The sequence below is a fragment of the Octopus bimaculoides genome, chromosome 7 (genome assembly GCF_046866305.1).
Source record: "Octopus bimaculoides isolate indiv1 chromosome 7, ASM4686630v1, whole genome shotgun sequence".
NCBI classification, from domain to species: Eukaryota; Metazoa; Mollusca; class Cephalopoda; order Octopoda; family Octopodidae; genus Octopus; species Octopus bimaculoides.
This window is the reverse complement of record NC_142934.1, coordinates 59,753,954-59,826,042: the sequence shown is the minus strand read 5'-3', so window position 1 is coordinate 59,826,042 and position 72,089 is coordinate 59,753,954.

The window sequence follows — 72,089 nt, the reverse complement described above, 5'->3', positions numbered from 1 at the left end:
GCTCGAAAGATATCATGTGTCGCCCGGACATGAGCCAGTCCAGGGGCACTGGCAAACGATCCTGCTCGAAACATTTTATGTGTCACCCGCAAAGAGCCAGTCCAGGGTCACTGGCAACGAACTCGCTCGAAAGATATCATGTGTCGCCCACACATGAGCCAGTCCAGGGGCACTGGCAACGAACTGGCTCGAAAGATATCATGTGTCGCCCGCACATGAGCCAGTCCAGGGGCACTGGCAACGATCCCGCTCGAAAGATTTCATGTGTCACCCGCACTAGAGCCAGTCCAGGGGCACTGGCAACGATCTCGCACGAAAGATATCATGTGTCGCCCGCACATGAGCCAGTCCGAGGGCACTGGCATCGATAGCGCTCGAAAGATTTCATATGTCTACCGCACATGAGCTAGTCTATGGGCACTGGCAACGATCCCGCTCGAAACATTTCATGTGTCACCCGCACAAAGGCCAGTCCAGGGGCACTGGCAACGATGTCGCTCGGAAGATATCATGTGTCACCCGCACTAGAGCCAGTCCAGGGGCACTGGCAACGATCCCGCTCGAAAGAATTCATGTGTCGCCCGCACATGAGCCAGTCCAGGGGCACTGGCAACGATCCCGCTCGAAAGATTCATGTGTCGCCCGCACATGAGCCAGTCCAGTGGCACTGGCAACGATCCCGCTCGAAAGATTTCATGTGTCACCCGCACTAGAGCCAGTCCAGGGGCACTGACAACTATCCCGCTCGAAAGATTCATGTGTCGCCCGCACATGAGCCAGTCCAGGGGCACTAGCAACGATCCCGCTCGAAAGATTCATGTGTCGCCCGCACATGAGCCAGTCCAGGGGCACTGGCAACGATCCCGCTCGAAAGATTTCATGTGTCGCCCGCACATCAGCCAGTCCAGGGGCACTGGCAACGATCCCTCTCGAAAGATTTCATGTGTCGCCCACACTTGAGCCAGTCCAGGAGCACTGGCAACGATCCCGCTCGAAACATTTCATGTGTCACCCGCACAAGGGCCAGTCTGGGGGCACTGGCAAACGATCCCGCTCGAAAGATATCATGTGTCGCCCGCACATGAGCCAGTCCAGGGGCAGTGGCAACGATCCCACTGGAAAGATTCATGTGTCGCTCGCACATGAGCCAGTCCAGGGACACTGGCAACGATCCCGCTCGAAACATTTCATGTGTCACCCGCACAAGGGCCAGTCTGGGGGCACTGGCAAACGATCCCGCTCGAAAGATATCATGTGTCGCCCGCACATGAGCCAGTCCAGGGGCACTGGCAACGATCCCACTGAAAAGATTCATGTGTCGCCCGCACATGAGCCAGTCCAGGGGCACTGGCAACGATCCCGCTCGAAAGATTTCATGTGTCGCCCGCACATGAGCCAGTCCAGGGGCACTGGCAACGATCCCGCTCGAAAGATTTCATGTGTCGCCCGCACTTGAGCCAGTCCAGGGGCACTGGCTACGATCCCGCTCGAAAGATTTCATGTGTCGCCCGCACATGAACCAGTCCAGGGGCACTGGCTACGATCCCGCTCGAAAGATTTCATGTGTCGCCCGCACATGAGCCAGTCCGGGGGCACTGGCAAACGATCCCGCTCGAAACATTTCATGTGTCACCCGCACAAGAGCCAGTCCAGGGTCACTGGCAACGAACTCGCTCGAAAGATATCATGTGTCGCCCGCACATGAGCCAGTCCGTGGGCACTGGCAAACGATCCCGCTCGAAACATTTCATGTGTCGCCCGCACATGAGCCAGTCCAGGGGCACTGGCAACGACCCTGCTCGAAAAAATTTCATGTGTCACCCGCACATGAGCCAGTCAAGGGGCACTGGCAACGATCTCGCTCGAAAAACCCTCATGTGTCACCCGCACAAGAGCCAGTCCAGGGGCACTGGCAACGATCCCGCTCGAAAGATTTCATGTGTCGCCCGCACATGAGCCAGTCCGTGGGCACCGGCAACGACCTCGCTCGAAAAACCTCATGTGTCACCCGCACATGAGCCAGTCCAGGGGCACTGGCTACGATCCCGCTCGATAGATTTCATGTGTCGCCCGCACATGAGCCAGTCCAGGGGCACTGGCTACGATCCCGCTCGAAACATTTCATGTGTCACCCGCACAAGAGCCAGTCCAGGGGCACTGGCGACGAACTCGCTCGAAAGATATCATGTGTCGCCCGCACATGAGCCAATCCAGGGGCACTGGCAACGATCCCACTGAAAAGATTCATGTGTCGCCCGCACATGAGCCAGTCCAGGGGCACTGGCAACGATCCCGCTCGAAAGATTTCATGTGTCGCCCGCACATGAGCCAGTCCAGGGGCACTGGCAACGATCCCGCTCGAAAGATTTCATGTGTCGCCCGCACTTGAGCCAGTCCAGGGGCACTGGCTACGATCCCGCTCGAAAGATTTCATGTGTCGCCCGCACATGAACCAGTCCAGGGGCACTGGCTACGATCCCGCTCGAAAGATTTCATGTGTCGCCCGCACATGAGCCAGTCCGGGGGCACTGGCAAACGATCCCGCTCGAAACATTTCATGTGTCACCCGCACAAGAGCCAGTCCAGGGTCACTGGCAACGAACTCGCTCGAAAGATATCATGTGTCGCCCGCACATGAGCCAGTCCGTGGGCACTGGCAAACGATCCCGCTCGAAACATTTCATGTGTCACCCGCACAAGAGCCAGTCCAGGGGCACTGGCGACGAACTCGCTCGAAAGATATCATGTGTCGCCCGCACATGAGCCAGTCCAGGGGCACTGGCAACGACCCTGCTCGAAAAAATTTCATGTGTCACCCGCACATGAGCCAGTCAAGGGGCACTGGCAACGATCTCGCTCGAAAAACCCTCATGTGTCACCCGCACAAGAGCCAGTCCAGGGGCACTGGCAACGATCCCGCTCGAAAGATTTCATGTGTCGCCCGCACATGAGCCAGTCCGTGGGCATCGGCAACGACCTCGCTCGAAAAACCTCATGTGTCACCCGCACATGAGCCAGTCCAGGGGCACTGGCTACGATCCCGCTCGATAGATTTCATGTGTCGCCCGCACATGAGCCAGTCCAGGGGCACTGGCTACGATCCCGCTCGAAACATTTCATGTGTCACCCGCACAAGAGCCAGTCCAGGGGCACTGGCGACGAACTCGCTCGAAAGATATCATGTGTCGCCCGCACATGAGCCAATCCAGGGGCACTGGCAACGACCCTGCTCGAAAAAATTTCATGTGCCACCCGCACACGAGCCAATCAAGGGGCACTGGCAACGATCTCGCTCGAAAAACCCTCATGTGTCACCCGCACAAGAGCCAGTCCAGGGGCACTGGCTACGATCCCGCTCGAAAGATTTCATGTATCGCCCGCACATGAGCCAGTCCGGGGCCACTGGCAAACGATCCCGCTCGAAACATTTCATGTGTCACCCGCACAAGAGCCAGTCCAGGGTCACTAGCAACGAACTCGCTCGAAAGATATCATGTGTCGCCCGCACATGAGCCAGTCCAGGGGCACTGGCAACGAACTCGCTCGAAAGATATCATGTGTCGCCCGCACATGAGCCAGTCCAGGGGCACTGGCAACGATCCCGCTCGAAAGATTTCATGTGTCGCCCACACATGAGCCAGTCCAGGGGCACTGGCAACGAACTCGCTCGAAAGATATCATGTGTCGCCCGCACATGAGCCAGTCCAGGGGCACTGGCAACGAACTCGCTCGAAAGATATCATGTGTCGCCCGCACATGAGCCAGTCCAGGGGCACTGGCAACGATCCCGCTCGAAAGATTTCATGTGTCGCCCACACATGAGCCAGTCCAGGGGCACTGGCGACGAACTCGCTCGAAAGATATCATGTGTCGCCCGCACATGAGCCAGTCCAGGGGCACTGGCAACGACCCTGCTCGAAAAAATTTCATGTGTCACCCGCACATGAGCCAGTCAAGGGGCACTGGCAACGATCTCGCTCGAAAAACCCTCATGTGTCACCCGCACAAGAGCCAGTCCAGGGGCACTGGCAACGATCCCGCTCGAAAGATTTCATGTGTCGCCCGCACATGAGCCAGTCCGTGGGCACCGGCAACGACCTCGCTCGAAAAACCTCATGTGTCACCCGCACATGAGCCAGTCCAGGGGCACTGGCTACGATCCCGCTCGATAGATTTCATGTGTCGCCCGCACATGAGCCAGTCCAGGGGCACTGGCTACGATCCCGCTCGAAACATTTCATGTTTCACCCGCACAAGAGCCAGTCCAGGGGCACTGGCGACGAACTCGCTCGAAAGATATCATGTGTCGCCCGCACATGAGCCAATCCAGGGGCACTGGCAACGACCCTGCTCGAAAAAATTTCATGTGCCACCCGCACACGAGCCAATCAAGGGGCACTGGCAACGATCTCGCTCGAAAAACCCTCATGTGTCACCCGCACAAGAGCCAGTCCAGGGGCACTGGCTACGATCCCGCTCGAAAGATTTCATGTATCGCCCGCACATGAGCCAGTCCGGGGCCACTGGCAAACGATCCCGCTCGAAACATTTCATGTGTCACCCGCACAAGAGCCAGTCCAGGGTCACTAGCAACGAACTCGCTCGAAAGATATCAAGTGTCGCCCGCACATGAGCCAGTCCAGGGGCACTGGCAACGAACTCGCTCGAAAGATATCATGTGTCGCCCGCACATGAGCCAGTCCAGGGGCACTGGCAACGATCCCGCTCGAAAGATTTCATGTGTCGCCCACACATGAGCCAGTCCAGGGGCACTGGCAACGAACTCGCTCGAAAGATATCATGTGTCGCCCGCACATGAGCCAGTCCAGGGGCACTGGCAACGAACTCGCTCGAAAGATATCATGTGTCGCCCGCACATGAGCCAGTCCAGGGGCACTGGCAACGATCCCGCTCGAAAGATTTCATGTGTCGCCCACACATGAGCCAGTCCAGGGGCACTGGCAACGATCCCGCTCGAAAGATTTCATGTGTCGCCCACACATGAGCCAGTCCAGGGGCACTGGCAACGATCCCGCTCGAAAGATTTCATGTGTCGCCCGCACATGAGCCAGTCCAGGGGCACTGGCAACGATCCCGCTCGAAACATTTCATGTGTCACCCGCACAAGGGCCAGTCTGGAGGCACTGGCAAACGATCCCGCTCGAAAGATATCATGTGTCGCCCGCACATGGGCCAGTCCGGGGGCACTGGCAAACGATCCCGCTCGAAACATTTCATGTGTCACCCGCACAAGAGCCAGTCCAGGGTCACTGGCGACGAACTCGCTCGAAAGATATCATGTGTCGCCCGCACATGAGCCAGTCCAGGGGCACTGGCAACGACCCTGCTCGAAAAAATTTCATGTGCCACCCGCACACGAGCCAATCAAGGGGCACTGGCAACGATCTCGCTCGAAAAACCCTCATGTGTCACCCGCAAGCCGGCCCAGGGGCACCGGCAGCGATCTCGCTCGAAAGATTTCATGTGTCGCCCGCACATGAGCCAGTCCAGGGGCACTGGCATCGATCCCGCTCGAAAGATTTCATGTGTCTCCCGTACATGAGCCAGTCCATGGGCACTGGCAACGATCCCGCTCGATAACATTTCATGTGTCACCCGCACAAGAGCCAGTCCAGGGGCACTGGCAACGGTCTCGCTCGAAAGATATCTCGTGTCGCCCGCACATGAGCCAGTCCAGGGGCACTGGCAATGATCCCGCTCGAAACATTTCATGTGTCACCTGCATAAGGGCCAGTCCAGGGGCGCTGGCAACAATCTATTTCTATTTCACTTGCCTCAACAGGTCTTCGCAGTGGGGTTTAGTATCCAATTTTAATTTAACTCGATTTCGATTTCACTTGCCTCAACAGGTCTTCACAAGTGGAATTTAGTGTCCAATGAAGGAAGGAAGGTACGCATAAGTGGGCTGGCTGGGCCTTAGATTTAGGCCTCACTTGGCTTGCCGGGTCTTCTCGCGCACAGTATATTTCCAAAGGTCTCGGTCAGAAGTCATCGCCTCGGTGAGGCCCAATGTTTGAAGGTCGTGCCTTACCACCTCATCCCAGGTCTTCCTGGGCCTACCTCTTCCACAGGATTCCTCAACTGTTAAAGGTGTGGCACTTTTTCACACAGCTATCCTCATCCATTCTCGCTACATGACCATACCAGCGCAGTCGTCTCTCTTGCACACTACAACTGATGCTTCGTAAGTTCAACTTTTCTCTCAAGCTACTGATACTCTGTCTAGTATGCACACTGACATTACACATCCAACGGAGCATACTGGCTTCATTCCTTGCGAGCCTACGCATGTCCTCAGCAGTCACGGCCCATGTTTCACTGCCATGAAGCATGGCTGTTCGTACACATGCGTCATACAATCTGCCTTTTACTCTGAGAGAGAGACCCTTTGTCGCCAGCAGAGATAAGAGCTCTCTGATCTTTGCCCAGGCTATTCTAATTCTAGCAGCTACGCTTTCAGCGCACCCACCTCCACTGCTAATTTGGTCACCAAGATAGCGGAAGCTATCAACCACTTCTAGTTTTTCTCCCTGGAATGTGGCAGAAGTTGTTTTCTGCACATTTCCAGTTTTTATAGCTCCAGAACATCTGCTGCAAACAAAAACTAACTTCCTAGTTAACCTTCCTTTGATATTGCTGCACCTCTTATGTGTCCATAGCTTGCACTGGGTGCATCTTATAGAGTTACTTCCCACTCCTTTTCTACAAATCGAGCAGGGCCATCTACCTGAAGGGGTTTGTGTTTTGTCTGCCTTCCTACTTATGAGGACTTTGGTTTTGGCTAGGTTGACTCTAAGGCCCTTTGATTCTAGTCCTTGCTTCCATACCTGAAACTTCTCCTGTAATTGTGATAGTGACTCAGCAATTAGTGCATACTCTTTACTCTTTTACTTGTTTCAGTCATTTGACTGTGACCATGCTGGAGCAAATCAACCCCAGGACTTATTCTTTGGAAGCCTAGTACTTATTCTATATATGCATATACATACATACATATATATATATATATATATATATATATATATATATATATATATATATATATATAAGTCAGTAAATAGTGGGGTTGTGTTAACCGCACGTGGAAAAATAATAGGAAAATGAAAAAAAGCCAGAATGCTGAACTGGAAGCATATTTTAATAAAGATTTCTTCTAACAGGTTTTCATTGCGAAAAAGCAAATTATCAAGAAGAAGGAGAATGAAAATTTTTTTTTACAAAGTACAAAATGAAGAAAATAATATATAAAACAATAATATATAAAAAAAATAAATATACCCATACATTATATTGTCTTTGAACTTTTGTAGTTCAATAGTAGTTCATGTATAAACTGGTAGGAAAAATAAGGAAGCATGAGAGTTGGGAGTTTTGTTAGGTTTAAAAAAAGGGTTAAAAGTTTGTGTTAAGCAGGAAATGTGGTGTCAAAACAGGAAGTGTGTGTAAGGGGAGACAAGTGTTTTTAGTTGGAATTATGAACTCTTTTTCAACAGGAAGTTTGTGTCTGTTCATAGAGAAATAAGGTCACTGAGGGGTGTGTGTGTTAAGAAATGGTTGGAATTTCTCTATGAAAAGATTCTCCTTGTTGATTCTTTCTTGTGTGGAGATTCTGTCTTTACATTGATAGAAAGGGAATATAATGAATTTGGGGTTTTTGTTTCTGGCGCAAGAGTCTATGTGGCCACTGAGTGGAATTTGGCGGTCCCATTGCATAGAAGAGTAGCTGTCCATAAGGAACAAATAAACCTCCCTCAAAACCTTTTACTTGAAGCAGACTGTGTGAGACATTAGGTGGGCCGTGCTACTAAAAAAACTGAAGGTAATTCTTTCACTAAGTACGTCATTTAAAAAGTCCCACAGACCACTGATAGCCCATGACTGGTGTTGAGGTGGGACACAATATGGCTTATGTGAGGAGGTGGTAATAGATATATGGGAGAATATACAAAAAATAACAACAGACGAGGACAGGTGGTGTAAATAACAAAAGTATATATTAGTATGACGCTCGGGAATACGGAAAGTCTTTGACGTTTCGAGCTACGCTCTTCAACAGAAAGAATACGGAGACAAGGAGAAAAACACGGAGAAAAAAAATTGGGAGAAAAAAAATTGATTGGTAATAGATATATGTTTGAAGTGTGTGGCTTAAGTGGATAGTGTGTATAATTTGCTATTTTGAAAAACAAAAAAGAATACAGGTGGAGTGGAACTGTAATCAAAAGTATTCTAGACATGATTATCCCATCTTTTATCTCATACTATAACGTGATATTAAAAGATTTGAATTTTATTTCTGACAGATAAAACTGCAACATATTAGATCTCTCCAGGTGCTACTGTAACAAAAGTAGAAGGAACAGAAATAAAGCCTGACTGTGGGATCAGAGTTGAAGCATGATAATGAGTAAAATTTTGCCTGTCATTTAGCTTTTTTTTTTTAATTTGGTCTTGTACATTAGAGTATATAGCAGTAGCACCATCCTGTATATGTGGGCCTTATTTTAACTTTAAAAGACAATCTCATTAGTCTCCAAAGAGATTCTTGTCTAGTATTTCTGATTTTAATCAGTTGTCATCTATATATATATATAAATGAGAATGTGTGTCTGTCTGTCTGTCTGTCTGTCTGTTTCCCTAAAACTCGAGAACTACACAACCATTTCATTCAAATTTTACACATGTCTTACTTAGGGTTCCGGTTGTGTTTTAGTCAAAAAAAATTTTTAACTTCTTGCAGAGTTCGAGCCCACGGCAACATAATATCTCCTCCACTATTTAAGTATTAGTGTCAAAAGTGAAACAAAAACACTCATGTCAAATACTTTCACTTTAAAAATGAAACTATTCCACTAACTGAAACAATCACATTTCGATACTGTAATGACAGATACTTTCACTTTAATGGTGTGTGTATATATATATATATATATATATATATATACAGAGAGAGAGAGAGAGAGAGAGAGAGAGAGAGAGAGAGAGAGAGGGAGAGAGAGATATAGAGAGAGAGATGTATATGTATACATATACATGTATATGTACACGTATATGTATAGATATATATATAGATATAGATCTATATGCATACATGTATATGTATACATATGTGTAGATGTATATATATATAGGTGTACATCTAATATGTACACATATATAAATGCATACAGATATCTATACATATATACACCCATACACACACACATATATATATAGACAAACACACACATTAGTCATTTGTTTTCTTATCCAAAACTACATCAAAAGTATTGAATGGATCTTTAAGAAATTTGGAAATTATATTCTATGCATAATGGCCATAACCCCCATGAAAATTCATATATTTTTGATGTTGATGAAATTTTAACCTTACAGATTACACACAAATAAAGTAATGTTTCTAAAATTTTTTCTTCTTAGAAGTTACAAAGACCCCTTCATGGGGACTTCACACCAACAATTTAGTCATTTTTTCTAAGCAAAGACGAATACAGTTGTACCATTGGTAGCTATAGGGTCACCCGAACATAACAGATGAGAATTATTTGTAATTCAACGGTACAACAGTGTAAGACTATCCTTTCAGATATACTTACATTGTGATTTCTGCAATGTGGTGCATAAATTGTCAAGTAAATGAGACTCATCTTTGCCTCCACTGATTCACTTGCAAAGTGATGAGTAAAATTATTTCGTTGCAGACCTCCTTTGAGTCTTTTTATTACCACTGCGACACATATAGTCCCCACACATTTCGATACTGTAATGACAGATACTTTCAGAGAGAGAGAGAAAGAGAGAGAGAGAGAGATGTATATGTATACATATAGATGTATATGTACACGTATATGTAAAGATATATATATAGATATAGATCTATATGCATACATGTATATGTATACATATGTGTAGATGTATATATATAGATGTACATGTAATATGTACACATATATACATATATATACATGCATACAGATATCTATACATATATACACCCATCACACACATACACATGCACACAAACACACACATTAGTAATTTGTTTTCTTATCCAAAACTACTGAACGGATCTTTATGAAATTTGGAAATTATATTCTATGCATAACGGCCATAACTTCCATGAAAATTCATATATTTTTGATGTTGATGAAATTTTAACCCGAACATAACAGATGAGCATTATTTGTAATTCAACGGTACAACAGTGTAAGACTACCCTTTCAGATATACTTACATTGTGATTTCTGCAATGTGGTGCATAAATTGTCAAGTAAATGAGACGCATCTTTGCCTCCACTGATTCACTTGCAAAGTGTTGAGTAAAATTATTTTGTTGCAGACCTCTTTGAGTCTTTTTATTATCACTGCGACACACATAGTCCCCAGTTGGTAACATTGATTTCAAGGCCTTTCCAGATGAGAGACTGGCATTCCACTTAATGTCTATGTTCCATGCTGGCATGGATTGGAGAGTTATTAATGTAGAAATATGGTATCGTAGCTACTAACAGTTGAGGGTTGTGTAGTCTAGACGGTGTTTTTAGATTTCATTATTCTCTTTAACCCGGGCAAAGCCGGGTATTTCTGCTAGTAGTCTATAAATGTAAATCTGCTATATTTTGATTTACTTTATTATTTCTTAAATTCTCTTGTGTTGAAGCTCTGTCAATAATGTAAATAATGATTTTTGTCAATAGTATAACACAGCTGTAAAGCCACGAATGCTTTCTGGAGCAAACAATCTATAAATTAACTCCTAGTATTTATTTAAGAGAGACAAAGTGTGGTTGTTGGCAAGAAATTTGCTTCCCAACCACATAGTTCCAGTTTCAGTCCTACTGCATGGTACATGGGCCAGTCTCTTCTACTATAGTCCCAGGCCAACCAAAGCCTTGTGAGCAGGGATTTGGTTGACGGAAACTGAAGGAAGCCAGTTGCGTGTGTGTGTGTGTGTGTGTGTGTTGACATTGAGTGATAGTTCTAAATGATTGTCACTGTCATACAAGCAGTATCATTCATTTCCAATATACTGCAAGACTATATCTGGCGATGGAGAAATATCACCTTACTTGGAAACAGGAGAGGGCTGACAACAAGAAGGACATCTGCCCATTAAAAATCACCCTCAACAAAATTCCATCTGACCCATGTGAGTTTAGAAAAGTGGACATTAAAATGAAGCAAAAAAGAAAAAAAAAAGAAAGAGAATGATGATCCCAGAATAACCAAAAAAAGCAAAGTCGATCTTAATAGGGTTTGAACTCAGAACATAATGCGATATAGCTAACTTGTACCATAAAAAATATTTTGGACAATGCTTCATTGATTCTGAAAAATGATTTCTGACATTCACTTCAGATCACTAATTTGTAGAAGATCGATGTGAGAGTCTAAGCTGACTTTACTAAATAATTTTATCTTTTATCTTATACTTGTTTCAGTAATTGAACATAATCATGCTGGAGTACTACCTTGAAGAGTTTTGGTTGAACAGCTCAAACGTAGTACTTAGTTTTATTTTAACTCTGATACTTATTCTTTCAGTATCTTATGCCTAACCATTAAATTATGGGGACATAAACCAATACTGATTGAAAGAATGTAGTTGCTTTTATCAATATCTTTAAAATTTAGATTATTTACATTTGACAGATATTTGTCCTCATCTTGTTTGTTGTTAACACAACGTTTCGGCTGATATACCCTCCAGCCTTCATCAAGTGTCTTGAGGAAATTTTGAACCTGGGTTCTCATTTCTAAGGTATTTTTTGATGTTGTTGTTAATATTATTATTATTATTATTATTATTATTATTATTCAGGTCACTGCTTGGAATTGAACTTGGAATCTTGAGGTTAGTAGCCCGTGCTCTTAACCACTACGCCATATGCTCACAGGCATATGGCGTAGTGGTTAATAATAATAATAATAATAATAATAATAATAATAATAATAATAATAATAATAATAATAATAATAATAATAATAGTAATAATAATAATAATAATAATAACAACATCGAAAAATACCTTAGAAATGAGAACCCAGGTTCGAAATTTCTCAAGACACCTGATGAAGGCTGGAGAGTATATCAGCAGAAATGTTGTGTTAACAACAAACAAGACAAGGACAAATATCCGTCAAATGTAAATAATGTAAATAATATACATAATTCCTCATCTCTTAAATATAGAACTGTATTATCTTTAAAATTATTTGTTAGACTATCCAAAATATTTTTCTTCTATTAATTTGTTCATCAAAATGTTCATCATTTTCTTCTTTATTGTTTAGTCTCTGATGCAATTTGTTTTTCTACTGTCTTTTAGGTACTGTACATGATATTTTGCTTTGTACAGTGAATGTGTTTGGTAGACATTTTGAGTGTGAATTGAGGTCAACATGTGTGAGCAAATAAAATCAACTCTGTAAAAGCAAATAAAAGTAAATCTTTTGTCTATCTGTTGCGAGTATTGGAGCGTTGATTCCAATGAGGTTTTTAAATATTTAAATCTATTTTAGTTTTTCTGATTTACACTTTGCTGAGTATAAATAGATATTACTTCAAAAAAGTTTTCCCATCGTAATTCTTGAAATAGAGACATTGTTTTGTGGAGAGAAAAAAAGACATCTTCCCACTATGAGACTCAGCGATGATGATAATGATGATAGTAATAATAACAACAACAACAACAATGATGATGATTATTTACATTTGACGGATATTTGTCCTCATCTTGTTTGTTGTTAGCACAACGTTTCGGCTGATATACCCTCCAGCCTTCATTAGGTGTCTTGGGGAAATTTCGAACTTGGGTTCTCATTCCTAACGTTGTTACTATTATTATATTATTATTACTATTATTATTATTAATCAGGTCGCTGCCGTGAATCGAACTCGAAATCTTGGGGTTAGTAGCCCGCGCTCTTAACCACTACGCCATATGCCCGTGAGCAATTATGGAGTGAATTTTAGGGCTTATAAATCTATTATTTTTTTATCCTTCCTCAATACCGGTTCCCATATGCTATTCATATCTGCACTCGGTCTGCTTAGGAGGTTGTTGTGTCCTAGCATATGTGCTGCTTCTTTTAGTTTTCGTATTTTCCAGTGTTGTTCCCTGTCTATTATTTTAACTTCATCCCACAGGGGGATGTGGTCTCCATTTTGTCATACATGATCAGCTATACTCGATTTATCAATATCTCCTCGTGTCACAGCTTTGCGATGTTCTTCTACCTTTATTTTGAAGGGGCAACATGTTTCGCCTTTGTATAACCTACCACAGCTGCATGGGATGGAGTACACGCAGTTTTTGGTCATATTCTCTTCTGTTGGTGGCTTTACCCGAAGGAGATATTTGCGAAGTGTTGTATTGCTCTTGAATATTGCCCTGATGTCATATGGGCCGCATATCTTTTGTATCTTTTCGGAGAGGCCTTTCACATAGGGTAGACAGACTGTAGACAGTTTATTGGTTTCATCCTCTCTTTTCTTCATAATTGGAGTAGATAGTATGTTCTTGGGGTAGTTGTTTCTTAATAGATTGTTACTGAGCTTGATCATTTCTTCATGGTGGGTATCACGATCGCTACTTATATTCTTTGCTCGATGTTTTAGGCACTGAGCAATTCCTCTCTTTACACTGTATGGATGGTGGGAATTGAAGTTAAGGTATCGTCCAGTGAAGGTTGGCTTGCGATATACGGATATCCTGAATCCATACTCGGTGCGTGTTATTAATACATCCAGGAATGCCAGCTGATTGTTCTGTTCCTTTTCCATGGTGAACTGTATGGATGGATTTATTGAGTTCATATGATCTAACAGCATTTGGACATTTTGCTGGTGGGGCCAGAGAATAAAGGTGTCATCAACGTATCGCAGCCATAGGGTTGGTTTTAGTGGTGTTGATCCTAAAGCCAAATTCTCGAAGTATTCCATGTATATATTGGCTATTATCGGTGATAATGGCGAACCCATAGCTAAACCATCTTCTTGTCGATATATATCAGTGTCCATACTGAAGTAGGTAGTTTCTACACAGAAAGTCAACATTTCCATCAAGTTTGTTATTGGTATACTAGTGCGTTCTTTTAGATGGGTGTCCGTCACTAGTTTTTCTTGAATCACCGATAGTGCTTCACCAGTTGGGACTTTGGTGAATAGCCTTATCACATCTAGACTCACCATCTGGTTGGATTCAATAGGGATATCCTTGATCAATTCTGTGAAGTGGGTGAAATTCTTCACGTATGATGTTGACTTTCCTGCTAATGGACTGAAACTGAGAATCAATCAAACACAGAAATCTTGAAATGTAAATAAGCAAGATAAGGGACATGAAATTAAATACTGAACCAATAAGTGGAACATTATAAAGAAGACAAAAATAAACAACTATACCAAGGCTTACAAATCTCCACACTGTCCAGTTAATAGCCCTGTTGAGCATATTCAGTGTTCTACATAAGGCACTTTCAAATGAATAGTACACTTCACAAAATATACTTTGTGCACAACTTACACAAACATTTTCTAAAGAATTATCTTCCACTAATAAAAAACAATCTGCACAAAACATACTCAACATAATTATTACCCAATTAAATAACTGCTACATAACCAACTCTCAATACTGTAACATATCCTAGATATCACCAACAATTCATATTTTAAACAATTGCTACAAGAATCCACAAAATATATAACCTATACAACCACCATTTGACATTATAACATTTTAGTGCGTCATAGTCAGGTTATGAAAGTTATGGAGAGGGTCATAGCCCAACTAATTAGGGAGCGAATCAATTTAGATGAGATGCAGTTTGGGTTCGTGCCAGGTAAAAGCACCACTGATGCCATATTTCTAGTGAGACAGCTGCAGGAGAAATACCTAGCCAAGGATAAACCTCTGTACCTGGCCTTCATTGACATGAAGAAAGCCTTTGACAGGGTCCCCCGATCCCTTATCTGGTGGTCAATGAGGAAACTTGGGATAGAAGAATGGTTAGTGAGAGCTGTGCGAGCCATGTACAGAGATGCTGCCAGTAAGGTGAGGGTTGGAAATGAGTACAGTAATGAATTCCGGGTAGAGGTAGGGGTCCACCAAGGTTCCGTCCTCAGCCCCCTCCTATTTATCATAGTCCTCCAGGCGGTCACAGAGGAATTCAAGACAGGTTGCCCCTGGGAGCTCCTCTATGCTGATGACCTTGCACTAATTGCGGAGTCAGAGTGTAAGTATCTTGAGAGAAAAGCTGAACATAAGAAGCATCAGTTGTGGTGTGCAAGAGAGACGATTGTGCTGGTATGGACATGTGGTGAGAATGGATGAGGATAGCTGCGTGAAAAAGTGCCACACCCTAAGAGTTGAGGGAACCCGTGGAAGAGGTAGGCCCAGGAAGACCTGGGCTGAAGTGGTGAGGCAAGACCTTTGAACATTGGGCCTCACCGAGGCGATGACTACTGACCGAGACCTTTGGAAATGTGCTGTGCGTGAGAAGACCCGGCAAGCCAAGTGAGATCGTTGCCAGTGCCCCTGGACTGGCTCTTGTGCGGGTGGCACATGGGATGCACCATTTTGAGCGTGGCCGTTGCCAGTACCGCCTGACTGGCCTTCGTTGGATCTTCGAGCGAGATCGTTGCCAGTGCCCCTGGACTGGCTCTTGTGCGGGTGGCACATAAAAGACACCATTTTGAGCGTGGCCGTTGCCAGTACCGCCTGACTGGCCCTCGTGCGGGTGACACGTAAAAGCACCCACTACACTCTTGGGGTGGTTGGCGTTAGGAAGGGCATCCAGCTGTAGAAACTCTGCCAAATTAGATTGGAGCCTGGTGTTGCCATCCGGTTTCACCAGTCCTCAGTCAAATCGTCCAACCCATGCTAGCATCGAAAGCGGACGTTAAACGATGATGATGATGCTAGTCATTAATCTGTGAATGACCACACCAGTGTTTATATATTTCCATATTTTTCGCTACTTGGAACATTTACATTTACACATGTACAGCAATGTTTTGAAATAAACAGTATACAAGAGATTGTGAATGTGATAGTTACAAGTCTTCATTGCTTAAAATATTTTTGTAATTTATATGAAAATTGTTCATGGTTATCAAAGACAGAATAAGTAGAAAATTAAGAACATCATTACTTCAAACTGACCAACAGAGTTATGTGCAGCAACTGAGGTTGTTCTGATCAGGTGTTTGATATCCAGTTTTATAACATTCAGTCAAAACTTCTAGAACTATTTGATGGGAAAATTCATAAGCCTGCTTACAAGTCTATTACTATCTGATTATAAACAAGCTGATCTGGTTGGTCAAATAGTGTTCACTTAAGTGTTAATGGTGACACAATTAATTTCTTGCAGCTGATCTTTGCTTTTATGTCAATATAGTTGGGAAATGGTTCTAAGCAGTGGATCTGTGTGAGATTGTTTGAAACTTAGCAGAAGCCTTACTATAACACATAATAGTTCACACAATATATGCATAACCCAACTCACATTATATATATTTTATTCAACAAGGAAAAGACTAATTCATGGGTCAGCAACAGATGGACCACTATGACTTTACTTTGTGGGTTTTGGACTTTAATCATTTTATTTTTTTAAATTTAATGTCTTTGTGATCCATTGAGTAATTGATGATTTTAGGTATGATATTGGTTTAATTTTTTGTTTATGAAATCAAAAGTTAAACAAATAATGGAAATAGAAGGATTTGAAATGTATATTTTTACATGTCAGATGTGAGATTAGCTACAGATCACTGTGGGAAAATTGAAAAAAACCAAATGTCCTTTTATTATGAAGTCCTTGAACTTTATTACAGACTCTGGGATACATTTTCCCAAGATTTTCCGGTTCCTTTGGGACCAATAATACTCTTGTGTAACAAATAAAATGATTTTAAAGGATAAACTTTGTTTAGGTAACATTTTTCTCTCATTTACAGATCACCATCAAACATAGATTCTTCAGGACAAGCCAACTGGCAGAAGACCTAGGGGTAGACTAATAATGAAATGGTTGGACTTAGATGGTCACATTTGAGAATCTGGCAGGAAAGTTAAATTATGGTTGTTTCTCATAGGATCCTATGGAAGAAGTTCCTAAAGACTCTACCCCCATGACCCTGCTAGGAATAGTGAGTGGAGGAGATGAATGAAAAAGAAAACCCCAAAGGTGAGCCATTCCAAAAAGAAGTTACTGATCTTTACACTAATATTACATCAGAAAAAAGGAAAAGAAAAAAATAGAGTACAAAAAGCAGGTAAAGCCTACAAACACAGTGTGCCCCTACAATACACTCCTTGGGAACACGATGACGATCATAAACCCTGACTTGCTTTAAAACAATGCCTCTAGGAAATGTACTAGAGAAGAAACAAAACTGACTTGCTCAACGTGTATTATAAACATACCTCATCATTTTCAGGTCATGTTAATCTTTTTTCCTGAAACAATAAATATTCAGGTCATGCTGTCTGATTGAAGGCTAATCTTTTGAAACCTTTTGAAAAGTTTCCTCACGTTTCGATATACATGTGTTTCTTTTTGTTTATACACTCTGTTACTACACTAGAATTTTCTTTATTTCAAGTAGTTTACCCACGCATGCACACACAAGCACACATTTCTCTTGACCCATCACCCCCTACACATGAATACACACGGCCACATGCACTTACAGACCTACGTGTACAAAAATTTCTCTTTCTTCCTTTACACACACCCATACAAACAAATACACACACAACCACACAAACATATGCACTTATGCCAAAACTTGCATGTATGCTCTTTTTCTTTTTTTTTTACAGACACACAAACACATGCATATACACAAATACATACAGGTGCACTTTCATGTTCTCTAACTCCATCACTCCCTTATGTACACACACACACACACACACACACACACACATCATGCACCCACACACACAAACATACACACACACACACACACCTTTCTGTTAATCTATCAAGCTGAAGTTCTTTGCAGCCAATCTTTTGCACCAGTTGCTATGAGTAAAAATAATCCTGCCACACTTCTTGTCTTGTACTGTTGGCATTTAGACTAGGCAGACCTGTATAACTAGTGAAAAGAGCAGAAATAAAAAGACAGTCAATGGAATGAAAAAGAAAAAAAATGATGATGATGATGATGAAAACAGTGACAGAGGTGGTGAGGACGATGACGAATGACGACTTGGATGAAAAATATATACAACAGCTGTGACATGTCTTATGTAAAACGTGATTAATATTTGTATATATTGCAAATAGGATTCAGGCCTTTTAGATTTGTTATATCGCCCACCCCAACATACTTCTATAAATACACAAGTATATGTATGTGTATGTATGTGTGCATCTATATACATATACATACATACATACATCTATATATATATATATATATATATATATATATATATATATATATATATATATATATATATATATATATATATATATTTATACATATGTATATATATACACACACACATACATACATCTATATATATACACACACACACACAAGCATACACAATCACACATGGGCACACAGTATATGTAGGTTTTTTTAATAAGTGTCATAAAGTTCTCTTTTCTGAGCTGGGGGTTTAAAAAAGTCTTGACTAACTTGAGAAGGTCATGTGATGATACAGAAGTACTCTCAGTAGTTTTAAAAGATCTCAGGAATGAAAAATAACACAAAAATAAATAAATGAATAAAACTAGAAAATAACTAAGAGTTCAACACTTCGGAATATTGTACTTCATTAAAAAAAAAAAAAATTTTAAACTGCATGTCAGATGACAAGAGTAAGAAAGTTGAATGTTTCGTTCATAAGATCTTTTGGACGTGTAACTGAATTGTGGCACAAATCCTACCATCAGATTAAACTGAATGGAACTTTTATCATCATCATCATCATCATCATCATCATTATTATTATCATTATTATCATTATTGTTGTTGTTATTATTATTATCATCATTATTATTAGAGTGGTGAGCCAGCAAAATCTTTAGTGTGTCTGACAACAAAATTCTTAGCAGTATTTCTTCCTGATCTTTACATTCTGTGTTCATATCCCACTGATATCAAACTTACCACCATACTTACAGGGCTGAGAAAATAGTGTGCCAGTCAAGCACAGGAGTTCAGATAATTGGTTAGCTCCTCCCACTAAATTTTAGGCCTTGTACCTATAGTAGAAAGGTTTATCATTATTATTATTATTATTATAATTATTATTATGATCATGAAAAAGCTTAGCTTTTTTTGCTGGATATGACGGAAATGTGTCAGCTGTCCATAGCCAGGAAACTAAGGTGACACTTGTTTACTGGTCATGCTTCAAGAATCCTGTGGAGTACTCTTCCAGTTCCAAGTAACGTCGATTTTTACAGGTGTTCTATCTTTACATTAGTTCCAATCATTTTGATCCACATTGGTAGTTTGATACTGATACTTCCAAGTGCTCTAGTTACTATTGATATCACATCTACTTTCTTCATTGCCCACAACTTATGTATTTTCCACTTCAATTCATCATAGTTGTTCACTTTTTCTTTCTCTTCAATTTTCCCAGTTTCTTCTTCTTCTTCATCATCAACAATATGAAGAGCGTGATGCAGTTGCAATAGATATTTTATTGGTTGAACAATATTTTGACAGCTAGCATGTCTTTGTTGAGTTCAAAATGAAAAGTGATAAAAATTTAAAATTATAGAAATTCAAATTCAAAATATGAATGAGAGCAACCAGTGTCCCCGTGTTGATGGAATGACATCACCAGTCTTCATATTTCAAGTTTACAACTGGCAAAAAGAAAAAGAAAAAAGAGAAGAAAAAGTGATAAAAAGAAAGGGAAAGAAAAAAGAAAAGGAAAAAAAAGAAGAATATTTAATCAAACAGTTTCATGTAAATATGAGGAAATTCTCCTGTCATTTTATTCATTCCTCCAGGGTGTGATGTTAATAACCCACAAACTTTTTTTCTTCATGCATTTTGAGTACTGAAAGCGTAGCAGATTCAGAATATTTTCTGAGAATATGCACTTTCAAGTCTTTTTCAAAATTGCAGCTGTTTGATGCAAGATGTTCGGCAAGTTTTGTTAAACTACTGTTATTGTGCCTGACATCATATCTATGCCAATTGAATCTTTTGTTTCACTGTTCTGTTGTACAACCAGCATAAATGAAGTTGTGTTTGGTGCATTCTGCTGAATACACCAAATGGGAATCTCTACACATCCCACCTTCCATGTAAATCATAACATATCTGTTATGACTCCTGATGGAATTCACTTGACACATGTTGTTGCACAATGAACAGGGCTTACCTCTCTTGTGGCTGTTTTTCAAGGTACAGCATGGAGAAACTCCAATGTTAGTTTTCTTGGAGTCAGAAGTAGAGGTTAATAGTTCTCTTATATTTTGATTCCATCTAAAGGCTACAATAGGAGGCTGAGGAAGTTTTTGTTTCAATAGATTGTTTGATATCAAAATATACATATTATTAATACTGTCATTTGTTCAAAAGTCCTTGCTATGCTACCAACCACATCAAGTAAATCTCAAGAAATCAAGACACTCCAAACATAGCACATCTCCCTTTGGGATAACTTGCAAAGTTTTCAATAATTTAAGAGAAGACTGGATAACACAATAGTCACTATAAGTTCTAAGTGAGATTCTGCACCTTATTTAAATAGTAGACAGACAAGAGAAACAAAATAGCATTTCAGCAAATACGTATGCTGCCCCTAAAATAATTTCGCGACTAGCAAATGGACCTTCATTTGGTTTTTACAATGACTATTTAGTTGTTTAATCAGCTTAATTACTGGCCCAATGAATTAACATGTAAGTGACCAAGCATTCTACCGACACCTGTATTTTGAATGTAAACCCTTGACAGAATCAACGTGACACAATGTGTGACAAGATTGAATAGCAGACACAATCCATTATAGATAAAATTTGCATAATAGGCTTCTGCACAGTTTCCATCTATCCAATCTCACTCCCAAAGCTTCCATCAACCCAAGGCTATGATAAAAGACACTTGCTCAAGATGCCACATAGTGAGGTTGAAACTAAGACATTGTGATTTAGGAAGTGGATTTCTTAAACATTTGGCTGTGTTGTGACTACTTTCATGGTAGATATCCATTAATTTGGAGCTATCCAAGACCTGATCCAATAAACCAACGACAGCAACAAGAAGTCTTCACATGAGAAAATTTTGACTAACACTTGAGCTTTTAAGCAACTACATTCAACAAACAAATGAGAGTCATATAACTCATTCAATAAGATAGGCACAAACTTGAAGACATAATATTTTTATGGTGCATATAGCATAAGATACTCCCATGCTTTTCAAAGTTAAATACTTAATGGGGGCAATTATATAGAGTTCTCATTGCTTTCAACTGTGGGTGACACTTTTTTGTTTATAGTGTAGTTGTTTTTATTGATACAAATATTGGATTATATAAAAGTTAAATGTCTTTATCATAAACACAAAAGAATATATCCTGGTGATATGAAGTGTCAATTTTAAGGTAGTGCTCCAGCATGGCTGTAGTCAAATGACTGAGGCATGTAAAAGAAATGTTACTGGTCAAACAGCTAAAGCTTAATAGTAATGATCACTTAATTTTACTGCATTAACTCGAATTCAACTGCCAGGTTTAGGTACTGGTTCATCAAGGAAAGTTATCTTCTGTACACTAGCGTCCTATCCAAGTGAAGATGTTTCTATTGTTCACTCAACAACATGAAATTGAAGCAAAATAGGGGCCTTTCAATCTTAGCAGCAATTTGCATCATATTTTAACAGCAAATAATCAGCTATTTAAAAATCAAAATTGCTTTTATACATTTGTTGGGTTTTTTTTCATTGGATTGCCACCATGCTGAGAAACTACTATGTGTTAACTACAGTAATCATTTCATTCAGGTACTTATCTTATCAAACCTATTTGTTGAACCACTAGGTTGCAAGATATATAAACAATAACAATACTACCAGTTTTCAACTGTTATAAACATAAATACTTTAGAACATCAGTCCCCTAAAGCCCTGGATTTTCAATTTCTTCATTTGTTGATATGTATTGACAAAAGATACACACACACACACACGTGCACACACACGCACACACTTTAATTTTCTATGGCATGAAACACATGGCACTATAAATACATATATATATATACATACATAAATATTCATACACACATACATACATACATACATACAATGACAAGCTTTTTTCTGTCAAATTCTATTTGTATGGTATTGATAAGAGACCACACTGTAGGATTAAATCAGAAACATTGTGGTTGTGAAGCTAACTTATTAACGATACAATTATGTCAAAGATCTTATCAATTAAATCTGAATATAGTGTACAACACTGAAGTATATATGCGGTCATTAATTATTGGAATATAAAATACTTCATCATAATTTAATCCTGACTTATAAAAATAAAACTGCATCAATACTTGTTTAACCTTGTAACTATTTTAAAAATTACAAAATAATTTCAATGAATACAAAACCTTAGAAATCCCTCTGGCCTCATCAGTCTGCAAAGGGCTACTTACATACATTAGTAAGTACTGTTAGTTAGCTAATCAACTTGCTTACATAACAATGAAGCTTCTTTAGTAAGATATTGGCTTGTCGGGAAAGTTCGTGCAGATTTATAGTAGCTTACCTTTTGACTTATTTGCCATGAAACCACCTCAATTCTGGGAAGAGGGTATTTTCAAGTTAAAGGAACGATGGAGACGCATTGTGCAACAAAATGGTTCATATCTGGTTGATTAAAAATGTAATGGCAAGTATTTATTGACCTTTTTCTTTCCTTTAAAAATTGGCACAAACTTTTTGGACAACCCAATATTATTTGATAACAAATGTAACTGTGAAGACTGGATCTTTAGATTTACTTGTGCCACATTCTAGCAGATAATATCTCCTAACATTTCAAAAGCAAATTCCAAGGAAACTGGTAATGGTGCTGCTTGAGGACTATGGCGGCCAAAAGTTCCACTGAAGTCCCTGAGTTTGTATAGCTTAGGGAGAAGAGGACTGTGATGTTTTAGGACTTCCCTTTTGTTTTCAAATGAGATTTTACAATTGATGGCTGACACTCTCTTTATATGAAGACAGACAGTGTATACTAAAAGAAACCAACATTGCATGTGAGAGACATCAGTTGTCTCATCTAACTGGAATCAAAATCAGTTTTGAAGCAATTACAAAGATGTGTTGCAAAGGAGACAACTACTAGATAATTCAAAAATGCAAAAAATGCACTCAATAAATATCAATATAGATCTTTTACTGTGACACAATGTTACAAATTTACAAGGAAACATTTAATAGGATTACAACATTTAATAGGATTGCCTCCAGAACATGAATGTTCCTTATTTTGTCAACATTGGTGAAGTTGTTAAAGAAAGGAAAGAAGGCAAAGAAGATTTTGAAAAGATTTAGACTCGGAATGTAGAAGATGGTAACTGAATACTAACACTGTAAGGCATATAATATGATATTCTACCATTTTTACCACTTCATCAACTGTATACTTAAACATTACAAGAACATAATAGATTTTACTGAGAATGCATTGTCATTTACATACTTTATTAATCAGCCAGGTAATAATCTATAACAAAGTTGATTAAAATGTGAAGTAGAGATTTTCATGAGATTGATGCTTATCACAACACTTTGCTGCAATAATGAGCTGTCTTCTTTGTTCTTTTTTTTTTCTGACACCATTACTATGAACTCTGTTATTTGAAGTTAGCTAGATATGTGCCAGCTCTACTTAGGGACTCTAGAAATACTCATCTCTCCTCTTCTCATCATCATGATTGCATCTACTCCATCCTAGTTCACTAACTACTGCACATAGTTCTTTCCCACCTCTGCCCAGAATGTCATCCTTTGTTTTTCTTGTAGCCATGTGTTTTCTTCCTAAACTGTTGACTTGTAACTGCTGAAATAAAAATATTAAATGTGTAGATTCCATTAACATCAAAGAGCCTTCAAGTGGCCATAGGCACAAATCGTTCCTTCCAGACTAAACCAATAAAAAATAAAATATACAAATGAGTGGATGAAAAATAAAATTGCAAAGATACAGGACATCCAGATTGCTGCAAGCAATATTGTTTTCAATCACAAAGCACAATACCAATACCTTTTACGTAAAGCAAAATTGCATGCTGAAATCTTATCCAAGAGTAGTTAAGTTGATTACATTGACCATAATGTTCTACTAGTACTTATTTTGTCAACCCCAAAACACATGAGTCAAAGTTAGCCTCAGCAGAACTTGAATGTAAGGAAGGATGAAATACTGCCAAGCATTTCACCCAGCATGCTAACAATTCTGCCAGGCTGCCACTTTGTATGTATGTGTGTGTGTGTGTAGATGAATAACTATCATCTATAGAGTAATAGTAATAATAATCCTTGGATAGAATTTATGAATATTTTAATGCATTGCTCTGAGCTTTTCCATAAATTACATGCTTCTTAAGATCATAGTCCATATTCCTTGGATGATTACAGTGCAGTCCATAGTATTCATGGACATTGGGTAGATCATGTTCATGCATTCGTTTCTTAAGGTGCAAAAAAAATGGTATCATTAGTTGGTATTATTAGGTTGTAGCCATCATAATAAAATAGGAGCTGTTATAAGCATTTTCAAAACATTTCCCATAAATGAAATTAAAGGATACATACATACATACATACATATATATATATATATATATATATATATATATATATATATATATGCAGATAAACAGGAAAAAATTAAATGACAAATGAAGACGTGTGCCAGGTTGGGATTACAGCATTACTTGCTCTAGATACATTGCAAAAAGGTGACAAATATATATATATATATATATATATATATATATATGTATATATATATATATATGTATATATATATATATATATATATATATATATATATATATATATATATATATATATATATCATCATCATCGTTTAACGTCCGCCTTCCATGCTAGCATGGGTTGGACGATTTGAGTGAGGACTGGTGAAAGCGGATGGCAACACCAGGCTCCAATCTAATTTGGCAGAGTTTCTACAGCTGGATGCCCTTCCTAACGCCAACCACTCAAAGAGTGTAGTGGGTGCTTTTACGTGTCACCCGCACGAAAACGATCACGCTCGAAATGGTGTCTTTTATGTGCCACCCGCACAAGAGCCAGTCCAGGGGCACTGGCAACGATCTCGCTCGAAGGATTTCGTGTGTTGATCGCACATGAGCCAGTCCAGGGGCACCGGCAACGATCCTGCGCGAAAAACCTCATGTGTCACCCGCACAAGAGCAGGCCCAGGGGCGTCGCCTGCACATGAGCCAGTTCAGGGGCACTGGCAACGAACCCGCTCAAACATTTCATGTGTCACCCGCACAAGAGTCAGTCCAGGGGCACCAGCAACGATCTCACTCGAAAGATATCATGTGTCGCCCGCACATGAGCCAGTCCAGGGGCACTGGCAAAGATTCCGCTCGAAAGATGTACTTGGGGATGGTCATATTGCCAGTTTAGCCAATAAAAACACACGCACTGTATATTTGGTGTTAATTTGCTTCAGCTTTATATTACATTAATCTTAATCTTATTTCAGCCAGAGTTCTTTCGTCACACTTCTGTGACCTCATCAGTGGTCCTTTGTTTCCTTCTTTCTTATGTGTGTCTCACCTTGCTAACTATCAGTCATTTTGTATTTTGTATTCCTATTTATGTGTCTACGCATGCGTGTCCTTCAATGTGTCTATGTCTTTTGTAAGTGCATGTGTGTATGGGGAGTGTCTGTATCACCTATATTCTCTGTTCATACGTGTTCGTTTGTATTTGTTCTTATTTATTTATTTGTTCATGCGTGTTTTTTTTGTTTTCTTTTATCTACTGCTTTTTTTTTGTGTTTAATTAAATTTTGTTAACGTATGTAGTATTTAATTCCATTTGTTTATCTATGTATTGTATTATACTTTGTTCATATTATTATTGGTTTATAGGTAACATGTTGTCACATGTTGTGGATTGTGGTTTGTTAGTGGTGTGTGTTAGTGTTCCATTCTAGTTTCCTATTCAGGCTAGGTTTCTCTTCTATTATGTGTGTAGCTTCAGTAATTTGTCTAAGTGCTGCATCACTAACAAACCACAAACCACAACATGTGACAACATGTTACCCATAAACCAATAATAACATGAACAAAATATAATACAATACATAGATAAACAAATCATCATCATCATCATCATCGTCGTTTAACGTCCGCTTTCCATGCTAGCATGGGTTGGACGATTTGACTGAGGACTGGTGAAACCGGATGGCAACACCAGGCTCCAGTCTGATTTGGCAGAGTTTCTACAGCTGGATGCCCTTCCTAACGCCAACCACTCAGAGAGTGTAGTGGGTGCTTTTACGTGTCACCCGCGCGAAAACGGCCACGCTCGAAATGGTGTCTTTTATGTGCCACCCACACAAGCCAGTCCAGGGGCACTGGCAACGATCTCGCTCGAAAATCCTACGGGAGCCAGTCAGGCGGTACTGGCAACGGCCACGCTCAAAATGGTGCACCTCATGTGCCACCCGCACAAGAGCCAGTCCAGGGGCACTGGCAACGATCTTACTTGGCTTGCCGGGTCTTCTCACGCACAGCACATTTCCAAAGGTCTCGGTCAGTAGTCATCGCCTCGGTGAGGCCCAATGTACGAAGGTCTTGCCTCACCACCTCAGCCCAGGTCTTCCTGGGCCTACCTCTTCCACGGGTTCCCTCAACTGTTAGGGTGTGGCACTTTTTCACGCAGCTATCCTCATCCATTCTCACCACATGTCCATACCAGCGCAATCGTCTCTGATGTTGCTGCACCTCTTATGTGTCCATAGCTTGCACCGGGTACATCTTATAGAGTTACTACCTACTCCTTTTCTACATACTGAGCAGGGCCATCTACCTGAAGGGGTTTGTGTTTTATATATACATATTTGTTTTGCAAGATTTTTGATGTGAAATCGTGTGTTGAAACAGATGTTGTTGTACTTGGGGATGGTCTTGCCAGTTTAGCCATTAAAAACACACGCACTGTATATTTGGTGTTAATTTGCTTCAGCTTTATATTACATTAATCTTAATCTTATTTCGGCCAGAGTTCTTTCGTCACACTTCTGTGACCTCATCAGTGGTCCTTTGTTTCCTTCTTTTTTATGTGTGTCTCACCTTGCTAAATATCAGCCATTTTGTATTTGTGTCTGTGTCTTTTGTAAGTGCATGTGTGTATGGGGAGTGTCTGTATCACCTATATTTTCTGTTCATACGTGTTCGTTTGTATTTGTTATTATTTATTTATTTGTTCATGTGTGTTTTTTTTGTTTTTTTTATCTACTGTTTTTTTTTGTGTTTAATTAAATTTTGTTAACGTATGTAGTATCTAATTCCATGCCTCTGTCTACCCCTCCATCCTCTCTCTCTCTCTCTCTCTCTCTCTCTCTCTCTCTCTCTCTCTCTCTCTCTCTCGTAGTTTTTCCTTAAGGTCTTCAGGTTCTGGCTATATATAAATGAGAAATCCATTCTAAATTATCTCAATCCCTTCTCCGCTGACATACTACGACGAAGTATCCAAGATGCAGATAAGTTAGTTTTTGTTTGTGGCAGATGTTCAGGTGCAATAAAGACTGTAAACAAACAGGAAACAACTTCTATCTCATTCCAGGGTGAAAAACTAGAGGTAGTCGATAGCTTCCGCTATCTGGGCGACCAAGTTAGTAGTGGGGGTGGGTGCGCTGAAAGTGTAGCTGCTAGAATAAGAATAGCCTGGGCAAAGTTTAGAGAGCTCTTACCCCTGCTGGCGACAAAGGGACTCTCACTCAGAGTAAAAGGCAGACTGTATGACGCATGCGTACGAACAGCCATGCTACATGGCAGCAGTGAAACATGGGCTGCAACTGCTGAGGACATACGTAAGCTCGCAAGGAATGAAGCCAGTATGCTCCGTTGGATGTGTAATGTCAATGTGAATACCCGTCAGAGTGTAAGTATCTTGAGAGAAAAGCTGAACATTAGAAGCATCAGTTGTGGTGTGCAAGAGAGAAGATTGCGCTGGTATGGACATGTGGTGAGAATGGATGAGGATAGCTGCGTGAAAAAGTGCCACACCCTAACAGTTGAGGGAACCCGTGGAAGAGGTAGGCCCAGGAAGACCTGGGCTGAGGTGGTGAGGCAAGACCTTCGTACATTGGGCCTCACCGAGGCGATGACTACTGACCGAGACCTTTGGAAATGTGCTGTGCGTGAGAAGACCCGGCAAGCCAAGTAAGATCGTTGCCAGTGCCCCTGGACTGGCTCTTGTGCGGGTGGCACATGAGGTGCACCATTTTGAGCGTGGCCGTTGCCAGTACCGCCTGACTGGCTCCCGTAGGATTTTCGAGCGAGATCGTTGCCAGTGCCCCTGGACTGGCTTGTGCAGGTGGCACATAAAAGACACCATTTCGAGTGTGGCCGTTTTCGTGTGGGTGACACATAAAAGACACCATTTCGAGTGTGGCCGTTTTCGTGTGGGTGACACGTAAAAGCACCCACTACACTCTCTGAGTGGTTGGCGTTAGGAAGGGCATCCAGCTGTAGAAACTCTGCCAAATTAGATTGGAGCCTGGTGTTGCCATCCGGTTTCACCAGTCCTCAGTCAAATCGTCCAACCCATGCTAGCATGGAAAGCGGACGTTAAATGATGATGATGATGATGATGATATATCTCATCATCATCGTTTAACGTCCGCTTTCCATGCTAGCATAGGTTGGACGATTTTACTGAGGACTGGCAAGCCAGAAGGCTGCACCAGGCTCCAATCTGATCTGGCAGAGTTTCTACAGCTGGATGCCCTTCCTAACGCCAACCACTCCGAGAGTGTAGTGGGTGCTTTTACGTGCCACCTGCACGAGGGCCAGTCACACGGTAATGCATGTATATATTTATATGTATGTATATATATATATATATATATATATATATATATATATATATTATTATATGTATTTATTTTCTCCTAATTAATATATAATAAATTGGTTAATAGATACCAGGGTAGCAAAGATCACAAAATAACTGTGGTGTAACTCCTGTTTATGAGGTAGAAACTCCTTGATATTTTGGGTACTTGAGTATATATAAAAATTTAATGAATGGAGTGAAACGCATATGTTAACTGCATACTTTTATTTCCAACATATGTTTCGAAAATTACAAATTATACCTTCCATAGGAATCGGCGATGTTAAAAATGTAATCTTCTCTTCAGCGAAATGCATGGGAACCAGCTTAAACGTAAGACATTTTAACCGAAAGTATGCAGTTAACATATGCGTTTCACTCCATTCATTAAATTTATATATATATATATAATTGTGCATGTGTGTGTGTGTGTAGTCGCCTTTTTGTAATGTATCTAGAGCAAGTAATGCTCTAATCCTAACCTGGCACACGTCTTTATTTGTCATTTAATTTATTTCCTGTTTACCTGCATATATAAGATTTTTACATTTAATGTATGCAAGTATGTCTTTTGATTAATCATGTCTAATTAAGAAGTTAATTATAATATTACAAGCTATCTGGCATGTACAGGTGTTGCGTGAGAAGTAAAGTTATCTTCATGTCTCCATAAATTAATTACTCCACTTGTTTTATTTGCTTTGTTTATGATGGTGGTGATTGTGGCGTTGGTGGTGGTCATCGTCGTGATGGTGTGTTGTTGGTGCTGGAAGTGGTAGTGCCACTCACCCTGCTATAAATAGTAGCCAAATTTTCCTCAAGCCACACTTAGATAGTAAATCTAAGGAAAATTAGACGTTCTGCATCAGTGAAAAGTAATACAAATAGCTAAAACAACAGAATAAATTTTATGCCATAGTTGTATAAGTATGTTGCAATTTGTAAATATTAAATATAACTGTATTGAGCCAATAATATTTATAGAAAAGGTAAGTGGATAGGGTATTATGCTAATAACACATGTATCATGAGTTTATATTTAGAACTGATGTTCTGCTATGCTCCTGAGTAAGGCACTAGCAGTTAATCCAGTTTTAGTTCAGCTATCTATTGAGAATATGTGCCAGATTTTCTGTGATAATAATGTATCTTAATGAAAGAATTCAGCAAGCAACTTGCAAAACAATTTCACTCCTAGTAACAGTAAAGTCCAGACTCCAAGAAAACTTGTGAGAGAATGCATTCTCAAACTTGATGATGAAATTGAAGGGACTTTATACATATCCTTCACTTTTAAGATATTCATCATCTTTCACTTCCATCAGCCACTACTTGACTATTTTATTGATAGATCTGTGTCCAAAGCATCAGATTTTTTTGTCACAGCCTACAGCAACCATACTTATTGAGACCTACAAACTCTATTGAAATTGCTCTGTGGTTGATTTCTGACTAACATTTTATTTGGAGTTACTAAAACTCTTGGGAAAGAAACAATCATTTCAACATGCAATTTTACTTTACCTAAAAGGATAATTCATGTCCCAAGAAATTTCCTATAATTTCAATTTCTGAACTTAATTGAATTTTTGAACTCCAAATTTTCACAAATCTAAATATCCGTTGCATTTACTGCAGAGTATTCGGTTTTCATTTGCAAAGTCTCTCACCCTCTATTTCAAGTTTTAATTCACTATTTGCAAACCCCACAATTTATTCTATATACGTAATGTAAAAACATTATTTATTGAATGAAAATTTTTTTATATAGGTGCAGTAGTGGCTGTGTGATAATAGGTGTAGGAGTGGCAGTGTGGTAATAGGCACAAGAGTGGCTGTGTGGTAAGTAGCTTGCTTACCAACCACATGGTTCTGGGTTCAGTCCCACTGTGTGGCACCTTGGGCAAGTGTCTTCTACTATAGCCTTGGGCCGACCAAAGCCTTGTGAGTGGATTTGGTAGATGGAAACTGAAAGAAGCCCGTTGCATGTATATATATATATATATATATATATATATGTATGTATATATATATGTGTGTGTATATATTTGTGTGTCTGTGTTTGTTCCCCAACATCGCTTGACAACCGATGCTGGTGTGTTTACGTCTCCGTAACTTAGCGGTTCGGCAAAAGTGACTGATAGAATAAGTACTAGGCTTACAAAGAATAAGTCCTGGGGTCGATTTCTTCGAATAAAGGCGGTGCTCCAGCATGGCCATAGTCAAATGACTGAAACAAGTAAAAGAGTAAAAGAGTATACCGGTATAATTTTTGTTAAAAAAAATTAAGAAATAATTTTCTTGTTATGGCTGTTCAGAATGCTATAAGCCTTAGAATAATAACTATCTGAACAGATTTTGGCCATATTGTTTTAACTTAAAAACCATGGGGGGAGGGGGAGCCCTTTCAATAAAAGATAAAAAAATAAAAATTGTAAATATTTTCAGAGGAAAAGGTGAACAATTCAAGGGAAGTTTGGTTGTTTTTTCTAGCGCAACTCAAACTACCCTCTGTTTTCACTCTCATATGTATTGATGTTTTGTCAGTATTTTTCTCCAATTAAACACATTTTATGGAATGGTGATGCTGAAGTAACAGACACTTAGACCATTGGTGGAATATAAGCAACAAAAAAAATTGAAATCTAAATTTTTAGCCCTGCCTAAGCCATGTGTATGTGTTTGAAAAAAACCTTTTCTAACAGAAAAGTATGCTATTAAAATGACTTATCATCTAAATAACTCTTTTCTTTAAATCAATGGATAAATGCCAGCAATGACCTTCTCAGGCTCTCCAGTATTTTAAATTATAAACAGAAACAAGCAGGAGCAGGAAGTGGGGTTGCAAAAAAAATCATAATTTTTCAAACTTTCTTTTTTATAGCATTTAAATGTATTTATGGGGAGAAAAATATTGAAAAACATCAATACATGCGAGAGTGATAAAGAAATGAGGAGGGTTGGCTTGGGATGTGCTAGAAACAGCAGCCAAATCTCCCTTAAATCACTCACATTTCCCTTTGAAAATATTTACAATTAAAAATTCTTTTTTTTTTTTTTTACTGAATATGCTCCTCCCATGGTTTTGAAGCACAAAAGAAATTGACAAAAACAGGTCTGGAGTGGGATGATGCAGGAGTTGGGTTGTAAAAAAAAGAAAAGTTAAAAACTTTTTTCCATACAATATCCCCTCCTCACCATCATTTAAAAGGTTGTGGTTTTAAAAAAAAAATGGGGAAAATCCCCATCAAAACAGTGTAGTTCTTATTCCATTTTACTGAAATTCCTCTCCCCCAGTCCTGGAAACAATTTTCCCCACAGATTTCCTCATAATCGTAATTTATGCCATTTCAAAGGTATTTGTATAAACTTTCATTAAAGGATACCCATTTTCCTAAAAGTTATGAGGGAAAATGTTGGGTCATGTGAATTTTCCAAAACTCCTCTTTCCACCACTTCAGAAAATTTTTTCCCAATAAATCCCTATGTACTCTGAAGCCACAACATCTAAGCAGTATTTGTAGAAAATTCTGTTAAAGAGTATCTACTTTTCTGGATGTTATGAGGCAACGAATTCGGGAGCAAGTACATCTGTAGTTATACCCTTTTATTTCTGCAATTTTTTCATTTCATGCTTATTTCATTCATTGTTTGCAATGTTCTCTCTCTCTCTCTCTCTCTCTCTCTCTCTCTCTCTCTCTCTCTCTCTCTCTCTCTCTCTCTCTCTCTCTCTCTCTCTCTCTCTCTCTCTCTCTCTCTCTCTCTCCTCCCTCTCACACACACACATTGTAAAGCATACAGATGCTGAATTGAAATCTCTATGTTGCTTTGAGGGGAAGGTAAAACTTGACAAACTGCTGCCCAACCTCTATAGTTGAACTACCTTGATGTTTACTTAAAAAAGGAATATTATGAGGGCGGTCTTTCTGCTAGTATGCATAATACATATGTATATGTATGTGTGTGGGTCACTGCGTGTGCATGCATGCATGTGTATTTGGTTTTACAGATAGGAGAAATAGAACTCAAAACCTAAACTAGAGTATTATGCATTTATTAGGTGAGGAGCTACAGTGATTTGAGGGTTACAGTCAGGAGCATAGCCAGGTTCTAAAGTTAGAGGGAGAGAGCACATAAAAAAAGGTGCCATGACATATACCAAACAATCTGTAACTCATTGATTATCATCATCATTTAACATCTGTTTTTCATAGGTTGGACAGTTTGACAGAAACTGGTAAGCTGGGATGCTGCACTAGGTTCCAATCTGATTTGGCATGGATGCCCTTCCTAATGCCGACCACTCCAAGAGTGTAGTGAGTGCTTTCTACATTCTACCAGCACAAGTGCCAGTTACAGAACACTAGCATTGGCCACAACTATGATTTCACTTGGTTTGACAGGTCTTCTCAAGCACAGTGTATTGCCAAAGGTCTTGGTCACTTGCCAATGCCTCTGTGAGGCCCAAAGTTTGAAGCGTGTTTTCACATGCCATCGGTATGGGTGCCAGTTAAGCAACACTGACATTGGCCATGACTATGATTTCACTTGGCTTGATGGGTCTTCTCAAGTGCAGCATATCACCCAACATTCGAAGAGCGATTTTAACGTACCACCAGCACGAAGGCCAGTTAAGCAGCCTTGGCATCAGCCATGACTGCAATTTCACTTGGCTTGATGGGTCTTCTCAAGCATGGCATATAACCAAAGGTCTTGGTCACTTGTCATTGCTTCCATAAGGGCCAACGTTTGAAGATCATGCTTCACCACCTCATCCCATATCTTCCTGGGTCTACCTCTTCCACAGGTTCCCTCCACAGTTATAGAGTGGCACTTCTTCACACAGCTGTCCTTGGCCATACACATCACATGACCATACCAGTGCATTCGTCTCTCTTGCACACCACATCCGATGCTTCTTATGCCCAACTTTTCTCTCAAGATGCTTATACTGTCATACATGCACGCTGACAAAATGTGCATACTAGCTTAATTTCTTCCAAGCTTTTGCATCCACCTAGGCTACTGACTTGGTCACCAAGGTAATGGAAGCTATCAATTAGTTTTCCCCCTGGCATTTGATGGAGTCTATTATCTGTACAGGTTTGGTGTTAATTGTATATTTTATATATAATTATATGATTATATATTTTATAAAAGGCTCCTATTTTTAAAAATGTGCTTGAGCACATCTCATTTCAGATTTCTGTTCATCAGCCCTAAACAGCATTCTTTGATTCCAACATCCTTCGTTTGTTGCATGAATTGGCCATGTAATTCTTTCTTCTTTCAGCTATTTGCTCAGTTGTTCTATTCTTGAATTCTCCTAGTCTTTCATTAACTTTTTGGCCATTTCTAGCCACCATAGTATTTTTCATTACATCCAACGCATTGCGAAGACCTGTTGGGGCAAGCGAAAGCAAAATCGTGATGGCACCTGTGCCCAGCGTCGCCTTTCTGGCACTTGCGCCCGTGGCATGTGTAAGGACTTTCAAGCAAGATCGTTGCCAGTGCCCCTGGACTGGCTCTTGTGCGGGTGGCACGTAAAATACACCATTTGGAGCGTGGCCGTTGCCAGTACCGCCTGACTGGCCTTCGTGCCGGTGGCACGTAAAAGCACCCACTACACTCTCGGAGTGGTTGGCGTTAGGAAGGGCATCCAGCTGTAGAAACTCTGCCAAATCAGATTGGAGCCTGGTGTAGCTATCTGGTTCACCAGTCCTTAGTCAAATCGTCCAACCCATGCTAGCATGGAAAGCGGAAGTTAAACGATGATGATGATGATGATGAATAGAGCAGCACTAACAGTGTCATTTGCGTTTAACACTCATCTGCCTCCTTTCTTTGCAGGTAGAGTCTTCTGATATTACTTTTAGGGTGGTATGTGTCGAGCATTGTGAGCAGATTCCTAATTCTTTTATCTAAGTTCTGTAGCTCTATCTTTGTCTGTTTTAGAAGAGGAGCAGAATATCTTAATACTTATATGGCCTATCATTATTTTCATATTTTACCATTAATTATCATCATCATCAAGATGGTGAGCTGGCAGAATCATTAGCATGCCAGGTAAATTGCTTAGCAGCATTTCATCTCTCTTTACATTTTGGGTTCAAATTCTGCCAAGGTCGACTTTGCCTTTCATTCTTTCAGGTGAGTGGGTGGGGGGGGGGGGTCAATAACTTAAGTACAAGTTCTGTATTGAGGTCAATATAATCAACTTTCCCCTCCCCACTAAATTTCAAGCCTTGTGTCTACAGTAGAAAGGATCATAATAATCATAATAATAATGATAACAATAACAATAATTATTATTATTATTATCATCATTAAGATGGTGATCTGACAGAATCGTTAGCACACCAGGCAAAATGCTTAGTGGCATTTCACCTGTCTTTATGCTTTGGGTCCAAATTCCCGAGGCCAACTTTACCTTTCATTCTTTAGGGGGTCAATAAAATAAGTATCAGCTGAGTATTGGGGCCAATGTAATCAACTATTCCCTTCTATAAAATTTCAGGCCTTGTGCTTATAATAGAAGAAATTATCATTATTATCATTATTATTATTATTATTCAGTAGTTTTATTTTTATTTTTATTTTTATAACGTGCTTTCACTTCACTACCGAGCGCAGCTCTGTGCGCCTTGGGTATGTGCTGTGGTTTGCTGTGGTGCTCTTATGTTTACTGTATTGAAAGTGTTTTGCGTAGAATGTGTGCAGTACCCAGTAGTGCAATTTTCTGTATGTTATATATATTTGTAAGTCCTGGTGTTTTTGTTATGTATTTGTCTGAATATTTTTTTTATTATACCTAAGGCACCTACTATGATAGGAATTGTTTCTGTTTTTAGATTCCACATTCGAGTTATCTCTATTTCCAGGTCTTTGTATTTTGAAAGTTTTTCCATTTCTTTTAGAGAAACGTTGTCATCTGCTGGTATTGAAACATCAATTAGAAGGCATTTTTTTCCTTCATGATCTTTGACAACTATATCTGGTCTATTTGCCTTAATTTCTCTATCTGTGTGTATTGGCATATCCCAGAGTATGGTTGCTTTCTCGTTTTCTGTGACCTTTTCTGGCGTGTGTTTATACCATCTTTTTTCTGTTGCTATTCCATAATGTTGGCATAGCTTCCAGTGTATATAGGTCCCAGCTCTGTCGTGTCTGTGAATATATTCCTTCTTAGCCAGGACTGGGCAGCCAGAGATAATATGATTTATTGTTTCTTGTCGATCTCCACATATTCTACAGTTACTTGTTATATTTCTTTTCATTATGTGTTTTTGGTAATTTCTGGTGGGGAGGCTTTGGTCTTGTGCAGCAATTAAAAATCCTTCAGTCTCTGCTTTGAGTCCTGAGCTTCTCAGCCATCGCTGGGATTTTTCTCTGTCTATTTCTTTCGCATTTAGTTTAGCCCAGTATTTACCATGTAGGGGCTTTTCTTTATTATTATCATTATTATTATTATTATTATTATTATTATTATTATTATTGAGTGGGAGAGCAGTGTATGCTGTCAAAGTGAAACTGGGATAAAACATACGAAGTCCAGTATACTTGTCATAACTACTCATCTGATAAAAGTACACCAGGCACATGCACCACAGATATGTGCATGACATGGTGATCTCTTAAGATAAACAGTGCATGACCTTGCAGGTGGGGCCCAGCTAGAGTTTTCTTCAGGTTGAGTAGCTCGTCCAACTTAAAAGGTCCCTGAATAAGGGTTGTTTAAGGGTGTTTAACGAAACACCAATATTTCCAGAGGTGAATTATTCAAAGCCCCAAGAATTCCTCTCAACACATGGCAATGATGCTCTCCCATTACTTCTGCTCTTGTTCAGAGATGCACATATCGTCAGCCATGAAAGAACATGCTCAACTGGTTAAGGTAAAAAAACTGACAAGCAAATCTGTGATATTGAGCAGAATATTTGCAGTAGTCCATCTTTTATACCAAGACAATGCATATACATGATAACACTTCCAATCAGTTAAGATGAGAAGTCATGAGAAGTCATGAGCATCAGGGCATTTATTATTATTATTATTATCATTATCATTATTATTGTAATGTATACCTATGAGATAATGAAGGGTGAGAAATTACCCTATATTTTCCGAAGGTGGCGAGATAAACGTTTGTCAACGACCGTTTGGCAGAAGTTAAATAACGTTGGTATGAATAACCGAATATATATACAGGAAGTTAGCATAGTACGAGACAGGTAACCTCGTTCACTTCCTGTTAAGGAGCAAGGCAGGTAATCTCGTACTTCCTGTTAAAAAGGGGAGTGGGGAAGACAGCTGGAGCTTGGCGCGGATAGAACCAGAACGTGAGACGGAGCTGCATATGGGTTGGACCGTTCACCACCTACTTTGAAACCATTGAGACTAGACATAATTTCCATATATGAACATTTACTTCCCTGTTTGAACACTTTGTTGTTACGATCAGAAGTTTACCCCTTTTCTTACATTATTAATTTGTCTGATCGTAACAAATTAGGGGTTCGTCCGGGAGCTGAACTCTCGCAAACACATTATAAAACTGCCACACCATAGCAGTTGAGTGAACCTGTGGGAGAGGTAGACCCAGGAAGACCTGGGATGAGGTTGTGAAACACGACCTTTGAACATTAGGCCTCACGAAAGCAATGACTAATGACTGAGACCTTTGGAAATACGCTGTGCGTGAGATGACCCAGCAAGCCAAGTGAGACCATAACCCGTGGCCTATGCCAGGAGTGTAACCAGCCCACTTATGTGTACTGTTCCTTCATTGGACACTAAACTCTGCTTGCGAAGACCTGTTGAGGCAAGTGAAATCGAAATCAAATTCAATGACTGGTATCCGTGCTAGTGGAGCGCTAAGAGCACCATCTGAGCATGATCATTGCCAGAGCAGCTGACTGATTTCTGTGCCGGTGGCTCATAAAAAGCACCATTCGAGTGTGATCGTTACCAGTGTCGCCTTACTGGCACTTGTGCGGTGGCACGTGAAAAAAACATTTGAGCGAGGTCATTGCCAGTGCTGCTGGACTAGCTCCTGTGCAAGTGGCATGTAAAAAACACCATTTGAGCGTGGCCGTTGCCAGTACTACACAACTGGCCCTTGTGCCGGTGGCATGTAAAAGCACACACTACACTCTCGGAGTGGTTGGTGTTAGGAAGGGCATCCAGCTGTAGAAACTCTGCCAGATCAGATTGGAACCTGGTGCAGCCATCTGGTTCACCAGTCCTCAGTCAAATCGTTCAACCCATGCTAGCATGGAAAACAGACGTTAAACGATGATGATGATTACTCAAAGAAATTCCAACTGTGATTTTCGCATTTTATTTACAATCTTATAATAATATCATATAAGATAATATCATAGAATGAAATGATAGAATATTAATTGTCCATTCTGACTGAACTAGTACTTTCATGCATTAAACTATGCAGTCTTCAGGTTCATGTAGTAGTGTTCACAGTTATATTTTACAATTTATAACTGTTAAAAAATATATGATAAATGCACAAACAAATGGAAAACAGACACAGAAGGTTACCAAATCCTCATCAGTTATTGGCCGAAGAATCAATGCAATTTCATGCCTTTAAACAATAATATTGATCCCTCTGGTGGCACATAAAATTAGTGTGGGCAGCTGAGCACACTGTTGATAATTTCCATCAGGATGAAACTGTGCAGTCCAGTGCTTTAGCTTTGCTTCAATCGTGGGGCAGTTATCTATTCTGACAGTAGATATAAATGTGCTTTTATGCAGCTATAAGTGGTTTAACTCTTATTTCTAGCAATATATGTACTTGAAGCACTACAGTCACAATTAATGATGACTAAATACACACAAACACACAGAAACATATATATATATAGATAGGTAGATAGATAGATACATGCATACATACAAATATACATACAAAAATACAGGGTGTGATAGGTAAATTGACGCCATTTTATATGTTTAATTTTGCACATGCACATTATCTGTTTTTGATTTTGTTGACTACACAGTATAGTAGGGGCAGTTGGGCACTGTCTGAGAAAAACAACACCATGATGCAATTCACTCTGCGAGAAATTTGGAAACGACATGATGTACTGCTTGTCATTCACATCAGAAGTTCCAATATCAGTAGCTGGTGAACACACAGAACAACTGTTAGCTTGCTGCTGTTTCCCCAAAACATGTACCGAGAGTGATAAAAATCAAACATCCAGTCAACATCATGGTGTTTGGAGCGATCACTAGTGTTGGAAACGTTATACCTTCATTCATTTTTCCACACAGCCCCAGACTCAACACAGAGGCTTACATCAAGTGCCTGGAGGAGGTAGTACTGCCCTGAGTTAAGAGGATGGCTGCTGGAAGACCCTATGTTTGGCAACAGGACTCTGCACCATATCACACAAGTAGGAGAACCCAGTCATGGCTGTCAGACATTTTCTGCGACCACATTACGCCTAACATCTGGCCACCTATCAACTCCCCAGACTGCAATCCTCTTTATTATTATGTGTGGGGCACAGTTGAGTGAGCGACCAACAAAACTCCTTGTAACACCAAAGATGAACTGAGAGCAAGGATTATAGTAGCATTCACTAACTTAAATAAGGAGACTATTCAGAAGAGTTGCAAGAAATTCCGAAGTCATCTGGAGGCCGTGGTTGAAGCCATGGCGATTATATTGAATAAATTGACTCTTTAGTATTTCAAGATATTTTTTATGCAATTTTGGTAAATGTATGTTCAAATGAGATGTCAGTGTTACTTTCATTTTTGTGTAACTTAGATGACAATATGTTCACCATACCCTGCATATATATATATTTATACACACACATACACACACACACATATGTATCACCATCATCATCATCATCATCGTTTAACGTCCACTTGATTGAAGACTGTCAAGGCAGGTGGCTGCAACAGGCGCCAATCTGATCTGGCAAGGTTTCTAAAGCTGGATGTCCTTCCTAATTCCAACCACTCCAAGAGTGTAGTGGCTGCTTTTTATGTGCACTGACATGGGTGGGGGGGGAGCAGTCAGACAGCACTAACATCGACTAAGCTCGAATGGTGCTTTTTACATGCCACCAGCACAGGAGCCAGTCAGGCGACACTGTCATCAACCATGTTCAAATGGTGCTTTTTACATGCCACCAGCATGGGTACCAGTGAGGTGGCACTGGCATCAGCCATGATTATGATTTCACTTGACTCAATAGGTCTTCTCAAGCACAGCATATTGCCCAATGATTGACGGGTACTTTTAAATGGGCTGGGAATGTGACATCAGCCACGGCTACGATCTCACTTGGCTTGCCAGGTCTTCTCAATTACAGCATACCTCCAGAGGTCTTGGTCGCTTAGTATTGCCTTTGTGTGGCCCAACATTCGAAGGTTGTGCTTCAGCAACTCATCCCATGTCTTCCTGGGTCTACCTCTTCCATAGGTTCTTTTCACTGTTAGGGTGTGACACTGTCCTCATCCTTACACAACACATGACTATACCAGCACAGCTGTCTCTCTTGCACACCACATCTGATGCTTCTTATATCCAACTTGTCTCTCAGGGCACTTACACTCTGTCATATATGCACACTGACATTACACATCCAGCAGAGCATACTAGCTTCATTTCTTTCAAACCTACGCATGTCCACAGCAGTCACAGCCCATGTTTCACTGCTGTGTAACATGGCTGTTCACATACATGCATCATACAGTCTACCTTTCACTCTGAGTGAGAGGCCCTTTGTCACCAGCAGAGGTAGGATCTCTCTGAACTTAGCCCAGGCTATTCTTATTCTGGCAGCTATGCTCTCAGAGCATCCAACCCTGCTATTGACTTGGTCACCTAGGTAACAGAAGCTATCGACTTATTCTAGTTTTACCCCCTGGCATTTGATGGAATCTGTTTACTGTACATCTTCAGTGTTTATTGCCCCTGTGCATCTGCCATACTGAAAAACTATCTTCTCAGTTAAACTTCCTTTGATATTGCTGCACCTCTTATGTGTCCATAAGTTACACTGGGTACATCTTATGGAATTTCTACCTATACCTTTTCTACAGATCGAGCAGGGCCATCTACCTGAGGAATTTGTGATTTGTCTGTCTTCCTACTTACTAAGATTTTGGTTTTTGCTAGATTGATTCTAAGGCCCCCAATTCTAGACCTTGCTTCCACACCTGAAACTTCTCTAGTTCTGGTAGTGATTCAGCTATTACATCAAGGTCATCAACATAGGGGAGCTTCCAAGGGCAGCCTGTCTTGAATTGCTCTGTTGCTTCTAGCAACCTGATCAATCATGTAGGTCAAGCCACTCTCTAATAGGGTTACTGAGATAAATGTTTACAAGTCTCGTATGATATGGAATGATGTGGGGGTGGGGGATAAGTGGAGATTTGTGTTGAAGTAGAACTGCTTTATAGAACTGTCAGAAGTGTGGACAAACTTAAATTTCAGCAGCAACATGTTTAGGATGGAAAGTTAGCTTATCAGTTCAGTGGCAAGTATTGTGTATGTGTGTGCATGTATGTGCACACTGGCACTTGTGCATATGTATGTGGCTGCATACTCGTGTGTGTGTGTGTGTGTGTGTGTGCTTGGTAACCACTTTGCCTGGTGATATGTAAGCTGTAATTCCAGTTAGAATGATTGACACAAGTAATGTTAGCTATTTATTCCAAATAACCATGACATCATGACATCACTGCTCACCTCTTTCTCTTTTCTTTTGTTTTAAACAATTTGTGTTTAAAGTTTTATGTTATTCTGTTTGTTATTTGCTGTTTTGTTAACCCTGATCAAACATGTTTGAGCAAACATGTTCTTATGAGGAAGTAATAGCCAATAAAATATTCAAGAACAATTGCTAAGTCCAGAATCTTAGAAACACATATCTCATATGTGTGTGCATGTGTATGTGTGCATGTGTGTGTGTATATATATGTATGTATATATATATATATATATATATATATATATATATATATATATATATATATATATATATATATATGTGTGTGTGTGTGTGTGTGTGTGTGTTTGTGTGTGTGTGTGTGTGTGTATGTATGTATATACAGGGTTATTAAAAATGAATGAACTGATTTCATTACACAATATTTTAATAAGGAAAAGCAATAGAAAACTCCTGCTAAGTCACAAGCATTTATTCACAATCAATTTTCATTTCTTGTCTTACAAGTGTTCAATGTGGCCACCACCTGCAATACAGGCAACATCAATGCGATAAGAGAATTCCTCCCCGACACATCATTATATCATGATCCACTGAGTTGACCACTGTTGCTACTCGATGTTTAAGGTCATCGAGGTTAGTGAGTACAGTGGAACATAAACATGATCTTTTACATATCCCCACAATTAAAAATCATACACTCTGAGGTCTGAGGATCTCACAAGCCAAGCACAAAGAGCAAGGTTTTGAGCTCCTTTCCAACCAATCCATCACTGGGGCACTTTTCATTTAAAAAAGCTTGAACCATCAAGTTCCAATGGAGCGGTGCTCCATCTTGTTGAAAAATGAAGTCTTGTGAACCTGCTTGCAATGATGTTTTGGAGCCAGTTTTGGATCATATTGAGATAGGTTTATCCTGTAACAGTGTTTCCTCCAAAGAAAAAGGGGCCATAATCTTGTCCTGAGACACATCACAGAAGACGTTCACCTTAGAGGAATCTCTTTCATGCTCAACTGTTCCATGTGGGTGCTCTGTTCCCCAAATACACACATTGTGACGATTGACTGTGCTGTTCAAGTGAAAAGTCACTTCATCACTAAAAATTAAATATGAAATGAAGGTTCGTCTTCTATCATCACCAGCATTGATTCACAAAATTCCATCCACTTCCTATATAGCAGCAATGGTGCTTCTCCATGGCACAAACTCAAACTGCATCTCATCTAAACTAACTCTCTTCCTAATTAGTTGGGTCATGGCCCTCTCTGGGACTTTCATCACCTGATCCAACAATTTGATACCACTATAATTATTTCTGTCTAATGCATCACCTTTACCTTTGTAGCAGTTGACCATGGTGCTGCTTCATCAGTCATTGGGTATGATTCCTTTTTATATCACCTGATTGACAATACAGGTAGCTAGACTATTGCCTACACCACCAGATATTTTAAGCATCTCAGCAGTGATTCCTGTTGGGCTGGGGGCTTTGTCAGTCTTCACGCCCTTAATTCCTTTATCTACCAAGTTCAATTCGAATAGCTGGTCCCTCTATTGTTTCAACATTTGGCAGACTCTCTTTCTCCCATTCAATCTCTTCATTTAGCAACCTTTCATAATAGCCTCTCCATTTGTCTCCCTTTGCAGTATCATTAAATGCAAGTGAGCCATCATCCATGTGGACACATTTCTCTCCTATGGCATCATGATTCTCTCTCACACACTGTCTTGCAATATGAAACACTTCAAGTCTCTGGTCCTCATAATGCAGAACATTGGCAAATTTTTTCTTATCTGCTTTTCTTTTGGCTAAATTAAGGGGAAAGGTCTAATGGGACTAAACAAGAGCAACAACATATAAACATCATCATCATCATCATCATTTAACATTTGTTTTCCATGCTGGCATGGTCTGCACGGCTTGACATGGGCTGATCAGCTGAAGGGTTGTTCAGGATCCCTGTCTGTTTCAGCATAGTTTCTATGGCTGGATGCCCTTCCTAACACCAACCACTTTACAGAGTGTACTGGGTGCTTTTACACAGTACCGGCATGGGTGCTTTTTATGTGGCACCAGCACCTATGAGCCCTCAAGATTAGGGATGCTCAGCTGGAGAGGGTTGCAGGAGATGAGCCTGTATGCAGGGACAACCTCGATTTTATTTAGCTTGACATGTCTTTTCAAGCACAGCAAACTGCCAGGAGTCTTAGTTCCCTGTCATCTGCTCTGTGAGTCCCAGCATCTGCAGATCCTTTCTCACCACTTCATCCACATCTTCCTGGGTCTACTCTGTCTACATGTTCCCTCTACAGTTAGAGATCAGCACTTCTTGATGCAACTGTCTTCATTCCTACATATTACATGACTGTACCAGCACAGTCTTCTCTCTTGTACAATACATCTGATGCCCTGTATTCCCAGTTTTTCTCTCAAATCACTTACACTCTGTTGAATATGCACACTGACATTATCCACCCAGCGAAGCATATTGGCTTCATTTCTTTCAAGTCATCACATATCCTCAGTAGTCACAGCCCATGTCTCTCTACGATGCAACATAGCTGTTCATACACAGCCAATGTACAATCTGCCTTTTACTCTGAGGGAGATGCCCTTCGCTTCAAAACACCAGCCTGCCCTAACTCTTTGAAACGCCAGTGTTGAATGGTCGCAGCTGATGAAGGAAATGTTCTCTATGTGGACTGTGTGTTTTCTGTACTTGTTTATCATTTTGTCTACGTTTTGTTTGCAATGTCCTGTACCCAGATATGCATCTATATATACAGGTAGATGTAAGTATGTACATACATGTACATATATATGCATATACTCATTATTTGTATTATATATACATATATATATGTGTGTGTGTGTGTGTGTTTGTGTGTGTGTGTGTGTGTGTGTTTGTGTGTGTGTGTGTGTGTGTGTGTGTATATATATATATATATATATATATATATATATATTGTGGCACTCCATCGGTTACAACAACGTGGGTTCCAGTTGATCCAATCAACGGAACAGCCTGCTTGCGAAATTAACATGCAAGTGGGTGAGTACTCCACAGGCACGTGTACCCTTAATGTAGTTCTTGGGGAGATTCAGCATGACACAGAGTGTGACAAGGTTGGCCCTCTGAAATACAGGTACAACAGAAACAAGAAGAAAGAGTGAGAGAAAGTTGTGATATATATATATATATATATATATGTGTGTGTGTGTGTGTGTGTGTCCCACCCATGCCAGCATAGAAGGCAGACATTAAACGATGATGTTGATGATGATGAACAGACACAGATGTCTGTTGCAGGCTCCTGCCAAGCCAGCTCCTGTCAAACCATCCAACCCATGCTAACATGGAAAGCAGACATTAAATGAGGATGATGATGATATATATGTATATATATACATCCACACACATATATACACACATATATATTAATGTATATGAGTATGTGTGTATTTGATTCATAGTTATAAAATTTTGCAAAAATTGCATCTGGCTTCTGTAATTTCAATAAAAATAAACAGTGTAAAACTTTTGATATTTTTTGATACAAATGAATTTACACAATACACTCCATGCACACAAACACACACACACACACACATACATAGACATATATATATGTGTACAACATATTCCCATGAATATAATATAAAATTTCTATAACTTCCCTAAATTTCTTTATATTTCTCACATATTTCTTAGACGACTTTTGAAAAAGATTTGATTCAATATAATACTTCTGATTATCAAATTTAAAACTATTGTTAGAATGGGTAATGTATTATATTGATCGACATCCTGCTTTATATCTATCAATAATAAAAGTAAATAGCAGTAAAATAACAATGATATGTCTAGTTACAAGTCAGTTATAGTCTGTCTAAACTATTTATGTGTTGAGAAAAAGTAATAGTCTACTTTGTTCGGATGAAAGGGAATTTTTGTGTCGCATGGAGCTGAAAAAAAAAAATGAAAATGAAATTTTTATTCTTGATCTTTTTGAAAAATTTAACCGTTAAATCATGGAATCTCCCTGATGTTATTATTGTTGGCTGTAAGTTGGCAAGCTGGCAGAACTGTTAGCATGTCAGCCAAAATGCTTAGTGGTATTTCGTCCATCTTTACATTCTGAGTTCAAATTCCACCGAGGTCAACTTTGCCTTTCATCGTTTCAGGGTTGATAAGATAAGTGCCAGTTGAAGACTGGGGTCGATGTAATCGACTCATCCCCTCCCCTAAAATTGATTCCCTTGTGGGAAAATTTGAAACCATCATTATTGTCGAGTGTTGTTTAGCCCCTTTCATTACCATATTTCTTTTGAAATACACAAACTTTATTATTTTCAAAATTACTTTTGAAAATAATGAAGAATTTAATAAAAACAAGAGCACTCAGAGAGCGCAAACCTCCACCAAGGCAACACAAACGTCCTCTCAACAATTAACCAGATATGATTTTTAAAATGAGAATATCTGAAATAAACTCAACTGCTCTCATAAACAAGAATACTAAAGATGAACCTGGGCTGCTCTCAAAAATTAACTAAACAAGTCAGAAAAATAATCCAGAATCTTTATCTGATACCTGATTGATCCCAATGGTAGTCATGGAATGTAAAGGTGGCAGTAGAAAATTTAGTAACAGTAATAACTAATTTATCCTTATCTAATACAAGCCAAAGTTAACAAATTCACCATTCAAAATAGTTACAGCCTAAAGGGAGATAATTGAGAAGGATCGTATTCATGTAAAGTAAATATAACAAATAATCCAGAATCCTAGTCTGGTACCAGATTGACTCCAAAATCTGATCAGTTCATGCCAGTCATGAGGCCAAACATCCCTGAAAGTTACATCTGAATCCATCCAGCGGTTCTTGATCTATCTTGTCCACGGACAAACAAACAAACACGACTGAAAAGAATACCTCTGTGGAGGTAATAACTGTCATTATCAAGCTAGTGTTTGGAACATAAATGGACAAGGAATTTTGATAGAGAGTTTTAATCCTTTGCCTGTCCTGTGTATCCCTCTCCAGCTGAGCGTTCTTAATCTTTTGAAAGATTAGAAATGCTCAGTTGGAGAGGGATGCAGAGTATATGCCTGTATGCAAGGACAGCCATGCTTTTACTTAGCTTGATGTGTCTTTTCAAGTACAGCAAACTGCCAGGAGTCTTGGTCCCCTCTCATCCCCTCTGTCTATTGTCATCATCATCATTGTTTTAATGTTCACTTTTTACCTTGTTTGAATTAGTTAGATGGAGTTTTTGTTGAGGCATATTTTCTGCAGCCAGATGCCCCTTCCTGTCACCAATCTTCATCCGTTTCCATGCAAGTTAATAGTTCTCCATGACCAGACATGTTTATGCAGAATATTGGAAACAAATGAAACTTCTTGTACGTCAGTGACACTCATTTACAATCACGTGAGGTCAAGACAAGGTAACACAAACAAACATTTTCACACACCTGCTCACATATTACATATATACATGCACACACATACACACATACATGCATGCACATATACACAATGAACTTCTTTTAATTTCTGTCTACCAATCCTATGACTAAGCTTTGGGTGACGTCTTAGGATTATTGTATAAAGATACAATGCAGCAAGACTGAACCTAAAGCTATGTGGCTGGGAAGCAAACTTCTTAACCCACACAGCAATGCAGTTGGTTATATTATACAATGAAGAACAGCAAACCACAACTATAAATGTTCATTATAAACATTCATCCTGTTTAATACTACCAGCTAGTGCTCAAATGCCTTTAACAGAGCTCATACTTTTATAAGTGCATGGACAAGACGTCTGGTTAAAGAATAAGTCAGTTTGTTGACATACTATTTCTGAAACCATAACTTCACAGTTTCATCTCCTTTTCCCCAAACACTATCAGCCTTACTGGACTAGCAAAAGATATGAGCACTGCTCTTTTTCCTATGACAAACTTACAAAATTAAGATAAGCTGTTATTCAATTAATTACTGAATACACAGTTGAATATTTCTACTCTCAAACTGCAATTTATTAACCTTCAAAAGCAAAACTTAACCAAGATGGGTGCGCATTCATATCTGTGAGATCTTTACTGGCAAATGCTCCACTATCTTAGTTATCTATGGTACTTTTAAAAGGCTAAAAAAAACTTTGATCAGACATGTTATTGCTATGATACGCTGATATGTACATGACAAAAAACAAAGTTATATATACATATATACATAGTAGAATAATAACAAGAAAGTTCTTGGTATAGTATTATATATATATTTGAAAGAATGAGTAGAGATGGCTGTTTTGAAGGGATAATCTCTATTTTAATCTTAATAAACATTATTATTAAGATTAAAATAAAAATTATCCCCTACACACACACACACACACACACACACACACACACACACATATATTACGGAGATATACGTGCATAGCAAGTCACCTGATCTGAGATCATGTACTGAAACAAAAACAATTGCAGTGTAGAAGGTGTATATAAACCAAATGGCTTATATATTTATACATATACATACATATATATATATATATATATATATATATATATATATATATATATATATATATATATATATATATATATATATATATATATATATATATATGCATGCACACATCTCTTTCTCTCTCTCTCTCTCTCTGTATATATATATATATATATATATATATATATGTATATGCATATATATGCATTCATTAATACAAGCATGTATGCATATATATATACATGCATGTATATATTTAAATATATGGATACATATGTATATATATATATATGTGTGTGTACGTATACATATATATATAATAAACTAGCAGAGATACCTAGCATTGCCCGTGTTACATGCAATTGAAGAATGAGACTTTTCTGTTATATTTTCTGTAATGATTCGAATTTCAGGAAAATTGCACATGAGGGTTCTTTCCCTCTTTACACACCCTAAAAAAATTCTAATCATGAGACATGTATCCCATACTATTGATCTTTATGCGCATATTCCAAAATTTCAGTTGTCTGGAACCTGTAAAAAGGATTTTGCTCCTGAAAAATGGAGCTCATGGAGCTCTAAAATGTAGGAATGAAGGCCTCTATTGGAGGTCGGTGTGTTAATGCCAACCAGAGAAGTTGAATTGTTGGGAATGTTTTTAACTTGGGTCTTATAGTAAGTATGCTTGTATATATGTGAGCATACTATAATTGTTTCAGTATGAAATTGAAAGTATTAAAGTGAAAGTATTTGAAATTACAGTAGCGACATGTTACTGTTTCACTTTTGACAGGTAATACTGAAATAGTAGAATAGTTGCAGTGTTAAAGTGAAAGTATCTGACATTACAGTAGAGTGATGTTATTGTTTCTCTTTTGACACGTAATACTGAAATAGTGGAGGAGATATGATATTGCTGTGGGCTCAAACTATGCAGGAAGTTAAAAATTTTTTTGGCCTAAGACACTACATGGACCCTAAAAGGATTTTGCTCTTGAAAAATGGAGCTCAAGGAGCTGAAAAATGTGGGAGTTAAGGCCCCTATTGTGGATGAGTGTATTAATGTCAACCAGAGAAGTTGAATTGATGGAAATCTTTTTAACTTGTGTGTAATATGTATTGTCTGAATTTCTTTGAAATCTATATATATAAAATTGAGAATGTCTGTCTGTCTGTCTGTCTGTCTGTCTGTCTGTCTGTGTGAATCCCTAAAACTCGAGAACTACACAACCAATTTCATTCAAATTTTACACATGTCTTACTTAGGTTGTGTTTTAGTCAAAAAAATTTTTTAACTTCTTGCATAGTTTGAGCCCACAACAACATAATATCTCCTCCACTATTTAAGTATTACGTGTCAAAAGTGAAACAAAAACACTCATGTCAAATACTTTCACTTTAAAAATGAAACTATTCCACTAACTGAAACAATCACATTTCGATACTGTTATGACAGATACTTTCACTTTAATGGTGTGTGTGTGTGTATATATATATATATATATATATATGTATTAAAGATTGTCATACCGGCCATGACGAAGGGAAATAGCCCTGAAACTCGAGTCGCCTTTATATATATATATTTATATTTATATATTTATATATTTGATCCTTTATATTGAACACTCAATATTTCATCTACATTCAATACTTTATTTCATGGTGCCATCCATTTTTATTTTATTTTATTTTATATTATATATTGTATATTATATTATATATTGTATATTCCATATTCTATACCCCACATTAGTTCTGCAGGAATATAAATAAAACATAAAAAACAGACAGTGTTGGAACTCTTTTAAGCAAAATAATATATTCCTCTATACACAATCATACAAAAAAATCCACCTTTTTTTGTATTTATTTTTACTCGCATATATATATATATATATATATATATATATATATATATATATATATATATATATATATAAGAATTTAAGGATTGGAGAAAACGCATGTTATAATTGCATACTTTATTCCTACATATGTTTCAAAGGATTACAACCTGTGTGATCCATAGGGATCTTTGATATTAAAATTGTAACCTTCTCATCAGGGAAAGCATGGGAATCATCTTAAACGTAAGACATTATGACCGATTATGAAAACAATAGATGGATAAGGTTATGACTTGATTCATTTGAAAAAAACCGTTAGAGAATTGGACGCTGCCGGATAGTGGGTTGGACAACACATACCAATCAATGTGTAAGAGCGTACATGCATACATAAATACACATACACAAACACACACATATACATGCATACCGATACACACGCACACACATATACATATATATATGTATATACACATACATACACATGTGCACCCGTATATACATATGTATACATATATATACATATATACACACACACACATATATATATACACATCTATATAAATACACACACTCATACGTCCACATTTATACATATGCACATACGTACCCACGCGTATCAGTGTGTATTTATATAGATGTGAATATATATATGTGTGTGTGTGTGTATATATGTATATATATGTATACATATGTATATACGGGTGCACATGTGTATGTATGTGTATATACATATATATATGTATATGTAAGTATATGCAGTGGACATCATAATGATGCTGCTGCTGCTGATGATGATGATGATGAGGATGTTGATAATGATCGTTCTGGGAAACAGTACAATGGATAGAGCTTCAGAGAAAATATGTGTTATTTAGTTCTGTTTTTTTGCATTCCATGTTCCAATCCTGCTGAGATTGAATAAGTATTCTTGTAAAACATTGTAAATGTAAAAAGAATAGTAAAAGAAGACGAAATGAAACACTAGAGATATCATGGTAGGCTGTATTTTTTTGGTCTTCCGTTGTAATTCCATTCACCTCTAGGTCACAATATAGGTATACAAAATAAACAGAGTACTTGACTGATACTAAATTTTATCAAAACTAGAAAGATGAAAGGTAAGGGGTTATTAATATTGATTTAAAATTTTGGCACAAGGCCATAAGTGTGTGTGTGTATGGGGGGGGGGAGTTATTAATATTCTTTTCTATTCTAGGCACAAGGCCTGAAATTTTGGGGGAGGGGGCCAGTCGCTTAGATCGAACCCAGTATGCAACTGGTACTTAATTTATTGATCTCAGAAGGATGAAGGGCAAAGTCGATCTCAGTGGAATTTGAACTCAGAACATAGAGGCAAACAAAATACCGCTAAGCATTTCACCTGGCGTGCTAATGTTTCTGTTAACTCGCTGCCTTTTGTAGTATAAGATATTGATTCAGGGAATCATGTGGCTACCACAGAGAGTTCCTCTAATGAACTTGACTAATAGATAACATAGTAATCCAATACAAAAGAGTTTAATGCAGAGTTTCCATGCAGCTGAAGTGCAGAAGATCCAGTCGGTAAAATAGTTTCATGAGGAATATATAAGCCATAAAATGTCAAGAAGCATGAGAGGGGAATCATCATTATCGTCATCATTTAACCACTTGACTTCCATAGTGTTATGGTCGTGTCACAGCTTCTCCATGTAGCAATAATTACTGTGTGTTTATATGTTTGCATTAATATGCATGCTATGCATTATGCAATTATATATTCACAAATCAATGCAAATAAAGAAAGCTAGCTCATCAGATCACCCGAACATCATGTGTAAACCACTACTAGCATACCTATGTCGAGAAAAATACTGACAGTTTTATTAACTGTACAATATGTCACATCAAAACAATGGGAGAAACCAGTAATAAATGTCAGTAAATGAGTTAATATATGTATATACACAGAACTGAATCACTTGAACATGCAGGTATGATAACGGATTAGTAGTATTAGAGTAGTATCATACTTAATGCAAATACATTGCAAAAATACAGATGGTTATTTTAATCTATTTTAATGCTGCTTGTGTTCATATAATGGATAGCTAATTGCAACACCACTAATTTTTCGGTCACTGTTTTCCTACATTAGTAGCAGTGGAATTTATTTTTGCATTTCATTGACATAGAATAAGTACCAGGTTTAAAAGGAAAGTAAGTACTATAATCGATTAGTTTAACTAAAATTCCTCAAGGTAGTGCCCCAGCATGGTTGCAGTCTAATGACTAAAACAAGTAAAAGGTAAAAGATAAAAAGACTACTCCGCGCTCACCATTCTAAATTGCCTTGTGTAACCTCATGAATTGCCTAATGCTTCGTTTTGGGATCACCACTACTTTATTATCTCCCCTTCTTCCTAGCTCACCTGTGTGACCCCTCTGTCTGGCACTCGCCATGATAGATCACTAGCCACTATACATTCTTTATTTTCTCTCCTTGTTTCTTTCTGTGTTCCTTTCTGTGGAAGAGCATAGGCTCAAAATGTTACAGACTTTTTCACTTCTCAAGTGTTAAACTAATACATCTGCTTGTTGTCTTACACTACTTGTCTTCATCTTTTGTTTTTTTGTGAATTCTCCCTATATATATCGTCATCATCATAATCGTTTAACGTCTGTTTTCCATGCTGGCATGGGTTGGACGGTTTGACTGTGGTTGGGAGAGCCAGCAGCTGCACCAGACTCCAATCTGATCTGGCAATGTTTCTACAGCTGGATGCTCTTCCTAACGCCAAACACTCTAAGAGTGTATTGGGTGCTTTTTATGTGCCACCAGCACAGGAGCCAGTCAGGTGGGCCTGGCATTGATCATGTTTGGATAGTGCTTTTTACATGTCACTGGCACAGGGGCCAGTCAGAGTGTACTGGCATCGGCTATGTTCAGTTGGTGCTTTTTACGTGCCACCAGCATGAGAGTCAGTCAGGAGGTACTGGCAATGGTCACATTTGGATGGTGCATTTTACATGCCACCAGCATGGGAGCCAGTCAAGCAGACCTAGCATCGACCGCATATTATGTTATGTTATGTTATATTCATAGTATATCATGTAATGTTATAATATAGATAAATTATTGAATTGTCAATAGTATCCCTCTATTTAATTTATCTTTATGTCTGTATGTATATGTATGTATGTGTATATATATATATATATATATATATATATATATATACACACACATATATATATACTAGCAGAGATACTTGGGATTGCCTGTGTCACATGGAATTGAAGAATTAGACTTTTCTTTTATATTTTCTCTCATGAACTGGAATACCTATGATTAGAATTTTATCAAAATTGGACATTAAGAATTTTAATGAGGGTTCTTTCCCTCTTTACACACCCTAACAAAAATTCTAATCATGACGCATTTATCCTATATTACTCATCTTTATGCCCAGATCCCAAAATCCAAATCTTATAAAACCTATTCAAAGGTTTTAGCTCCTGAAAAATGAAGCACATGGAGCACATTGGAGCTCTAAAATGTGGAAGTTAAGGCCCCTATTAAGGGGTGGGGTCTTAAAGTCAACCAGAGAAGTTGAATTGTTGGGAATCTTTTTTAACTTGTGTCTTATATCTATTGTTCAAATTTCTTTGAAATTGGAAATGTATGAATGTTTACTGGGTTTGTAAAAGAAAGCAAAGCTACAGGAAACCAAAAGATGAATGATCACAATAAGCAGTCAACTACCTTACCCTAGTCGTTACCACTCCGCAGTGTAGGATTCTTCACCATACAGGTGATCAGCACAACTGTAAAATGCATTACGGATGGAAACATATGAAGCAATACATTAAAATATGTATAAATTCCATCCATGGATTATTGTTATTATTATTACTATATTTATCCTACATTATATTGGCACAGTTTGGTACAATCCAATAAAACTGCTGTTGCAAATTGGAATCACTAGAGTGTAGCTGGCATTATAACATTGGATCTTTTATGTGCGTACCCAAAAACATTTCCCATAAACAAACTAAATGGATATGTGTCTGTGTGTGTGTATGTGTGTGTGTGTAAAGGTAAGATCCAAGGATCAAGGTGTGGAAAGTTAGTAAGCTACAAGCAGTCTATAGAAGGTATACAAAACAACTTTCAGGAACAATAGTGGTTTATTGATGAAGAAGATCATAAATTTTTCCCATATTGAAGTTCAATAAACTGAAAAAGTCGTTTTGTAGCTTATGGTTAACAGCTGGGTTTGATGTGTATGTGATTAAAAATCCAAAATTAGGTAATGAAGTAGATAAAATCCAGGGTATATATTTTCACAGCTAGCAGAACCTCATTTTTGATTGAATCTCCTGCAAGTCAACATGGGAGCCTTTGATGACAATATAAACTTCATTTGATCTTTGGCCTGAGGAGTAGCTAGTAGATTACTCCTCATTTGGACAATTACTGCTTTCTCTGCATGTACAGTGTCAGTGTGCATGTATGACAGAGTGTAAATGTCTTGAGAGAAAAGTTGGGCATAAGAGGCATCAGACATGGTGTGCAAGTGAGATGACTGCGTTGGTGTGGTCATGAGATGCATATGGACAAGGACAGCTGCGTGAAGAAGTGCCAATCTTTAACAAAGGAGGAAACCTGTGGAAGAGGTATACTTAGAAAGACATGGGACGAGGTGATGAAGCATGATCTTCAAATGTTGGGCCTCACAGAAGCAATGGCAAATGACCGAGACCTTTGGCAATATGCCATGCTTGAGAAGACCCATCAAGCCAAGTGAAATCATAGTTGTGGCTGATGATAATGTTATGTAACTGGCACCCATGCTGATGGAATGTAAAAAGCACCCCTCGAATGCTGGGTGATATGCCGAGCTTGAGAAGACCCATAAAACCAAGTGAACTGATGCTAGTGTCACATAACCAGCACCCATACCAGTGACATGTAAAAAACACCCTACAAACTGGCAATGTCCATCTTCCATGCTTGCATGGGCAGGGGGGTTGACAGGAGCCGGTCAAGTAGAAAAATTACCCTAGGCTACTGTGTCTGTTTTAACAGAAATTTTATGGCTGGATGACCTTCCTAACATAACCACTCTGCAGAGTGGACTCAGTGCTTTTTACCTGGCACTAGCACAGGTGAGGTTAGTTTTGGCATGATCTTTACAGCTGGATGCCTTTCCAAACGCCAACCACATTACAGTGTGAACTGGATACTTTTAACATATCTAATATATAAAATAGAGATGTGTGCATATTCACTTTTCATGCAAAAACGGCTTCACCAATTGCTACATTTTCAGTGATAAACATGGCAAGAAAGAAAACACAGTATAGGAAGAAGCGCTTACATGAATAACAGGTCCATGTCATATATAGAAGTGTAAAACCATTGAGTGTTAATGTATTACTATTACACTTCCACTTTTTGAATGACATGCATGAATGTATATCTGTGTATAAAAGTGCAACAGTAACATGATATATTCGCTGTCTGTTTGTGTGTGTACTCTATGCAAAGCCTTTCATTTTTTATAATCTGTGCCTGTTTTTTGGTTACAAAATAAGTTAGGCAAACGTGTATTTACTTCATATATATCATCATCATCATCATCATCGTTTAACGTCCGCTTTCCATGCTAGCATGGGTTGGACGATTTGACTGAGGACTGGTGAAACCGGATGGCAACACCAGGCTCCAGTCTGATTTGGCAGAGTTCCTACAGCTGGATGCCCTTCCTAACGCCAACCACTCAGAGAGTGTAGTGGGTGCTTTTACGTGTCACCCGCACGAAAACGGCCACGCTCGAAATGGTGTCTTTTATGTGCCACCCGCACAAGCCAGTCCAGGGGCACTGGCAACGATCTCGCTCGAAAATCCTACAGGAGCCAGTCAGGCGGTACTGGCAACGGCCACGCTCAAAATGGTGCATCTCATGTGCCACCCGCACAAGAACCAGTCCAGGGGCACTGGCAACGATCTTACTTGGCTTGCCGGGTCTTCTCACGCACAGCACATTTCCAAAGGTCTCGGTCAGTAGTCATCGCCTCGGTGAGGCCCAACGTACGAAGGTCTTGCCTCACCACCTCAGCCCAGGTCTCCCTGGGCCTATCTCTTCCACGGGTTCCCTCAACTGTTAGGGTGTGGCACTTTTTCACGCAGCTATCCTCCTCCATTCTCACCACATGTCCATACCAGCGCAATCGTCTCTCTTGCACGCCACAACTGATGCTTCTAATGTTCAGCTTTTCTCTCAAGATACTTACACTCTGACGGGTATTCACATTGACATTACACATCCAACGGAGCATACTGGCTTCATTCCTTGCGAGCTTACGTATGTCCTTAGCAGTTACAGCCCATGTTTCACTGCCATGTAGCATGGTTGTTCGTACGCATGCGTCATACAGTCTGCCTTTTACTCTGAGTGAGAGTCCCTTTGTCGCCAGCAGGGGTAAGAGCTCTCTAAACTTTGCCCAGGCTATTCTTATTCTAGCAGCTACACTTTCAGCGCACCCACCCCCACTACTAACTTGGTCGCCCAGATAGCGGAAGCTATCGACTACCTCTAGTTTTTCACCCTGGAATGAGATAGAAGTTGTTTCCTGTTTGTTTACAGTCTTTATTGCACCTGAACATCTGCCACAAACAAAAACTAACTTGCTAGTTAACCTGCCTTTGATGTTGCTGCACCTCTTATGTGTCCATAGCTTGCACCGGGTACATCTTATAGAGTTACTACCTACTCCTTTTCTACATACTGAGCAGGGCCATCTACCTGAAGGGGTTTGTGTTTTATCTACCTTCCTACTTATTAGGATTTTGGTTTTAGCTAGGTTGACTCTAAGGCCCTTCAATTCTAGACCTTGCTTCCACACCTGAAACTTCTCCTCTAGTTCTGATAGTGACTCCGCAATTAGGGCAAGGTCATCAGCATAGAGGAGCTCCCAGGGGCAACCTGTCTTGAACTCCTCTGTGATTGCCTGGAGGACTATGATAAATAAGAGGCGGCTGAGGACGGAACCTTGGTGGACCCCTACCTCTACCCGGAATTCATTGCTGTACTCATTTCCAACCCTCACCTTACTGGCAGCATCTCTGTACATGGCTCGCACAGCTCTCACTAACCATTCATCTATCCCAAGTTTCCTCATTGACCACCAGATAAGGGATCGGGGGACCCTGTCAAAGGCTTTCTCCATGTCAACGAAAGCCAGGTACAGAGGTTTATCCTTAGCTAGGTATTTCTCCTGCAACTGTCTCACTAGAAATAAGGCATCAGTAGTGCTTTTACCTGGCACGAACCCAAACTGCATCTCATCTAAATTGATTCGCTCCCTAATTAGTTGGGCTATGACCCTCTCTGTAACTTTCATAACCTGATCTAACAGCTTGATGCCTCTGTAATTATTTGTATCTAAAGCGTCACCTTTACCTTTGTAGCAGTTGACTATGATGCTGCTACACCAGTCATTGGGTATGACTCCTTCGTGTATCACCTGGTTCGTAGTACGGGTGACTAGGCTATAGCCAACACTGCCAGATATTTTGAGCATCTCTGCAGTGATTCCTGATGGGCCGGGGGCTTTCCCGGTCTTCATACTCTTAATTGCTTTATCTACCCTGGTACTATCAACTCGGATAGCTGGTCCCTCTATTGGGTCGACATACGGCAGGCTCTCTTTCTCCCATTCATTCTCTTTATTAAGCAATCTATCGTAGTGGCATCTCCAGACCTCTTTCTTTGCATCCTCATTTAATGCAAGCGTACCATCATCCATGCGAACACATTTCTCTCCTACAACATCACTATTCTCTCTCCTACACTGTCTTGCAACACGAAATACCTCGAGTCTTTGGTCCTCACGGCGCAGAACATTGGCAAATCTTTCCTTATCTGCTTCCCCTCTGGCTAAATAAACCTGTCGCCTAGTCTCCCTTCTGGCACATTGGTACAATTCCCTGCTACCACCGTTCTTCCAGTCCTTCCAAGCCTGTTTCTTTTGTCTAATAGCCCTGTCTACCTCCTTGTTCCACCACCACGTTACTCTGGGTCGGGAGGGGACCTTACACCACCCACAAATCTGGTCGGTGGCTTTCAACAGGTTGTCCCGCAGAAATCACCAATTGTCTTCCACGTTGTATGATGCTATATCCCCTTCTATTTCGTTAAATGCTTCAAGTAACTTGTCTCTAAGTCTCTGTCCGTTTGCAGGGTCTTTAAGCTTCCACACCCTTCTCCTCCAAGCCTGTCTAATTCTGGGCACCCATTTTGCCTTGATCCCAAAGTCGCTAACTACTAATCTATGTTGTGGGGTACATTCTTCGCCAGGGTAGGTTTTGGCATTTATAAGCCGCCCTCTTTCCCTATTTCTGGCGAGGATGTAGTCGATTTGGCTAGAGTGTCTGCCGGAGCGGTAGGTGACTAGGTGACTGGCAGGTTTCCTGAAGTTGGTATTGCAGACCATAAGATCGGTTGCATCACAGAACTCCAGCAGTCTGGTTCCCTCCTCGTTGCGGGAACCGAAGCCATAGCCTCCATGTATGCCATGGAAGCCTCCAGCACGACGTCCGACATGACCGTTGAAGTCTCCAGCCACAAAGAGAAGGTCCCTGTCACTCGTCGACGAGGTAGTTTGCAAGAGGGTGTCATAGAATTGGTCTTTCAGACCATCTGGTAGCCCCGGTTGAGGTGCATAGGCTGAGATGACAGTAGCTAATCTATGATGAAGCACTAGTCTGATCTTAAGTACTCTGTCACTTACTCTGTCACTTACTCTGACGACCTCGATTACCTTATCCACCCATTTCTCCGCTAGAAGTATTCCTACGCCCCCGACCCCGTCAGTGTTCCCTGCCCAGAAAATCTTGTACCTGTGTTCTTTGCCTGTGAGGAACCTCGCAGAACCTCCTCTCCATCTTACTTCCTGGATGCAGCACATATAACAGTTAAAAAGTTTCCTTTCACATTTCACTTAGCATCTATGTTCCATGTTGGCATTGGTTGCAGAGTTACGTAGAAAGTTGGTATCTCAGCTACTAGCAATTGAGACCTGCGTAATCTAGTTGGCATTTTAAAATTTCTTTATTTTCTTTAACCCAGGCAACGCTGAGTATTTCTGCTAGTATATATATATATATATATATATATATATATATATATATATATATATATATATATATATATATATATATTTAGATTTAGATTCAAAATTGAATATGGTACTTATGTTTAGGCACCAGAATATAGTATGGTATTATCCAAAAACCATTCTAAAAGAAAGGTGATCAAAATAAGCAACACAGATTTTAAAGATAATCGCAGTACGCACGTTTCATGCTACTCCATTTATTTAAGTAATGTGAGCATTGCATTAAATGCAATATGTAGAGCAATCTTCAGCTGCACAGAAATGTATATAAAATATAGAGATGTGATATAAAATAGAGATGTGTGTGTATTCACTTTTCATATGAAAATGACTTCACCAATTGCTTCCATATGTCTGATGCATGAATAATTCCACCTCAGACAAATTATAGGCTGTTCATTTGATTCTTTTTATCAAAAATTATTAGAAATAAAAAAATATTGCTTTTTATATTACATTCACGTCTTTGAAAGTTTTTAAAATATTGACTTCTGGTTTTCTAGCATCAGTGACGTAACATATCTCTTTATGTATATCTCTCTATCCATCTCCCTCTATCTATCTCTATCTCTCTGTAACATATCTCTGTATCAATATCTCTTGTTTTCACTTGCATTTTTCAGATGTTATTCTTTTCACTTTCAATTTTCTTACATCAGTGTTTAACTTCCGTGTTATTGTTTTCAATGTAAGTCTAAGTTTTCTATCGCTATTTACAAATAAACAACGACAAATTACTGACAGAAAGAAGTTCACAATTACTGACGTAAGTAATTTCATAATTTACTGACAGAAGCATCTTCATAAATTTCATTTCAATCTGTATGGTTTTGTGTTTCTTTCTGGTTCCTTTGGACAGTTTCTTTCTGGTTCTTTTGATACTGGCTCTTTGGTTCACTGAGTGACAAATTTCTCTTCAACCCATACAATACTTTATTTTCCGTTAAAATTTCTTATAATTTCCATTACCAAGTTATTTTCATTGTTTACTATCTTCTGCACTTGTGTATTTCTGTATACATATATAACAATGCCTGTGAGGAAACTGTCAAGGCATCAATAATGGTGATTACATAATTTTCTTTATTGTAGTAAATTTGACTTATAGCTGGATGTTGGATAACAGCATGGTTACCTAATTCTGTGTGCCTGTCAGACCTAGTAGGTATGGGAAAAAAATGGTGAATGCTCTGTTATTGTAGGTGAAAAACCACATCTAGTTTGTGGGTACTGCGAAAAAAAAGATGGAACAAACTGTACAAGGGTTATATCAGGAGTTGTGTCCTTTGGCCCCAATGCATAAACACTTTCTTCATATGAATAAATTTAATAAAACTTTTAATAGGCACATCTTAAGTTTCCTTTATAACTAGTATAATCTTGTATAAAAGGGATAGTAGGTAGGCTGACACCCAAGACAGAGGATGGATGTTCATGTAGAGGCAAAATCACATGTTCCCTTAACAATCACTGTAACATAGAAACAGTTGTATATAAGGCAGAGATATTATCAAAGGACCTAAATGGGTCAGCAAACGTATCAAAGTATGTGTGAATGACAGATGGCTCTTTAGAACCAGATTCGATAACCATAAATCCTCCTTCGACATTCTGGAGATACAAAATGCCACATCTCTGACCAAGCACATATAGTTGTTAAGGGAAAATGCAATAGAGTACAACATAAAGTGGAAAAACTTAGAGAAGTGCTAGGCTTATTTCAATAGCAGCAAAAAGGGAAGATTATTTTTAACTGAGAAAAGAATCTTTGTTAGAAACCTCCTTTTCCTTACAAGAAGAATTCAAATAAAAATAGAAAAGAACAGTGAGAGAGGCTAATTTTATGGCTTGTTTAGTCACCATGGATGAAACTTGGTTTCATCATTATGATCCCCAGATCATAACAGTAGCAATCAATGAAGTGGTGCCACAGCAGTTCATCATGTCCCAAAAAGTTTTGGACCCTGTCAGTTGGAAAGATTCTGGCTTTAGTGTTCTGGGACAAAGACAGAGTACTCCTCATAGAATACTGCAAAAGGGTCACACCATCAAGAGAGAATACTACATGTCTCTGTTGGATGAACTGTATGAAGCTTTGAAGCAGAAACACCATGGAAAGCTGAGCTGTGATGTCCTATTTTTCCAGGACAATGCACCAGCACACACAGCACATGAAACTCTATGGAAAATACGTGACTTTGGCTTTGAATTGGTAGATCACCCACCTTACTCTCCTGATTTGGCCCCTCCAACTATCACCTCTTTCCATGACTGAAGAAACATCTCAAGGGAATGATATTTCACTCCAATTTGGAAGTGATCGCTGCTACAGAGGCCTGTTTGGAGGTCCAACCTTCTGAGTTCTTTTTACAGGACTTAGAAAAACTGAAGGACTACTGCAATAAGTGTGTGAATCTAAGAGGGGAATATGTGAACATATTGAATAAAATAATAATTAACTGATCCTCTTGTATTTTGTTTTATCTAAAGTCAGGACCTTTTTAACCCCACCCTTCTTGTAAAGGCAGTGAGTGAGCTAGCAGAATCAATAGCACAACAGGTAGAACGCTTAGCAGTGTTTCATCTATTTCACATTCTGAGTTCAAATTTCACTGAAATTGACTTTGCCTTTCATCCTTTTGGTATCAATAGAATATAGACCAGTTGAACACTGAAGTTGATGTAATCATCTTACTTGCTTCTTCAACATTGTTGGCCTTGACCCAAAATTTGAAATCAATATTTACATGCTGTTATTTATAGCTTTATGTGTGCTTCAAGAGCCACTGTTTCTCACCAAAAACAACGAATTATACAAACAATTTTTATATACACATACACATATACATTTACACCCACACACACAAACTACATACTTTAGTACATACACATCTATCCATACATACATACATTCATACATACACACATACAAAGCATGTATTTATATATACACACACACACACACACACACACACACACACACACACACACACACACACACACACACACACACACATATATATATATATATCATGTCACAACAGATAATAATTGATTTTTAATAAGTCTGATGGCTATTTGTCACATCAGTATCTGAAAAGATGCTGATATTTTTTATATTGTAACTGTGAGATTTGACTGGCATGCAGTCACCTTGTTGAGTTCCAATAGAATGAAATCACGTGATATGGAAATTTCCTGTGCCCATGGTGCATGAAGTTCATCTGCTATGATTTACATGTGTGCTTTTATGCACCAAGCGCCTATGAGAAGATCTCTTAAGGCTAATATGAGGGTGAGCTGTAAAGATCACAAGCTGACAAAGAAGGAGTAATGCTAGACCTGTGAAATCTTGCATGAATTAATTTCAACTGTTCTTGTTAATAATTGTAGGGAGGCTGATCAACCAGTTTAAAGCTACGGTCTTGCAAGCAGCCATTGAAACCAAGGAGATAACGCATGCATATAGCATGTGTGTGTGTGTGTGTGTACATATATATATATGTATACATGTATATATATCTATATATATATATACACATATATATATAGATAGATATAGATATAAATATACATCCATCCATCCATCCATCCATACATACATACATACATACATACATACATACATACATACATACATACAAAAAGCGAACATTTATGGTGAATTAATGCAGATCTTACAGCCCCTGTACCCTGACTATGAATTCCTATTTGTACCTCTCATCATAGGTGCATGAAGTTATGTGTAAACAAATTTGTGCAAAAACCTAAACGTACACGGTTTCACAGAGAAAGAGTAAAAGTAACTGACACAGATTCTCCAAATCCAATCTATCAGTGGCACAGTGAAGATATGTAAGGCATTCCAAAAATTCTTTAACCTTTCCATTCATCATCTTCTGTCTTGTGGTTGGTCATTCCCCTAAAATTCTGTATAGATGCTTAAATATATTTCCTTCTGTATATATGCTTCTTATACAACCATGATTTTTAATGAACTTAAAATAATTATAAATTTATTTTAATACCTATTTTGAACACTTTCATATAAACTGTTTAAACAAAAGGCTCCTCTTAACATTTTCTTATCATTCATTGTCAAATATTCTATTTTTTAACATTTTCTTATAATTATCAAAGGTGTATAACTGTATTTTAATACAATTATGATAACCATTTTTTAATACAACAAAGCTTATACAAAGCTTTAAATTTTACTTTTGATAATCTTTTTTTTGAAAAATGTGAAACCAGTCAAGTGATAAACATCTTTAAAAGACCTCTGCATTTTCAAACCCTCTTTCCTATATATATACATATTTATATCATCATCATCATTTAACGTCCGCTTTCCATGCTAGCATGGGTTGGACGATTTGACTGAGGACTGGCAAGCCAGAAGGCTGCACCAGGCTCCAATCTGATCTGGCAGAGTTTCTACAGCTGGATGCCCTTCCTAATGCCAACCACTCCGAAAGTGTAGTATATATATATATATATATGTCTTCTGCTATAGCCTTCTGATCTATGTATATAAATGTGTGTGTGTATATATATATATATATATTTATATATATATATATATATATATATATATATATATATATATATATATATATATATATATATATATATATATATATATATACATACACATTTATATACATAGACCATGGGCCTCTTTCAGTTTCTATCTACCAAATCTACATTCACAAGGTTATAGCAGAAGATACTTGCTCAAGGTGCCATGCAGTGGGACTGAACCCGGAACCATGTGGCACATATTTATCAAATCTCTACAACAAAAAAGTTGACAGTGATTTCAAAGTCTAGGCATGCTCATCTTCATCAGACTGTTTTATGAAGTTGAACAAGCTGAAATTTTACTGTCAATCTTTTCCTTGTAAATGTTTTATATATATATATATATATATATATATATATATATATATATCTTTTACCTTTTACTTGTTTTAGTCATTAGACTATGGCCATGCTGAAGTACTATCTTAAACAAATCAATGTGGGTACTTATTTCTAAGCCAGTGTTTATTCTATTGGCCTCTTTTTACAAATTGCTAACTTACAGGATGTAAACAGATCAATACTGTTTGCCAAGAAGCAGCTGGTGATGAGCGCAAACACAAAAACACACACACATAAATACATAAATACATACATAATACATACATACATACATATATATATAATCATAAATATACAGGGATTAGCAATTGAGTTGCTTCTCCAACATACTGAAAATTTAGAAATAGCAGTCAAAGAACTACTGATTCTAAACTACAAATTTTTCTCTAAAACGGATGGCGATATTTATGGCACACATAGAACAATTAGAGAAAAATTTGTAGTTTAGAATCAGTAGTTCTTTGACTGCTATTTCTAAATTTTCAGTATGTTGGAGAAGCAACTCAATTGCTAATCCCTGTATATTTATGATGATAAATGGTCTTACCGATAAAGGTTTTTTTCATACTGAACTACTTGGCAAAATTGTTAATTATTAATTCTATTATTAATTGACGATTCTCTGCCCTTATTCTTGTATATTTTACATATATATATATATATATATATATATATATATAAATAGATAGATATACTGCATGGACAAAATTTTTTGGATGGGAGGTGATGCCACCCTTCCTGCACATGTGTTACACCTACAGTAAAGATGCGTGTATATATATATATGTATATATATATATATATATATATATATATATAGATGGATGGATGTATACATATTCACACACACATATATATATATATGTGTGTATGTGTGAAGGCACATGGCTCAGTGGTTAGAGCGTCGAGCTTACGATCATGAGGTTGTGAGTTTGAATCCTGGACCGGGCTGTGTTTTGTGTTCTTTAGCAAGACACTTTATTTCACGTTGCTCCAGTTCACTCAGCTGTAGAAATGAGTTGTGACATCACAGGTACCAAGCTGTATCAGCCTTTGCCTTTCCCTTGGATAACACTAGAGGTGTGGGGAGGGGAGGCTGGTATGCATGGGCAACTGCTGGTCTTCCATAAACAACCTTGCCCGGACTTGTGCCTGGGAGGGTAACTTTCTAGGTGCAATCCCATGGTTAGTCATGACCGAAGGGGATCTCAGCAATATGTATGTATGGATGTATGTATACATAAGTAATAATTTTAAATTTGGAAACGATGGTAGTGAAAAATAAAGAGACTCATGAATTCCATTTCTTTTCTCTCAAATTTATATCATCATCATCATCATCATCGTTTAACGTCCGCTTTCCATGCTAGCATGGGTTGGACGATTTGACTGAGGACTGGTGAAACCGGATGGCAACACCAGGCTCCAGTCTGATTTGGCAGAGTTTCTACAGCTGGATGCCCTTCCTAACGCCAACCACTCAGAGAGTGTAGTGGGTGCTTTTACGTGTCACCCGCACGAAAACGGCCACGCTCGAAATGGTGTCTTTTATGTGCCACCCGCACAAGCCAGTCCAGGGGCACTGGCAACGATCTCGCTCGAAAATCCTACAGGAGCCAGTCAGGCGGTACTGGCAACGGCCACGCTCAAAATGGTGCATCTCATGTGCCACCCGCACAAGAACCAGTCCAGGGGCACTGGCAACGATCTTACTTGGCTTGCCGGGTCTTCTCACGCACAGTCCATTTCCAAAGGTCTCGGTCCGTAGTCATCGCCTCGGTGAGGCCCAATGTACGAAGGTCTTGCCTCACCACCTCAGCCCAGGTCTTCCTGGGCCTACCTCTTCCACGGGTTCCCTCAACTGTTAGGGTGTGGCACTTTTTCACGCAGCTATCCTCCTCCATTCTCACCACATGTCCATACCAGCGCAATCGTCTCTCTTGCACGCCACAACTGATGCTTCTAATGTTCAGCTTTTCTCTCAGGATACTTACACTCTGACGGGTATTCACATTGACATTACACATCCAACGGAGCATACTGGCTTCATTCCTTGCGAGCTTACGTATGTCCTCAGCAGTTACAGCCCATGTTTCACTGCCATGTAGCATGGTTGTTCGTACGCATGCGTCATACAGTCTGCCTTTTACTCTGAGTGAGAGTCCCTTTGTCGCCAGCAGGGGTAAGAGCTCTCTAAACTTTGCCCAGGCTATTCTTATTCTAGCAGCTACACTTTCAGCGCACCCACCCCCACTACTAACTTGGTTGCCCAGATAGCGGAAGCTATCGACTACCTCTAGTTTTTCACCCTGGAATGAGATAGAAGTTGTTTCCTGTTTGTTTGCAGTCTTTATTGCACCTGAGCATCTGCCACAAACAAAAACTAACTTGCTAGTTAACCTGCCTTTGATGTTGCTGCACCTCTTATGTGTCCATAGCTTGCACCGGGTACATCTTATAGAGTTACTACCTACTCCTTTTCTACATACTGAGCAGGGCCATCTACCTGAAGGGGTTTGTGTTTTATCTACCTTCCTACTTATTAGGATTTTGGTTTTAGCTAGGTTGACTCTAAGGCCCTTCAATTCTAGACCTTGCTTCCACACCTGAAACTTCTCCTCTAGTTCTGATAGTGACTCCGCAATTAGGGCAAGGTCATCAGCATAGAGGAGCTCCCAGGGGCAACCTGTCTTGAACTCCTCTGTGATTGCCTGGAGGACTATGGTAAATAATAGGGGGCTGAGGACGGAACCTTGGTGGACCCCTACCTCCACCCGGAATTCATTGCTGTAATCATTTCCAACCCTCACCTTACTGGCAGCATCTCTGTACATGGCTCGCACAGCTCTCACTAACCATTCTTCTATCCCAAGTTTCCTCATTGACCACCAGATAAGGGATCGGGGGACCCTGTCAAAGGCTTTCTCCATGTCAACGAAAGCCAGGTACAGAGGTTTATCCTTAGCTAGGTATTTCTCCTGCAACTGTCTCACTAGAAATAAGGCATCAGTAGTGCTTTTACCTGGCACGAACCCAAACTGCATCTCATCTAAATTGATTCGCTCCCTAATTAGTTGGGCTATGACCCTCTCTGTAACTTTCATAACCTGATCTAACAGCTTGATGCCTCTGTAATTATTTGTATCTAAAGCGTCCCCTTTACCTTTGTAGCAGTTGACTATGATGCTGCTACACCAGTCATAGGGTATGACTCCTTCGTGTATCACCTGGTTCGTAATACGGGTGACTAGGCTATAGCCAACACTGCCAGATATTTTGAGCATCTCTGCAGTGATTCCTGATGGGCCGGGGGCTTTCCCGGTCTTCATACTCTTAATTGCTTTATCTACCCTGGTACTATCAACTCGGATAGCTGGTCCCTCTATTGGGTCGACATAAGGCAGGCTCTCTTTCTCCCATTCATTCTCTTTATTAAGCAATCTATCGTAGTGGCATCTCCAGACCTCTTTCTTTGCATCCTCATTTAATGCAAGCGTACCATCATCCATGCGAACACATTTCTCTCCTACAACATCACTATTCTCTCTCCTACACTGTCTTATATATATATATATATATATATATATAAAATCACGGCTGGCCTTCCCTATAGGTTTTGCATAAAGAATACAATGTAGTGTTAAGTAACAAACAGATTATATAACTTCTCTCTATTGTTGGCTAACTCTGATGAGCATAAAGTTATATAACTGATATTTAATACTATACATTTCGAATAATATATATCTATACATATTTATGTACATACATATACAATGTAATAATATATATATGTGTGTATGCATATATATGTATATATATACATACATTTATATATATATATGCATATATAAATATGTATGTGTACACACACATATATACACATGCATACACAAGCACACACACACACATATACATGCATCTTTGTGTCTCTGCATTTATATTCTTAGATGGATGGATGGTTGGATGGATCAGCATACACTAATAAACACATACAGTGTAAAGTATTAAAAACAATATAACAGTGTAACAATGAATACAATTCAGAAACCATTTGTTAAGATGTAAGAACAGTTGCAATAAACAAAAGATTTTCTTTTGTTTATTTGAGAAGCAGCCCAGCATGAAATAACAGATGGACTGTAGTTGTAGTAGTTATTGTTGTTGTTGCCTTATCTGCTGCATTATTATTTTGCTTAATGACTGGAACGGACAAGGAAAGTGAAGATTTGAACATACTTATAGAGGGACCTTTATAATTTTGTATTGACATAATTGTGCCTCTTTCAAGGCAAACAAACAGCATTCCACATACTTTCAATTTCTATAACACAAATTGTAGCCTTTGAAGTTTTGAGGAATAATTGCCGAGTAATTAATGACAGGAATTTGAAATGAAATGCTGTCTTTAAATTATATATGACAGATATTTGAAAATATTCACACAATTTGTTAATCACAACTTCGGTTATTTTTTAACAAGCTATTTTGGTTGATGTGGAAGCATGGATGGCTGCGTTGATAGAACACTACTTGATCATATGATCAAGATGTTGGCTGTTCATATCTTATTATGAGACTACAACATTAAGTCTATGGTCCAAGGCATTTAGACTTCATTCTACATCTACAGTACACATCATATACAGTGCATGTGTGTGTATGCACATACACACACACACACACACACATTTAGTATAATGCAGGTAAAAACCTTGTCACATGCATTTAAGACTTCTTATGCAGTTTTTTGGCTACCATATGTTAGCCTACTGCAGGGTATATTCTATGGCTGCATACACATGTAGAACTCTTCCATAAGATTGATATAAAAAGAATAATATAACATGAGGATGGAAGACATCAGACTTTAATAGAAAATCACAACATTTGCTTTTGTTATATATATAATCATTCAAAAGAAAGTAAGAAAATGGAGATATAACATTTAATAAAAATTTATTATCTGCAAAAATCAAACATGGTCCCTTACACCTGTTTCAATTAAGCCTAATAGATTAAATAGTAATCATTAAAATCATTATATTAAATACCTTTAGATAAATCTCTTCAGAGGGGTAGGAAAAAGATATACCATTAGGTTTTTAAGTGTTTTATTATAAATTTTGGTTAAATGTTCTATATCCATTTAATAAATTTTTATTAAATGTTATATCTCCACTTTCTTACTTTCACAACAAATATTAGGTATTAAACCAGTAATTCATTGGAGGATACCATTCCTTAATGAGGCTAATTTAATTTCTAATTGAATATATATATATGTATATATATATATATATATATATATATATATATATATATATATATGACATAAGAAGCATTGGATGAGGCATGCAAGAGAGACATTTGCGCTGGTATGGTCATGTACTATGGATAGATGAGGAGAGCTGTGAAGAAGAAGTGCCACTCCCAAACAGTGGAAGGAATCTGGGGTGGAGGTAGACCCAGGAAGTCATGGGATGAAGTGGTCAAGCATGACCTTCAAACATTGGGCCTCACAGAGGCAATGACGAAAGACCGAGACTTCTGGAGATACGCTGTGACTGTGAAGACCCGACAAATAAAGTGAGTTCACAGCTGTATCCCACACCAGTTTCGCATAGCCAGCCCCAGCCCATTTAAAAGTACCTTGGATCGTAGGGCAGCCTGCAGTGTTTGAGGAGAGCTATTGAGTCAAGTACATCAACATCAAAATAAAAAATCAAATGGAAATTGTAGTTGTGATACCTATGCTGGTGGCATGTAAAAAGCATCATCTGAACGTGGCCGATGTCAGCGCTGCCTTGATTGGCTTCCGTACCGGTGGCACATAAAAAGCACCAGCCAATCATGGCTGCTGCCAGCCTCTTCTGGCCCCTGTGCCAGTGGCACATAAAAAGCACCCACTACACTCACGGAGTGGTTGGCATTAGGAAGGGCATCCAGCTGTAGAAACACTGCCTGATCAGAGTGGAGCCTGGTGCAGCCTCCTGACTTCCCAGACCTCGGTCAAACCATCCAACCCATGCTAGCATGGAAAACGGATGTTAAATGATGATGATGATGATGATGAAAGGTAGCTATATGCAATATAAAACCAAAAAGGTAAAATTCAATTATCACATAGTGACTGAGGGTGCTGGGTAGGACTTATATTGCTAGCTATATAGGGTGCTACCCAGCACACTCAATCACAGTTAGTAGCAATTAAATTTTTCCTTTTTGATGTGTGTATATATATATATATATAAAATTTATTAATAAGGGTAGAAATTGATATTAATCAATTAAAACCAGTGGTCTAGCATATTAAAAATATCTGAAGATTAAAATTATATTACATAAAAAAATAAGAGGAATGACCAGCAAAAGTGGACTCCTATATGCTAGAAATAGATGCCAAATCATCTAACCTCGAAAAATATGTTCTCAGTAAAAATTTAGCGACACAACAGACTGTAAAAGGGCAAGACAAATGAAAAAATATTAAATTAAAAAAACGATTAACCTACATACCATGGTTTCACCTGTTAAAATTTACATAAGTGAATATCTGCAGGCTCATCAGCGTAGTCTGTTGATTTATAAAATATAATTTCCAGAACTATATATATATATATATATATAGATATAATCTTTGATATTCTATCAGCGTTTATGCATTTGAAAATAAATTATCATCTTATTTTATCTCACAATACATATTTCATTGCTTCTAAAGCAAACATTAGTTTGTTTACATTTATTGTAATAAAATATATATTTACATATATACAAACACACACACACACACACATACACACACACACAAACATACACATGTCATATATGTGTGTGTGTGTGTGTGCGTGCGTGTGAGTGTGTGTGTGTGTGTGTGTAATGGTAGTCTCTCATAGTCCAACAAAGATGGTTGTGCAATTTCTTGCTGAGAAATTTGCACAAATGATTTGTTTATGGTGATCAAATGTATGTGCTGTGCATTAGCTCACTTCCTCCATCAAATCAACATTTCCTGAACAAGGTGCACAATGTACCAATTGTCAAGTGTGAAAGTGATCGCAGAAGAACATGAGATGAGGTGTTTGGTTCAAAAACACACAACACACCACCTGGTCTAGGAGCTGACCAAGTAGTGTGTTGCAATCATGAGTCTAACACCCTAACCCTAACCACTTGGCACAATTTCGTACTGCTACTGCTTATATTTCACTCAGAGATTTAATATAGCTTATTTCTCCTTTTTTGAGATCAGCGACAATTTGCCACTGAAAAAAAGCATATAGTATTTTGCGAGTGGAATGAGTTTTCATCACTAGCTTGTGATTAACACATGCTGAGGATGGGTAACCACTCAGAAACTCGAGTCTGTGTGTATCACATAAGGCTAGAGATGGGAGTGATGACATCTCCTCGCAAATACTAATTGGACACAGAATGTGTGTCATTAGCCAACTGGAAGAGATGTCTTCCTGGGGCTATAAACGTCAGTAGCACCGTCCTGTATAGGATGCCACGCTTGGTTGGTAATTATATCTTGCAATTCCGTACTGTTACTGTTTATATCTTGCTCAGAGATTTAATATAGCCTATATATATATATGTATATGTAAAGTCATAAATGACAGAAATAGTTTGATATTAGAATTTGCTTTTTATTAAATAAAATTTCATCTAACTATTTCTTTGTTACTTATGATTTTATACACACCTTATCCTTTTCACTTGTATATTCTATGTTTTGTAGAATGGTACATTAAGGAGAT